The 58,190-nt window shown below is 45.3% G+C and overlaps 1 protein-coding gene across 1 annotated transcript; it reads right to left on the reverse strand.

Moving 5' to 3' along the window:
• Positions 1–8,278: 8,278 nt before the first annotated feature.
• KPNB1 (karyopherin subunit beta 1) lies at positions 8,279–36,794 on the reverse strand. Its single transcript, XM_042916583.1, has 22 exons — positions 36,504–36,794; positions 36,342–36,400; positions 33,971–34,153; positions 30,600–30,800; positions 29,509–29,661; positions 27,589–27,648; positions 26,660–26,749; positions 26,196–26,306; positions 25,292–25,393; positions 23,270–23,494; positions 21,693–21,884; positions 20,786–20,916; positions 18,635–18,782; positions 18,238–18,309; positions 16,900–17,044; positions 15,589–15,671; positions 14,985–15,092; positions 14,472–14,615; positions 14,255–14,360; positions 13,497–13,611; positions 12,343–12,504; positions 8,279–11,420 (listed from the first exon to the last, which is right to left on the reverse strand). Coding segments are annotated over exons 1-22 (2,631 nt in total). The 5' UTR covers positions 36,544–36,794; the 3' UTR covers positions 8,279–11,419.
• Between the last annotated feature and the right edge of the window lie 21,396 nt (positions 36,795–58,190).

The raw sequence follows: 58,190 nt of genomic DNA on the forward strand, positions 1-58,190 counted from the left end.
GAGCCCTGGGAGGGGGCAGGAATGACTCAGGGCTCCGAAAGAGTACGCGCGAGAGGGTGCGTGTGTACTTCTGGCCCTGTTTATGAATGTGTGTCTGTGGTTGGCATGTGTGGGGGGGAGTGTGTGTGTCTGTGAATGAGTGTAGGTGTGTCACAGTCAATGAGTGCCTTCGCAGGGCTGCGCTGGGGGTGGCTGGGGGTCGGGAATGGAGTTGCAAAGTGGCCAGGAAGCCGTGTGTGTTTGTGTGTGCGCGTGTGTGCACGCGTGCGTGAGCGTGTGTGAAGGGTGGGCACGTTCGGGGCCGTGTGTCACGTGAGGCACTATGGGAATGTCCGAGGTGTGTGCGCGCGCGCCGGAGCGTGTGTGCGCGTAGGAGAGGGGGCTCGGCGTGAGGTCTGAGTTGAGACAGCGGGGTCCGCGACCTCCCAAAGCCGGGCAGCAGGAGCCTGGAGTGAAGGTGGCTCAAGCCCGGGCCCCAGCACCCCCCCCAAACCTCCCCCATTAAGTGCCAGGGAGACGCGTGTGACTGGGTCTGAGTAAGGAGTGTGTGCGCGTGTTTGTAGGGCTGGCCCCACCTTTAACCCCTTCCTCTCCAGGCGCATCCCCTCCCCCCAACTCCGCCCGCCAGCGCTCACCACACCCCCCAGACCCCCAGCCCGCCACCTCGGGCCCAGCCCCAGTGGCGGGGGCTCTGTCCCCTGGGCCGCCCGGACAGACGCTCCCTTCCTCCGCATTCCCCCCCGGCCCGGCGGCCCCGGGTGAGAGCCACGGAGGGCGGATGGGGAGGGGGTGCCTCCTCCGCCCCGGGCCCCTACTGCGGCCCCTTTAAGAGCCGCCCTTTAAACCCCTTTAGCTCGGCGGACAGAAATTGTCGCCCCTCCCCTCTCGGGGGCCGAGACCACGCAGCCCCCTCCCCCACCGCTGGCCAAGCCCCGGGCCCCCAGTCGGCGGTCCCCGGGCCGGGGAAGGGGCTCCCGAGGCGGTGCGGCCTGAGCAGCGGCGGCGGAGGGGGAAAAGGGGGAACGCGGGAGGCCGGCGCCGGACCCTTCCCCTCTCGGCCCGCCAGGGCCAACTGCCCGCCAACCTCCCGTCGCCTCCTCCGGCCCACCCTGCGACCCCGGCCGGCCCCGGGCGCCGCTCCCCTCCCCCCCGCCCCAGCCCCGCCGGGGACTCACAGCTGCTGCCGGTTCCTGCTTGTAATCGCAGCTTACCCCCTCCGCCTGCTCCCTCCCCAGACGGGCACCGGTGCCCCCACCCCCCTGGCACCGCGCTCCGCTCTCGCCCTGTCGCCGCCGCCGGGTCTCTCCCCACCCCCCACCCCTCCCCCCAGCCCCCCTCCCTCCCGCCCGCCCCGCTCCTCCTCCGCCGCCGCCGCCGCCGCCTCCTCCTCCTCCCCGGCTGCTCCGGGTTTCTCCAGCTGGGAAGGCGCCCGGGACCCCGCCGCTGCCACCACCACGTGGCGAGGGGCGGCCAGCCCCCGCGGTGCGGCGCGGCCTGGCAGCGCGCCCGGCGCCCCCCAGCTCCTCGCCGCGCCCGGCCCGCGCTCCGCGCCCCCTCCCCGACGCCTCCCTAACGCAGTGTGGCGTGGCGTGGCGCGTGTCGGGGCGCCTGCGGGCCGCGCAAGGGCTCAGGTGGCGCTTTGGGGTTTGCTTGGGGGCTGTGTATTTGGGGGGAAAGTGAAGCTATTTATTTGGATTTGGATTTGGGTTTGGGTTTTGGTCTTTGCTCTCTCGAGAAGGAAAATACTCGAGTTACTCTTCCTTGCTCTTGGGGATGGGGGCATTGCTCTGATAATAGAGACACGGACCATAGGGTCTAGTCGGAGAGATTAGAGTTAAATTTGGTAAGTTCTTCGGAAGTGAGAGTGAACTAAGGAGGTCAGAGGTTCGTTTAAGAAGGGAAGCGGCTTTCCTCCCCCTGACACAGTCCCCTCACCCACAGGCCAGTGAAGTGAAGGAATAACACATTTCACCCTTTCCACAAAGATGATTTGAGCACTTGCCAAACTGCTGGGCAGGAGGCACAAGTTTTTGTGTGCGTTTCCTTTCGTTTTGTTTTGCCACTTTCCCACCGTGTGACCTTGGGCAAATTACTTAACCTCTCTAAATAAAGTTGGAGATCTTTCCCAACCCAGGCACCCCTGGGGGAAGAATGGGGAATCAGAACTAAAGGTGCTGGGTGAATCCTCAGGAGGTGTTCATGAGTCATTTTGATTATTCCTTGGTGGATTCAACACCGTGGGCAGAGGCATGGTCAGCCTTGGCTGCAGGTATTGAATGATGAGAGGAAACTCTGAAGGACTCTGGCTAACTTCTGACAGGCCAACCAGGGAAGCAGGTTTATAGGCTTGGGGTAGGCTCAGCATTTAGCTGTGAAGCCTCCCATCTGGAGGGAAGGTTCAGGCTGCTGGGAACTGGAGCCTACTTTTCTGGCCCCTGGGGGGAGGAGGGATGAATCTGGAAGCGGGAGAGGAGGAAAGAAAAGGCGTTTTCCTTGTTGTGAGCTTTGAGAAGCCGCGACAGCAGCCATCTTGCCCCACTGTAGCGAGAAGATGGCTTTAGGGGTGAGCTTCCCCTCCCAGGAGAGCCTGCAGGGACTGTGAACTCTCTTCAAAGAAGGGGATCCTCAACTGGCTTCCTTCCTCCTCTTCCTGATGGGTTCCTTCCTAGTCCAGAACAGGAAGGCAGGTCAGCCACTTGCTCTCTGAGTCACAAGCTTTGTCAGAGCCATGTGGAACAACCCACCTGTCCTCTAGATATGAAGGCTACCGGGCTAGGACATCTATCACCCCACTAATCCCGGGGGTAGACAGGTTTCACCTTCCTTACTGCTGCACAAGTTCTCTTCTAAAGCAGAAGAGCAGGCAAAAGATCAGAGGCTAGGCTGCAAGGTGTGGGGTTGTCTCTGGGGACTGGATGGGCATGAGCTTGACTGTGAAATGGGCACAGCCTCCCTCACTGGAAAGGGTAATGGTTCCAGGTACCCATCTGAGCACTCACTCTACAGAATAAGTTTTCCGCCCTTGCTGCTTCTGGGCCGCTCAGGGTACAGGCCTAAGTGACAGCCAAAAGGTTTATCCTGGGCTCTAGATGGCTGGTGGCAAAAGCCCAGCAGAGATTAGGCCTGGTTTAGGTGACCCTAAAATACACCCTCCCACCCGCCCACCCCCGCCAATCAGGACCTGATCTCATTGCGTTCTCCCTGTTTCCGGTTCTGTTATTCCAAACAGTTCTGAGAGCAGGGACTGTATCCCATCCATCTTCATATCACAAATGCCCCGATGGTGATGGTACTTGCCCACCATACATTTATTCATCAAAGACTTCTTGGACACCTGTCAAGGGCTGGGTACTGAGACTAGCGATGAGCAAGGCTCTGAGTGACAAACATGTCTTTCTTGCCTTCACGGAACTTCTATTCTAGTGGGAGAGTCAGACCAAAAAAATAACTTAAAAATTATGAATTATGATAAAGGGTAAAAAGGCACAAGGGGGGAGCAATGGAGAAAAATGGGGAGTCGGATCTGCTTTAGGTAAAATAGAGGTCTCCGGTGAGGTGACGTTTAAGCTAAATCTTGTTTTTTTCTTCTTTTTGAAGCTCCACCCTGCATATAAACCTCATAATGGCCTATCTTTTCTTTACGATGCACGGTTTCTATTTTTATTTTTATTTTTTTAAATTCCAGTGTAGTTCACATACAGTGCTATGTTAGTTTCAGGGGTACACTACAGTGATCCAACCGTTCCATACATCACTCCATGCTCATCATGACAAGTGTACTCCTAACCCCTTCACCTGTTTCATCCATCCCCCCCACCCCTACCTCCCCACTGGGAACCATCTGTTCTCTATAGTTAAGAGTCTGTTGGTTTGTTTGAAGATTTTACTTTTAAGTAATCTCTACACCTAATGGGGCAGAGGGTTTTTTTTTCTTCCAACTTACAACTCCGAGCTCCAGAGTCACATGCTCCACTGGACTGAGCCAGCCGGGCACCCCAAGAGTCTTGTTTTTTTGGTTTGTCTCTCTCCCTTTTTTTCCCCCTTTGTTCATTTGGTTTTTTTTTTTTGTTTGTTTGTTTCTTAAATTCCAATATGAGTGCAATCGTATGGTATTTGTGTTTTTCTGGTTTATTTCACTTAGCATTATACTCCTTAGATCCATCCATGTTGTTAACAAGTGGCAAAATTCCATTCTTTTTTAATGGCTGAATAATATTCCATTGTGCGTGTGTGTGTATGTTTATCTATATACACACATATATATACATATATATGTATGTATGTATATGCATGTATATGTATATATATATCACATTTTCTTTATCCATTCATCTATCAATGGACACCTGGACTGTTAAGCTACATCTTTAAGGGTAAGAAGGAGTGTGCTTGGTTGAATGAATAAATGAATGAGGCAATGACTTCGGATTAATTAGCTCACCTCTCCAGGCCAGTTTCTTCATCTGAGAAAGCTAGAGATTGGTCTGAATGATCAGGGCTCATCATAACAGGGACAGGAAAAGGTAAAAACCTTTGGTGAAAGGGGAAGTGAGGTGGGAGAAGGAGAGAAGAGGGTGTGGTGGTCAGGCAGGAGTGGTAAAACATTTCTACATGGCATTCACAGGCCCAGCAGGAAAGGACCACAAAAGCAGGGCCGAGTCGCCCTTGCATGTTTCCTCCGTGGAAACCATCAGGGAGAGCCTGTCTCCCATTCCCAGGACTCTTGCTCTGGAGAAAAACTTTGTCATTCCTGTCCCAACCTTGCCTGAAAAGAGTAGGAGGAGGTGGCATTAGCAGCCGGCAAAGAGAGTGAATCAAAATAAAACCCAGATGACTCAAATAGAAGCAGGCAGGCAGGAAAATTGATTAGACACACGTGACAGACAGTGCAGGGTCTGGGTGCCACCTTAGCCCTCAGGTTCTAAACCTTAGAAAATTAGGGTTTGCTGCAGAACCATCCAGGGACTGGTCTGCCATCAAGTCAGAGGTTTGGGCAGTGATGGAAAGACTCATTCCTCTGGGGCACCTGCCTGGCTCAGGTGGAGCATGTGACTCTCGATCTCTGGGGGGTTGTGGGTTCAAGCCCCATGCTGCGGGTGGAGATTACTTTAAATTAAAAAAAAAAAAAAAAAAAAAAGACTCATTCCTTCAACAAATTCCCAAATTCCTGTGGCAGTAACACACGTCCTGTAATCACATTAAGCAAGACTTGAGTGGAAATAGTTGTGTGTGGTTTTTGTTTTTTGTTTTTTTTTAATGGCTTCATATTCTCCAAGACCATGTTCATATCTGCTCTTTCCCAAACAGAACTTTTTTATAGAATTTTTAAAATTATTATATTGAATTTTTGAATACTTAAAATCTGTCTCTATTCATTAGACCGTGAGCTCCATCAGAAGGAGATGGGGCTCCTTATTTGCTTCCTTCACTGTTGCATCCCCAGTGCCTTGAACAGTGCCTGGCACATAATAATAGCTGTTGATCAATTGATTAGTGCATGGTAAGTCACTGTGCTAAGAACTTTATATGGGCTACCTTTCACTGGGATCTCTGTCTTACAAATGACAAAACTGAGGGGTGCCTGCGTGGCTTGAGCGTCCAACTTTGACTCAGGTCATGATCTTGCAGTTCGTGGGTCCCAGCCCTACGATCGGCTTGCTGCTCTTAACGTATAGTCTGCTTTGGATCTTCTATCCCCCTTTCTGTCCCTCCCCTGCTCACACTCTCTCAAGAAAAAAAAGAAAAAGAAAAATGACAAAACTGAGGCTCAGGGAAGTTGAAGAATTTGCCCACGGTCATACTCAAAAGACTGTACAATATTTTGAAGGGCAAAGCTCAGAAAATAACAGGGAGAGATTATTCATACAGAGTCATTTCTTCATTCTCTTTCCCTCAGGATGGTGACAGGCTGCCCCCCTGCAGCCCGAGCTCAGTCCGGGTGCCAGAGCTGAGATGTACTTTCAGCTGAGGTCCTTTTCACGTGGAGGAGAGCTCAGCTCAGGAACTTACAGCCTAGGGGCTCCTGGGAGAGGGAACAGCTCTGGCTGTGCTGCCCAGGATCAGCTGACAGCGCCCGGGTAATTCAGATGTAGAGCTTACTCAGCAGCCCCGTGGCCTTTCTGGCCACCAGGCACCTCTAACACCCTTCCCCCAACCCTGGTTCCCAAAAATCTTCTGGCTCAGTGGGAAGACGGGTAAGTACGAGGAGACGGTTCAAACTCCCAATTGGGAGGAAAGTTGATTTTAGGAGAAAATGCCACCCCTGACCCCTAAATTAAGACTTTGACCACCGTCAAAAGGTCAACAGCAGACCTCATTATTGAATCAAGGCAACGCGGCTTTGCTGTTTAATTCCAAGAACGCTTCATCCAGGGATCTCCCTGCTCGCACGGTGTAAGCTCGCTGGGAGCAGAGGCTCCACTGCATCCCACGTGGTTTGCAGCCGCCCAGTGGGACAAGCACCGCCTTAGCCCACGTGACTTGCGGCAAGGTTCTTAGCCCCTCCCCTGTGCTTGTTTCTTCATCTATAAAATGGGACTAAGTTGGTACCTTGGTTACAGCGTTGATGAGGATTACTTCTACCACTCTACATAAGATGCTTATTATAAGCCTGGCACTGGGTAAGTGCATGAAACAGACACCATATAGCGACTACTGACTAATCTTGTTCCCATTCCTCCAGCTAATTCAAGGCTAAGAGGCTAGCCTGAAGTCATCCAGCAAATGAGGGGGAAGAGCTGGGAGCCTGGTATCCTGAGGCCCTCCTTTCTCAGGTTTCTGGATACTGCTAGGTGATGCATTTCCAGCAACTCCCCGAACTGTACTGACAAGTATTTATTGAAGGTCTGCTATATGTCAGGCACTGCTCTAGGCTGGGGATACAGTGGTAAGGAAGACAGCCAAGGTCACTGCATCAGGGAGCTTACGTTATAATCGGGAAAACCGGCAATAAAAAATTTAAAATAGACTTTTAGATAGTGCTGCGAAGGAAATGCATGGCACGTTACAAATATGGACAGCACAGACCCTCGTTTTGTATCGCTAAGGCACTGACAGCATCTGTCTAGGGCAAATGTGAGACAAGCTTGGGTGTTGGTATCTGAGACACCTGGCTTTGAATTCGAGCTCCACGTGGTCTGATGAATGTCTTCCTGCGCCTCTTTTCTCATTAGGAAAATGAGAACAGTGATTGCTAAAGTTGGTGTGAAAATTGATACAACGGGACACATAACATTTTCTCAGTGTTTAGTGTTTTTCACCTCCGGCAGGTCGGAGCTGGAACCCTTAGTGAGGCCAGGTGGAACCGTAGCCTCGTACTGTGTGTGCTTCTTGGGTGTTTGTCGGGGAGGGGTATGTGGGAACGGGGAATTACCTGGAGAACTCCTGAAAAGGAAGAAAAAAATTCCTGGGAGAAGCAGCCCCTCCCTGCACCACGAACCGGTATCATTCTTTTTCTCTCGGTGCATGTTCCCTGGAGAAATGTCCTTGGTTGACTGCCATTGCCCAGGATTTAATGTCTTAGAAGAATTAGAAGTTACCCTTTATAACCCAGTAATCTCCAAAATTGGGCATAGAAATAAAATATTAGAACTTCTATTTATGTATTTTTCATATAATCGCTTTTTAATATCTATTTTTGTGTCTTATGTTACACAATATAGGGGTACAGTAGTACAGGTATATAATTTATAAACACATGGGGGTATGCATGATCAAAACTTTCTGACGGGGGTGCAATCAGAAAAGTGGAAGGCCACATGGAGGCTAAGGGAGGAAAATTACCGTCAGCCCTCAGTTCACTTGCCCAACATAAACCCAGAAAGTAGCCTGCAGGCATCACTACGCTAATAAGCAACAGTGAAGAACGTACCTAATCTCTTAAATCCCAAGTTAGTGTTTTTCCCTCTACAAATTTCGGGGGGGGGGGGGGGCGGGATGTGGAAGTAGAAATTAAATACACAATGCGAGCCATGTCAAAAGCCAGTTTTGGAGGAGCCATTAAACCAACCAGATTCGCCTGAAAAATATGCACAAGACAGAGACCATCTCCTGTGGGTTCAGAAGCACTCGGAACAAAAACCTCCTCCCCACCGCTTTGTAGGCCAGTTATTTTCACTCATTTCCCATCACACTACGCAGTGTCTGTTTTTAAGACCGATGTGTCCTTCCTTTCCCCAACTCACACGCACATCACCACCACACGTTCCAGCTTCTTTCAAACCATTCATTTCGCCTCCAAGGTGACACCATGTGGAACCAAAAATGAAGCAGCAAAATGTTGAAAATAAAAATAAAGCGGACTTTATTTAGAAGATAAAGATGGTGGTATCAGTTTTGGTTAATAAAGTTGGGCTCAAGTGTTTTAACAGGTCTTTAATGCCATCACAGACTGGCATGCCAAGGGCATTCTGAATGCCAATTACAGACTGAAGTTGTTTCAAAACCAAGATGCTATCAAAAGCTGATGGAGTTGAGATTTCTCATAAAAGTCGGACTAACACACTTCTTAAATATCAGAGTGACTAGATTACTTGGTTCTGAAAGTGAAAACACTACACTGAGCATTTCCCCTCCCTTTCTCCGCAAGTCCCTAAGGCAAGATTACAGTTGCCTCTGACAGTCCAAAGTTCAACATTTCAACAGAGGGGAGCTGAGGGGAACCAGGAAAATGAAAAGCAAAATTAATAAATGTAATCGTAATTGATATAGGCAGCTGCCACTTACGGCAAACCAAAGCCTAGTCCGATGCCCATTTGCTTCACATTTGCACTGACATCTTCCCAAGCAGACGGTAACTACATTCTTGAAGGAATGTGCCAAGACTAGGGTGGGGAAGGCCCAGACAGTGAGTGGACTGAATGCATTTTGCACCCAGTTACCTTAGGTGGTACAATCGATTAAGGGTAAAAAAGCCCAGACTCTGGAAAACCCACTAGCCAAAAGTAACTAGGAAAGAGGATTAAATGCATAACCAGTGTAGAACGCCTGCAAGGCACCAAGACCACAGTCCAACCAGCCCATTTTCCTCCTCTCCATCACTGAATGGATCTGGGAGAAAGCGTTAGTAACAGCACTTGTCAACTGCTTCCCTGGAACAAAACATGACAAAACACACGGAAGGTTTTGTTTCCATTATGGTTCTCGGTGTACTTTATTCTCCTGCTGTCTAGCTAAGCAGCCCACACAGGACAGAAATGGGTAGCACTGAGGAATGATCAGATTTTTTTTCTCCCCAACATTCCTGCCCCCTCCCTAAGCCCTGACCAACCCCTATCTATCAGGAATGGTTAGTGTATCACCCTCTCCTCAAGGGACAACTAACATTTAAACGGGATTAGAGGGTCAGGTCTCTTCTTAGTAGGGCTTAGCAGGTGGTACAAACTCTCTATTCACAACGGAGTCTTTCCTTCAAACACCTGTTTTTTGTGTTTTCTTTTTTTTTTTTTTTTTTTTTGTACACTGGTTCATAGATCGGCACTTGACTTTGAACCTGGCACCAAAAGGCACAATATCTGATACCCTGTACAAGAGCGATTAGAGATGCTGCCATATGGATGAGCAAAACCGAGCCAATCCCACTTATGAATGGAAGGCTTGGATGGGGAGGGGAAAATGGCAAAGAGAAAAATGTAAGCCCACATTTTTTTTTTGCTAGAATGGAAATGAAAGTGGGAATTTAAGGTCTTGTTTTTTAATCCTCCAAACACCAGGAAGCAATTAAAGATCTTCCTTGGTGTTTTTGAAAGCAGCATATTCAAAATGCCAGCAAAAAACTACTAGTAACTGCAAAAACCAAAAGGGGGTCAAAGCTCACCGACATCCCTCCTTATTGCTGAAAGATTCTAAACCCAAAATTTCGGGTGCCCTGTTCCCTTGTAAAAGGGAAAATAGCGAAGTCTGCTTTATGGTTCTCATAGCACATCACACTTTTAAAAAAATATTAAAGTGTGTGACCAGGGGAATGTCTGACACCATTTTATTAATCTTCAACTTCAGTGGAAAAATAAAACCTTTTTCAAGTGCCATTTTCATCACAAGAGTCCTAGTATATATATATATATGTATGTATATATATACTTTTGTTTTTTAAGTTTTATTTTGTTGATTAGTTGGTTTTGAAGTGCAGCAAGAGACCAATACCGCATTGTAGTCAATCAAATAAAAGAGAACAGAAGGCCAAGCAGTTTCCAAATGGTTATTTTATCAGATTGTTTGAACATTAAATTTATCCTCGTTTGCAATCCAAAATAGTTACCTGAAGTTTGCTCTGTGTGTGTCTGTGTGTGTGCGCGTGTGTGTTTACTTTTATTGTGTATTTGTTTTTAAACTCTTTGGCACAATTTTCTGGGGGTGTTCAGACTGCCACCATACATGTCAGGAGAGACCTTTTCTTTTGTGCTGCTACTTCTGAGCATCTAAATTTTGGTTTGTTTGGGTTGTGGCTTTCTTTTGTTTTGAAGTCTGCATTCTTTATTTGTAACAATTGTATTTTAATTTTTTCTAGATCCTCTAACTCCAGAGTTTTCTTTTTCTCCCCCCCTCCCCCCCACTTCTACATTCACAGTTGAACCATATTATTAGGAAAGGCGCCTTGATGAAAAGATCAGGATACGGGAGCTCTGACCATTCGTCAGTGTTTTCCCTAGAAGGTAATTAAAAAAACAAAACAAAAAACAAAACCTAAAGAGCGTCTTTCCTTTTTTTTTCTTTTTTTTTTTTTTTTTTTTTACACATCTCTTGTGCTGCATCAGTAGACAGGACTTCGGTTAGTTTTATGAAATGCAACATCTAACCCCTTTTTTTCTGGGAAAAAGAAACTGCAATGACTTGAAGTTGAGAATGTGGATACCGCCTCACTCACACACACTCATTCTCAGACCGTAAAGAATCCCTCACCCTCCTTTTAGCCGGCACGCGTACAGTACCGTGTGGCAATGGTACACCAAAGGTGGGCTTGAGACCCAGGCTCCATCTTTCTTGTCAGTAGCAAAGGCCAGACTGCCTTTTACAACAAAGCACCACAGCTGAACCCAGTCCCTCCTCCTCTCCCAAACCAGTCACTCCACTCGGCACCGGCCAAAAGACAGAAAAGCTAGTTCTAGCCTGTCCTGGGAAGAGAGAACTTCCTTTTTTTTTTTTTTCCTAAGCAAATACATCCATCGTTTTTCTCTTTTCCAAGATGGCCGACGTTATGGTTTTCTACGAAGTCAGTGCTTACTTAGCTCACTAACAGCGCTGCTGTTGGCGGCTGCGGCTGCTGCTGTGGCAGGATTTTCAATGTGGTGTGTTTTCAAGCCTCACTCACTCATCCTCTCATTCCCAAACATTCAGCATCCGTGCACACTCCTCACTTCCGGGTTTTTCAAAAGATTGGAGATTTCCAGTGGGGGTCTCAGGTTATCATCCCAATGGTAACAGATCTAAAAACAGACGGAAAACAAGTCAACTTTGAGATCACATACAGTTGGAAGAGTCAAACGCTTCTGATTCCCACAATGAAGTGCTCACCAGCCTGAAATGAATCGGTCTAGTTTGTCCTAATAAAAGGACTAATTGTTTTTCTTGTCTTCCTATGTGCCAGCTACCTGCTCTCATTACCACCTATACTAAGAGGGTAGGAGGGAAGCTAACAAGATAAAACTCAAAATAGCCAATTTTATCGAGATCTTTGGAGTAAGACAATGAGTATGTTGAGAGTTGAAAAAATAAAGACTACATCTGAAAGCAAGGGTCAGGGGTGCCTGGGTGTCGACTCTTGATTTCAGCTCAGGTCATGATATCACAGTTAGCGAGCCCCTCTATGCTGACAATGCGGAGCCTGCTTGGGATTCTCTCTCCCTGCCTCTCCCCTCCCCTCTCTCAAAAATAAATAAAAAATTTAAAAAAAAACAAAAAACAAAAAAGCAAGCGTCACACAACTCTTGACTTTGGATATCTTCTGCAGAGCTATGCAATGTCTAAAAGCGCTGCAGTAAAAAAAAAGTATAAAGAGCAGGAGGAAGGGAATAGCGAGTAGAAAAGAAAATTCTGGGAAAATGCCATTACCGATGACTTTATTAGGACCCAAAATCATGCGGGGCCTTCACTGAATTCTAGTTACATAAGTGCTGCTCTTCATCACCACAAGGAATCAAGTATTTGGCTCAAGGAAAGATTGAGGATGCCCGACCCTTCCACTAGTACAAGCCTGAGGAACAAAGGCTTGGCTCAAAAGCACTTATATGGGAAGGGATACAAAACAAAAGGCCATGAGACAGGCAGCCCTTGTCGGAACAGTCTGAAGAAACTGTGCCTCCTCCCCAAGAGAGTAGAAGGAAGAGGGCAATGGAGATGAGCTCTTACCAAGCTTGGTTCTTCAGTTTTCTCAGTTCTTTTGTTGCCCATGTAGCAAGGGTTTTTGCTTTGTTAGTCTTCGATCTCCGTCCTTCAGTTAACAGTTCATGGATCATTGGCCTAGCTTCTACTAATTTCAGTACGTCCTTCCCAAATGCTGTACACAAGTCCCTGTGCAGAACAAACACACCTGACAATGAGCTCCTTGGCCCGACACTGCTATCACGTTTTGAGCCTTCCAAACCAGTGCTAAGCTAGTTGTGGGTTTCTTCATATTTATCTGCTTTTTAACGTTTATTTGAGAGAGAGAGAGTGAACGCGAGCAGGGGAGAGGCAGAGAGAGGGAGACAGAATCCCAAACAGGCTCCAAGCTGCCAGCACAGAGCCTGACGCAGGGGTCGAACTCCCGAACCGTGAGGTCACGACCTGAGCCGAAATCAAGAGTCGGACACTTAACCAACTGAGCCTCCCAGGTGCCCCTGGATTCACTTGCTTTTTAAAGCTGGAAGAAATTTTAGGGATAAGTTGAGCACCTACCCTCAACAGATGCACAAAATGAACTCTAAAGAGAGAGGATGACTACTGCAGGTTCTACAACTAACTCATGGTTCTCTCTTCTAGTGATGCCTCAGAAACTCTCAACAGAGGAGGCTAAACATAGGCAATCTGTTGCCCAGCCTCAGAATATGGGATGGACACAGATCTGATGCTGCTCCTATACCTCTGAGAACTCACTTCGTAGTTTAGCGAAAAGAAATTAGAAACCTGGAGTCTGGAATAAGACCCAAGCTAAGGTTTGGAGTAAATTCTCACCTGTGAGAACTCGTAACAGGACACCATGGGTTCTATTAAAGAAATACCAGGACGCCTGGGTGGCTCGGTAGGTTAAGCGTCCCACTCTTGATTTCAGCTCTGATCACGATCTCATGGTTCATGGGATTGAGCCCCATGTCGGGCTCTATGCTGACAGGGCAGAGCCTGCTCAGGACTGTTTCTCTCTGCCCCTTCTCCCTCCCTCTCAAAATAAACAGACACTAAAAAAAGAAATATCCATGTCAAAGAAGTACACAATCACCATCCAGGCTACCCTCAAAATTCTTTACCACATGTCTTCGGATTTTCCAAAAGTTCTATTTAGCTACTGGAAACAGGATATAACCTACCCTATCAGTCCAGCAGCACAAGCTACTACTCCGTCTGTATGATCCTCATCTCCAGCAATGTGGTCAATGAAAGACAGAATAAATTCTACTCTGGGTTGTACCAGCATCACATCCGCTATAAAAGAAAGAGAAAGTCTGATGAAACTGTCCCACCCTGGCAGGACCGTACCCCCCATTTCAAAGTTTCCAAATACACTATCCCCCTCACAAGGCTGGCTTCAGGTGGGAGAATTAGCTGCACATAGTTATACCGAACTGTCCTTTCGCAGATTAAGATGTCATTCTTCACATCAACACAAGAGGCAGACAGTCCTTTTATTACAAGCAGAAATAATACAGAAGAGACTAATGGGACCTTTCCTCTAAGCCCATGGTATCAAAAGAGGTAAAGGACAAATACTTCCCTAGTCAGTAACAGAAATATCAGGTGACAGAGGAAATCTGATCTCCCAGTCCTTCAATTCAATTGCACTAGGGGTGTGTATGTGCTCACAGCTGCCACTCAGGGTTGGTGTAGACGCCAACCAGCACCACAGCCTTGCCGGATCCCATCCCTTACAATGCCCAAGAAAGGGGAGACAAAGCAGCAGAGGAAGAGGGAACAGAAATACGAAAGGCCATATTCTCTCCCAAAGCAACTCTCTTCATCAGGGCGCTTCCTTCTCCCCTTCCTTTCCATTCACAAGTGACAGAACTAGAGGCACAGCCCCTTTGGCTAAGTGAACTCTGGACGGAGTCAACTGGGTTGTATACTCAACGGTGCACGTTCTCCTGGTCTCCCTTCAGTCCCTGGACAATTCCGGTATAGGCTTCCAAGCAGCCTTCCCTTAGCTCATTCAGGTAATCCACCATGTCATAGTCTGACTGTAAGAGACAAAACAGCACGTCCATCACTCCAAGAGCCTTTAGTTGCACGACTGTCAAAAATCCCCCTCATCCAATCAGGGCTGGACTTAAAGATAGCTTTAAGCCTACCTTGTCCACCTGGGCTTGGGAGGCCTGCTGAAGAGTATTCAAGACGACCTCTAGGTATTTTTTAAACTCTCCACCAATAGCAAGGGCAATATCACCAAACACTGACAGAATCTGTGGCTTCACAGACCTGTGGACGTTTTCATTCTGATAAAGAGAGAAAAGCAAATGAATAAAAGTCACAACGTGTCCCGCCCAAAGGCTATGACGACTACTAATACGCTGTGTACAGACCACATAATCTCTGAAAAGAGGGATTATGTATGCACTTTACTGGCTTCCCTGCACCACCCCCACCCCTCCCCCCATTCCATGCAGCGAGCACATGCGTTCCTTTAACTTTACAACCTTACTTTATGGAATGACTTTGTGAAAACGAACAATTCCTTTCTTCCTAAGCCTACAGCCAACATTCCAGCAACTTAAAGAGTTCCCTCTCACTGAGTTTTTAACCATGTTTCCAACTGACGATTTCTTCAGATCCTAGTAGACTGGCTTGTGCGTGCAGACACTCACCCCCAGGTTCTCCAGGAGGAGCTGCATCACCTCGTCACAGAAAGGTAAGATGTTGGACTGCAGGGCACGGCATAGGTCTCCCACTAAGCCCACAGCTGCCAGACAAACCTGCAAAGAATCCAGGAAATGATCTTCCGAGCGGAAAAGGCCAACTGCGGGGTAAGGCATTATTTTTACTTAGCTGCTGCTCCTTTTATCACCTGAGCCTAGAGTGCAAGAAGAAAACATCCTCCCCTCTCTGAGATCAGTTCATTTTAACAACCAGTACATCAGGAAAAAAACTAAGGCCGTCCAAGGTTATCATTAAGAAAGGACAGAAATGACAGTATTCCCCAGGAACGATGGTGGCAAGAGCCAGGTGGTTAAAAAAAAAAAAAAGACAGAAGGAAAAAACCCGGCTCTTAGGGCGCCATGCTGGTGCAGCTAATATCTTGGTTTTTTTCACGGACTACTTCTGGGGAGTTGCCCTGAGTTCAGACACTCAGGGCAACAGAATAAGTTCACACCCAGGGCCAGTGCACCGAGACTGTCTGGACTTTGTACCGCAATGACTGTCCGGTATAAGCGAGAATATAAACGTGTTCTATTGAAAAGCATGGACTACCTGGTACTCAGCATAGTTTTTCAATCCAATGCCCAGGAAGGGTTTAAAGGCCTCCATGTACTTTAGGAACTCACCACCCAACACTGCAAAGAAGCAAACTGTTAGCACCACAGGATATCACAGAAGTGAGCAAAAATAACCATCCTGGCTCTCCCAAAATGTATTCGCTCCACACAACAGGTTGGGTGGAGCGTGCGTTAATTACCAATTCTCCAGTGAAGATGTTAAGGCTGTCTCAGACAAGTCAAATTCCTAAGTGCTGGAAGGGCCTAACTCTTATGCCCCGAAGATAATGCCAAATCTCCACGGAGCGGGATTCCACTTTGGCTGAAAAAAAACCCAAGTGGTTTTTTTCACGGAACGTCAGGGTTAATTTTGAATTGGATGAGCTAACAATGCTGCCTCTTGGCCACCTCTTCACCTGGTTATAACATGTCTTCTCTGGCAGCCAGGTTTAAAACAGGGTCCATCCCTGGGCAATCCCATCAAGGACTTATTTAACAAGCCAGTCAGGGAAAGCAGACCAGGCTTCTTTCCGAATTCACCGCTCCGGGAGCCATAATGAACCGCCAGGTCCTGTCAGGGTGGTTACATGTGGCCAGATCAGTTGAACATATGCTTCTTATGCTAGAAATAGGTCTGCTCCCCGGAGAAGTAGTCCTCTGGTAATGGCCTTGGTAATACACTTTACAGGCCATCCCTGAAGAAGCATTCCAGGTTTCTGAAGTGCTCTTTAATGTGCTTTTAAATGGCCGTTCGAAGAGTCTTAAGCAGACGTGGCTCCCCCAAAGCAATTTTGTATAGTCAGACATATAACAACCAGAAAACCAATTAATTCCTAGAACCCTCAATGTTTTACTCCATCCCATACAAGGGACCATGCATGATGGGTCAACCCGGAGTCTGAAGCATTACAACTTGAACCAGAAGGTAGCAAGTTCCAGCAAAGAAAACAGAAACCTTTCCTTCCTCCATCCTTGAAAGGAACCAAACTTCAATAAAGCAAGTAGACTTTCAGGGTTAAAAGGAACCTGACGAACACGGGGTAGATGATAATAGTTTCTTCCCCAGAACAGTTGCCAATCTGAGATGCAAACTGGCCCCCCGTTTATTTCAGTGAGAGTGGCAAAGCAGTTATACACAAAGTTATGCTTATATTCAACCCAACTTTGCACTCCAGTCATGCCCCAGTAAATGAGAAGACAGGACTATGCTTTCTCTGGTCAAAAATTTCCCTGGTCAAAAATTTCCCATGGCCATTGAAACTCCCATACCCTAAAGACACTCCCTGCCCAATTTTGGCTCACTGACCTTCCACCAGTGTGCTAACTGCCATTAGGGCATCCTCTTGCACTCCCCCAGACCCAGCTGTGCTTTGGAACATCCTTAACAGGGAGGCCATGACCACATCAGAGATCTGCAAAGCATCTTGATGTTGCACTTTCCGGAGAACATTCTGTGAAATGAACAAGAAAGAGTTCAGGATCTGTTGATTCTAAACCTTCCAATCAGAACACTAAACATACCTTCCTAAAAAAAAAAAAAAAAAAAAAAAAAAAAAAAAAATTTAATTAAATTCCTTGACTTTCTAGCTTTCTTTTTTTTTTTTTTTTGGAAATGCCAAATACACTTTTTGTAATCAAAAGCTTTCACAGTGTAAATCACCTGCAACAAAACATGCATTTTAAGATCCCTTCTATTCCCCAATTCAGAATGAACACAAGATGATCTTCCATGGTACATAAACTCATTTCTTCTGCATTTCATTTATGTCTGATAAACCCATCAGTAGCCTCCATATTCCAATCTTCCTGGAATGGCACTTGAATTTACTTCAGCTTTAAAGAAGAACAGGTTATATTATAGTTCCTACTCATAAAACAAAAAAGCAATCCTTCCTATATCCTAACCTATTTACAGATGATAGGAAAGAAATAGCTTTGATAAAATAAAGCCAACTGAATTATCCTAATTCAGTACTCCTCAAACCTCCCTCCTTAGCCTTTAATTTGTTTCAACTAATGTTACCAGATCATTCCTGCATTTGTCGGATAACTCAAGAAAGACCTTAACAGTCAAGCTTAAAAAAAAAAAATTAAGTTTGGCTAAGAAAGAAAAGAGAGTTCATAGGGAAGATGACCTAGCTAGCATCACTGAATACTAAAACCTAGTACCTATGTAAGCATTAGACAATTTCCAGGGTTTTCCTACCTTTGGTTAAAAAAGGGAATAGCACCTCAGCCACTCCATGAGTCCAGTCATGAATGGGTGATGTTGGATTTAAAGATTCCCGGTCTCCCCTCAAAAGACTACTCTGAGTAACAGGTACTATAAATGACATAAATTATAATAAAGCTTCCAATAGGAACTGTTGTTTCAAAAGATGATGGCAGAAAAACTCAAGGCTTCATTTTTTTAGCCGAGTGAACCACAGCTGGGAGCCAAATCTGGCTGGGCTGCATTTGGACAACCCACTAAAAAAACCAAGACTGGAAGCTGCCAACACAACATAGCTGTACAACATCATAAAACGAGCAGTTTCCTCCCCTAAACTGGGCAAAAGACAAATCCTGTCTTTACGGACAGAGAAGAAAAGAGAACACTTTCTGATCGGCCTCAGAACTGGTAAGCGATAAAGCACCACTGTACCTGAAGAGTTGCGCAGAGCAAAGACTGAAGGTCATTGAACTGGATCCTATCCGATGTGCTCTGGATATGTGACTACAAAGAAAAGAAGATCATCATATTCTGAATAAACACCTTCTAAAAGAGCGCTGAACTTCCTCAATGCTTCCATTTTTGCTGGGTTTAGCAAGACCATTAAATAATCTTTACTGATTCTAACGTAGGAAATAAAAAACTTACAGATGTATATGATGTGATGTGTCTAAGTAACTGGGATGAGCAATGCAGATTTAAAGAGGCAACATTTTTTGTAGAAGCCTTACATCGTTCTGAGAAAATATATATTTACACGTAAATGCAAACACCAAGAAGAGAGGATGGGCCTCCCACCTCCGACCCAGCCAGGAAAGCCCAGTCTCACCTCCATCTGGAGCACCTGCTGCAGTCGCTCCATGATAACCAGAGTAGTCTTCTGAACCGCAGGGTAACAATCCTTGGCACTGTTTTTCACAATTTCCATCAGAGATTCATATGCAGAACTCCTCAGGTTGTTCTGGTGTCCATCAGGTCTGTAAGGAAGACACAACAACAATCTTAAAGTCTCACCTGAGAAAAAGAATAGAGTTGTTATGACATAGACCTTGTTGCAAAGAAAATAAGGATCCTATGGGGGGCGCCTGGGGCGGGGGGGGTGCTCAGTCGGTTAAGCATCTGACTTCAGCTCAGGTCATGATCTCATGGTTCGTGAGTCTGAGCCCAGAGCTGTCAGCACAGAGCCTGGAGCCTGCTTCAGATTCTGTTTCCCTCTCTGCCCCTCCCCCACTTACAGTCTCAAAAATAACGTTTAAAAAAAAAACAAAAAGGGAAGAAAATAAGGATCCTAGAACTGGTACGGTTGCAAACGTGGTTTGAGTTTGACAACACAATACAACCAGGAAATAAATTTTCAACTGTGAAGCCAATGGCTATCTTCATTATGGGTCTCCAGAGCTGGTTAAACTTTAGAATAACTCTTTGGAAATGGGCTGAAATTATAGGGAAACAAATTAGTTTAAAATGCTGAAGGGTGCCTGGGTGGCTCAGCCAGTTAAGCATCCAACTTTGGCTCAGGTCATGATCTCGCCGTTTGTGGGTTTGAGCCCCGTGAGCTGTGCTGTCTGTGCTGACGGCTTAGAGCCTGGTTTAGATTCTGTGTCTCCCTCTCTCTCTCTCAAAAATAAACATTAAAAGAAAAAAAAAAAAAAAAAGAATTTAGGTTTATGGGGGGAGGGGATAAAAATAAAATGCAGACGAAAGCATGTGGACAAATGAAGACGTTGCCTGAATAGCTAAGAAAAAGATAATTTTCTTCATTCATCTGTGAAAGATGGTATTATATATACTCTTGATCAGAGACGTAAAGATAAACTAAGGAAGCATGGAAGAGTTTAAACCCAGCCTTCTTCCTAATGGTTTCTTTTGAGCATGGCTTTAGGTATAGCTCACATACAACCAAAATTAAAGGTCGTTCCAACTTATAACCCCTTAGAACTACATTTCACGGGTGCATGGCTGGCTCAGTCGGTGGAGCATGTCACTCTTGTTCTTGGGGTTGTTAAGTTCGAGCTGCATATTGGGGGTAGAGATTACTTAAAAACAAATCTTTATTTTTTAAAATATTTTCTTTTAATTTTTAATGTTCGTTTACTCTTGAGAGAGACAGAGCACAAGTGGGGGAGGGGCAGAGAGAGGAGACACAGAATCTGAAGCAGGCTCTGGGCTCCGAACTGTCAGCACAGAGCCTGACATGGGGCTCGAACCCATGAACCACAAGATCATGACCTGAGCTGAAGTAGGACACTTAACCGACTAAGCCACCCAGACGCCCCTAAAAATAAATCTTTAAAAAATTTTTTTCAAAAGCTCAGTTCTAAAACAACTGCATTTTAATGCCAAGTTCTTCACCTATTTTAAAAAGTAGTAATTAATGATCTGGTGTGGCAATTAAATCCATAATAAGAGCTACGATTTCCTTTATACCATAATCAAAGGCTCCTGTTACCAGTAGACACTGAAAAATGAAGGGACCTCTCTAGACCAATTCCTCTTTATATGAGACTATTTTCTGACTTCACTTGTAACCTCAACATTCTAAGGTAGACATAGTCTGTATTTTCTTCTTTTTTTAAATGTTTATTTTTGAGAGAGAGAGGGAAACAGAGTGTGAGTGGGGGAGGGGCACAGAGCCCAATGCGGGGCTCAAACCCACAAACTGTGAGATCGTGACCTGAGTCGAAGTCAGACGTTTAACCGACTGAGCCACCAGGGCGCCCATGTATTTTCTTCTCTTATTTTTTAGCCCCAACATGGGGCTCAAACTCATGACCCTGAAATCAAGAGTTGCATGCTCTCACGATGGAGCCAGCCAGGTGTCCCTTTCTCTTATTTAAACAAATAGTGTACCAGAAGACTCTTTTAATGCTTCCTGTTACTATGTTCCCATGATTAGGTTATACAGAGGCGCCCCCCACCACACACAAGGCAAAAGGATTTGGATGCAAAGATACCACCCACTTCTGTATGTATCAGTCACCTGTCTGTAGTTTCTAGAAGCTTCTGAACTATGAGTTCAAAAGAAGAAGATAAGCAATAGGTAGCTGGTTCTTCCTGATCATCAGCCACATCTGCAGCTTCATAAGCAGCTTCAGCCAGACTGGAGAAAGCCTTAAACAGAGACAGAGTCAACATTAGTCCTGAAAAGAACCCCTCCCCAGGACAACCTCATTTCTCCTTAACATACTATGGGCAGTGTTCCTTTCCAACTGACCTAAGAATAAATCAATGCTAGTGAATCCTCAACTTTTCCTGTCAAAGTCCTAAGACAATCACTTAACAAGAGGTATCCTTAAAATTAAATATTTATGTATTTGTTTATTTATATTGTTTGTCCCACCCCAAACTCTCTCAGCAGCAGAGTTCTTTCATCTGCCACAAATACCTGCCACTACGTCATTTCTTTTTCCACTTACAGAAAGGCTTTTTAGCCCCACTCCTTCCTTGTCTGAACTTCCTCCCCCACACCCCCAAAGGTCCCTCATGAACTACCTTCAGCCTGCACTGACTCAGCACTTGGGCCGCCTACCTTCCTTCTCTTTTGCCCCCTTCTCAGCAATGGTACTTTTCGTAGCTAGCAACTCTCTACCTTAATCAAAATTTCTTGTTCCCCAAGCAACTGAAGAAAGAAAACCAGGTCCAGATAGTTTTCCCACCGGGTTAGCATGACTGTTCTAAATGGTTTGGGAACCAGTTCACCATGAGTCAACAGCTCCCACTGGCTCATGCAATTGGCATCCCCCACATTTTAATTGAAGAAATGAGAAAGGAGATGCTATTCAGAAAAGGCCTTCCAGTGAGGTAGACCCATTTCTCTCCCACACTTCCTACCTCCTTGCCCATGGCTCAGCCCAGCTCCATATCTCAGTGGAAAGAAGAGCCCTTACCCAGCACACGTTTGAAGCCACTCTGGGTTCAGCACTGAGGCCCTCAATCAGACACTGCAGCAGGGGAGTTAAGTAGACATCATTGATGGCAGCTTCAGGGAGCAGTTCACAAATTCGGCCCACAGTCCACGCGGTTGTATCTCGAACAACTACACTGGGGTCTTTCATTAATTCTATTAGGGTGGGCATAGCCTGCAAAAATAGCAATTAGCAAAGCGAAGCAAAGATTAAGATTCATGTCGACTGACACCTCGGAGGGGGAAATGCCGATGGTTGGGATTTTTCCTTAAAAATTTTTTTCAGTACTCTCTACACCCAACATGGGGTTCCAACTCACGACTCCAAGACCAAGAGTCCCACGGTCTTCTGACTGAGCTACCCAGTGCCCCCTGATGGTTGGGTTTTAACCCAAAGCATCAAGACAGTGTGTCATTTTAGAAGATACGTCTGTCCTGTATCCAACAGTGTGATCAAAACAAAAGGAAAAGTGAAACAGTCCTCTCTTCACCAAATCCCAGCAGAGAGTTTTATTAGAAGTCTAGCAAGAAAGGGGCGCCTGGGTGGCTCAGTCGGTTAAGCGTCCGACTTCAGCTCAGGTCACGATCTCGCCATCCGTGAGTTCGAGCCCCGCGTCGGGCTCTGGGCTGATGGCTCGGAGCCTGGAGCCTGTTTCCGATTCTGTGTCTCCCTCTCTCTCTGCCCCTCCCCCGTTCATGCTCTGTCTCTCTCTGTCTCAAAAATAAATAAAACCTTAAAAAAAAAAAAAAATTAAAAAAAAAAAAGTCTAGCAAGAAAAAGCTTCCAGCAGACTTCCGCCGAATCTCTCAGGTGGTGCACCTCCACGCAGTGGCGATGGCGTGTGGCTCCACTGGGAGAGGCCGAGTTCCACCGCACTGCGCTCCGATCCAATGGGCTCTCGTAGCGCTTTGTAACAGTAAAATAAACACCCTGTTTCCACAAGACTTTTCGTTACACAGATATCATTGTGTCCCAAGGACAGAATCATCACATAAAAATTACGGGGAAGGTTTATGACACAGCAGGTAAGTGAAAACACAAGTCCTGAGACTGCTGCACAGGAAGATGCCCATCCTGCCGCACACACATACGTGCACACAGAAGACAGCGACACAGATCAACGCTAAGAGTTAAGAATGTTATCCTTCAGCACGTGATTAAAGGGGACTTTTTCTGCCTTTCTGTCAAGTCCTGAGTTTTGTTAACAATCCAGAAATTACCTTTGTGGAGGACTACGTACAGTTTCGTTTTTTTTTTTTTTTTTTTTTTTTTTTTTTTTTTTATTTATTTTTGGGACAGAGAGAGACAGAGCATGAACAGGGGAGGGGCAGAGAGAGAGGGAGACACAGAATCGGAAACAGGCTCCAGGCTCCGAGCCATCAGCCCAGAGCCTGACGCGGGGCTCGAACTCACGGACCGCGAGATCGTGACCTGGCTGAAGTCGGACGCTTAACCGACTGCGCCACCCAGGCGCCCCAGTTTCGTTTTTAAAATAAAGGCACACTCTCAAGTAAAAAGCTCAAGTAATAAATATCCCATTTAAAAGCCCCCAGCCTCACCTGTATAACTAGTGGTTTGAGCTGATTGGGCTCTGGTCCTTCCAAGATACAGCCAAAAGCCATTACTGCTGCATCCCGGTACCGCCAATCCGGGTTCTTGATGTGTTCTTTAATGAAGGGGAGGACATGTGGGACGATGTCATCTTCACAGCAGGTGGCCAGAAGCATGAGGCACACGCCTGCTGCTTTGCAGGGGTTCCAGTCGTCGTCGTCGTCATTTTCATCCTGATGAAGAGAATGTGGCACTAGTTCAGTTTTTGTTCAAAGAATCACTTCAACTCAAAAAAAAAAATCCACTACCTCCAAAGGTCTTCTGACTACTCCCAGATGTCACTGGAACTTAAGTTTTGCGGATGTACATAAAATGTAAAACCTTTCCACGTACGAACGTATATATACGTATATACAATATTAAAGTTTACTTATTTATTCTGAGAGAGCACACAGGCACGTGAGCAGGGGAGGAACAGAGCGAGAATCCCCAACAGGCTCCACGCTGTCGGCGTGGAGCCCAACGCAGAGCTCGATCTCATGAGCCAGGAGATCGTGACCGGAGCCGAAATCAAGAGTTGGACACTCAACCGACTGAGCCACCCCATGAAAACTTTTCTGTTTGAATCTCTTCCACAAAGACTCATCGCAGCATAGCCTGTGATGCAGACAGAGGGAAGTCCCACTTCATACTACACAAGGACACAGACGACTCCCGCTACATGCAACAAGAAGGATGAAACTGGGACACACGGCAAGTGAAAGGCAAAGCAAGAGTATATGCCGTATGATTCTAGTTATGTAAAGCCCAAATTCAGTCAAAATTAATTTACTGTAGTAAAGGTGAGGGAGTGAATGACTCGGAAGAAGCTGTGAGGCGGCTTCTGGTGTGCTAATAATTATTACAGTTCAATGAAAAGTTAAACCAAAACCAACGTCAAAACCAAGATTCCATTCGCATTTCTCCGGAAACTAGAATTCAAGGCCTAGCTTCCTGACTGTGGCTACTCACACCACACAATCAATTTAAGGTAGGCTGCCTTAGGCACCTTCAGGATATTACACACCTAAAGAATGATTTGTTCCCAAATGCGAAAAACACAACAAAAATGTACAAAAGCGAAGACACTAAGGTCAAAAGATAAAAAGTGGCTGTAAAACTCAAAGATGAGACGAAAATTTGAGAACCCAGTCCACTTCAAACCAAATACGTCTCTACTTATCTTTTGAGATTGTTGTATTGAAAGTCACGTACTTTCCCAAAACCAAGTAACCTCCCTGCTTCCAAGGAAATTCTGCAGTGCTCAAAGTGACAACAAGGTTTCCTCAGAGCACTCCCAGCCCTCTGGTAATATTTTACATGTATCAGGAGGGAGGAGATACACAATCTTTCCAAACACCACACCAAGAAAGACTGTCATGCCCCAAATCAAAAGCGAACGATGCCAAGATACACTCCTTATAAAATACACTTCTATATATATCCCTTATACCCCCATCTTTATGAAGTCATTACTTTTCCTTTGTCCTGAATCTTATGGATGTTAATAATCATGAAGGATCAGAAATTTCTTCCACGGGTTGACGTCCTTCACTGGGATGTGAATAATTCTCAGCCAACCTCACCAACATTTGAAACGCGTACACACGTACTGTGAACTCATGAGAACAATCCAGATGTTAGCAGATAAATTAAGTGGCCTAAACTAGTACATCTCTCTCGCTAACCTTCACTGCAACTTTCGTAGCGTAGGTCCCCCCCCGCACGCCTTTGGACAAGGCTCAAATCAGAGCAGCAGCGGATGTAGCTCGTCTGCCATCAAGACCGAAACGGTCAGACCCAGTCCTCCCTCACAAACAACTCAGAGTCCAGAGGATCTTAGAGATCTGTTTGGTTGTTCCCGAGTCAAGCGGAACAGAACACCAACCGGCTGCAGAGTTGCCAAGTTCCCTCACGGAAACTGTTCCGCAGCAAATCAATCCTCAACAAGGTTTCACGGCTTCCCCGGCTAGATCTGTGAGGTAACTCACCTGTTTGGTTAGTGTCTGTGTGAGGATGGGAACCAGGTACTGGAGTGCTCCCTTGGCATAAAACTTGCTGGTGTGCTCAGGAGGTCGTCCTTGTTCGGCTGCCTGAGGAAAAACATAAAAGCAAGTTCTGGACGGCGGCAAACAGGCGGATACTAGAGGCATACAATAAGAGGTGCCCAGGGGTCTGTACAGAAATACACCTAGCAAATGTAACATTCGCTGTGATCTCTGGAGGCGCTCACTTTTTGGTCTACTTCAATGGGATTCTTTTAGGCCATACATATAAATCCACCTTAAAGGGCCAAGGCAATCGTAAGAACTACATTCCTTTTTCACAAGCTCAATTCATATTAACAAGATGTCATCTAACTAACCTTTGGATCAAGAGATGTACTAAGTTTACGTAATGATGCCAAAAATAAAACTGTTTCTTAGTGTGCAAGACAGTGAAGGCTGGAAACAAAGCTTGAGTTCAAAGACTGCAAAGTGCAGAACTAGCCCCTCTGTCTAGATCAAATTCCTTCACCAGAGTTAGTAAACTGGCAATTATGCATCCCGTGCTTGCATAAGGACTTCCAAAAGGAAATAATTCGGCGTCAGACATCACCTCATTAAATGGTGACTGCCAGCTGCCCCCTTGTGTTCACGGTACTAATACCAACATTTATAATAAATCCTGTCTGGCTGATTGGTAAAAGCATGACATGCCTCACTAAGGGTCTGTCTCCCTCCTGAGAAGCTTTGGCTAGCAGAGAAAGCAAAATCTCTACAAATGGAGACGCCCTCTAAGCCGAGTCAAAATAAGGCCTTCCCAGAGGAGACTAATGCCCATAAAGGAGCTACGTCCCGAAGCCCAAAGAGAAACAGCCCTCTCCCCGCGGCACCGACTTTCTCCCAGGCTCACCTCAGAAGCCTCAATGGCCAAGTCCATTTCCTCATCACACACATTGGACCAGAATTCTATCCCTTGTAGGGCCACCTCATCAATGTCACTTTTCATTGCTTCAATTGTGATCTTAAGAGGAAAAAAAAATGACACCGCAGACCCCGATTAAGTGCTAGTTCAAGTTAGACCCCTGCTTCTAACCACAGACACTCAAGTGTCAAAAACGTAGATTTATGAACGCTACGTCTGGAAGGAAAGGTAGAAACAGGAAACTGATTTAAAAATACACTCTTTACCAGCACAAAGATAGTACAAGTCTGCTTAGTACATTAGTGATGAGCGTCAACATTAACACTCAGGACTCCAGGAGTTTTCTTGATTTCAGAACATTAAGTAAAAAAATTACAGAAATAACAAGACAGCAAAAACGATGGGCTTTGCAACTAGCTACATGCTGAAATACATAGAACAGAAATACTTACAGCAAAAAGAGCAGGACCCATATACGTCTCCATGTACTGATAATATAAGGACATTATCTTTACCAGATTTTGTAAGGCAGCCACTCGTACCTTTTAAGAAGAAAAGATTACTTTGCTATTTAGTTTAACAATGTAGTCTGACAAAGACATAGAACTACTTCACACAAATGGGACAGTAACCTAAAGGGTCAGTTGAGGTACATTTGGGTAATGTCATCATTTCCCAAAAATCAATCTCTTCCCTTAGTTTTTTTCACTAGCCCTATTTATTTTTCCTCTTTCCTTTTTCCTCTTTCTTTCAACTTTAAAGGTGCCTGTGGAGCCTATGGTGGGACTAAAGTCACAAATGCCACTGAGACTGGATGTTACTCCCACCTGTCTCGAGGGTCAAGGTTTAGGTTACAGCAACAGCAAAAGCTGTTTCAATGGCTACAATGGAAAACAATCACTTGTGTAATTACAGCAATTAAGTAGCAAAGGGGACCAAAAACCATTTCTTCCTTAAACCTTTTATAAGACCATAGCAACTTACATTATGTTAACTTTCCAAGTACTGTTTTTCCCTCTTTTACTAAAAACAATGTTAGATGTCAGCCAAACCTTATTTCTGAAATCACCTGATTCCCAACATCTATTTATTTTTTATTTTTTAATGTTTATTCATTTGTTTTGAGAGGGAGAGAGACAGTACAAGCAGGGGAAGGGCAGAGAGAGAATCCCAAGCAGGTTCCGTGCTGTCAGCACAGAGCCTGACGTGGGGCTCAAACTCACGATCCAGGGGATCATGACCTGAGCTGAAACCAAGAGTCAGACGCTTAACCAACTGAGTCACCCAGGTGCCCCTGATTCCCAACATTTCAAACTACTATGTTAGAGACGGCATTTCCTAGGAAAGATGGAAGACAGATATTATCTGACCTCATACTTACCCTTGTATCTGGACACTGTGTGGCTTCACAGACCACCTGCATAATAAAGTGCCTCTCGGACTGTAGGAAGAATAAAAAGAAGAGAATAAGATTCTTCACATATATGAAGATCCTAGACTATCTCTTCAGGGAACACCTAGCACTCCCATAACCCTGACCAACTGAGCAGCTTTGCCCTGACATAGTAATGGCACTGTGAAAGCTATAATAGAGTTTGCCCCCAGTGTCTATTATATGACCTGCCCTCTAAAGAGGTCCCTAATCTTTTAATCCCCAAAATGACCTTCACTAACAAGACTCCAAGGAGGAAGTAGAAAGGAAAATGTAGGTCACAGAGTTTAAATAAAAATGGTTACAAACAAAAATCCCTACATTAGGAAAATCCATTTCTTTATATTTAAAATTTGAGAATTCAAAACATCTGCTTTACTTAGGGGACAAATTTGTTTTCCGGGAGGTGGCAAATCCCCATCAAATGTGGTACGATACCGGAGAACAGAGCAATGAACTTATTTGCTACTATGCTAAAGCTTCTGAAATGTGGAAGGAAAAAGCCTACTTCCTAAACAATTAGAATTACAATTTGCTTTGTCTTCTTGGACCTCCCTACTTTGTCCACAAGACCAAGAAATGGCAAAAAGCACAGCTGAAGTGTCAACACACACAGATAACAAAAAAAACTTTCAGATCATATAATCCAGCAATTCCACTTGAGTATATATGTCCCAGAGAACTGAAACCAGGGCCTCAAAGACCTAGTTGTATACCCATGCCCATAGCAGCAGTATTCACAACAGCCAGAAGATGAAAGGAAGCAGCCCACATGTCCACCGACAGATGAATAAACAAAACATGATGTATACCCACAACAGAATATTATTCAGCCTGAGAAAGGAAATTCCGACACACGCTGCGACATGGATGAACCCAAGACATTATGTTAAATGAAGTAAGCCGGTCACCAAAAGGCAAATCAAATACTGTATGACTGATTACACTTAAATAAGGTATCTAGTGTAATCAAATTCATAGAAACAGAAAGTGAAAGAGTGGTTGCCAGGGCCTGGGAAGGGGAAAACATAGAGTTGTTTAATGCATACAGTTGCAGTTTTGCAAGATCAAAAAGTTCTGGAGACTGGTTGCCAAACAACGGGAATATGTTTAACACTACTGAATTGTACACTTACAATGGTTAAGATGTAAATGTTAGGTTACTATAGATTTTAACAGAACTTAAGTAATAGGGGGAAATACTTTCAGGCAAGATAAACTTTCTTTATATATTAATTTTCAAAAGCACCCTTCTAAGGAGGTGTGAAATAGTTCAACTTCTATAATTTTTTTTTCAAGTACATTCTATGGCCAACGTGGGGCTCAAGCATGTGACCTCAAGATCAAGAGTTACATGCTCTACCAGCTGAGCCAGCCAGTTACCCCCCAACCCCCTGCTTTCTTTACAGAGAAAGAGAGAGAGCGAGAGAATTTTAAACAGGCTCGACGCTCAGCACAGAGACACCACAGGACTCTATCCTACGACCTGGGATCATGACCAGAGCTGAAATTAAGTCAGATGCTCAACCCACTGAGCCACCCAGGTGCCCCCCGCCCTTTTGAAGTAAGCTCTACAACTTCAGTCGTATTTTTAAAATCTCAGAGCACATCCACATTTTGATCTGCAGAAGGAAAAACCTAAGCTTAGAAACACTTCAGATCACATTTTCCCCAAAGCCTCATGAAAAAAGGCAAACACCTACTCCAAGACCATTTCTTACATAACACAAATCTTGAATGGAAATGAGTGCACCTAGTAGTGCACTAAATCACAAAACTTAAAACAAAACAAAACCAAACAAAACCAAAAGCCCTTTCATTTGATTGTTACTCCGCACCTTCTAAACCTTTTTGTCGAAAGAGACTCACCTCTTTGTCAAAGTTTGCTTTGGTGAACTCCAATGAGTTCAGGAGTGCATTAGTAGCCGCCAGCTTCACATTATTACTGGGCTCCTCTTTCCTCATCCCCTGGATTATGGCAGTCAGAATCTCATTGGATTTATCCTGTAGCTGCTCTGGGTCCTGAAACGAGCAGAGAAGCGCAGTGAGTAAAATAATGAGCTCATGACTAATCAGCAGTCCTTTTAACTGTGAAATCACTCGAGTGAGTATCATGACTTTCTCTGATCTCTTTCCACACATTTCCATTTAGGGACAAATAACCTGCAAAATATCCCAAGGTCTAGTCGTCCAAAATCAATCTGAAACAAGTTAAACTCATCAACTTCATCTGATTTCTTAGCACGATGACTCTGGACATGAGGTAATGCTGACTTTTTCTTCCCCCTCTTGTGAAAGGGAAATGGCAGGCTGGTGTTTTTTCTAGTCTATCTGTACCGACTGAAGTAAAGCTTCTGAGGACCAAGGATCAATACCTAGGCACACCATCTAGGCAGTCTAAGTCCAGGTAAAGTGCTGTGGACGTCTTTGCTTCATCAAGTCTGTATATGAAAACAGACACCAAGGGTGGTAACCTCAGCAGCAGCCAGAGTCCCAGGAGGGCTGCATTTCACAAACTATGCTGTGCCTATGGTGGCTAAGCCAACTACAGCAAGGGTTGGCAAACTGTTTCTGTAAAAAAAAAAATAAATGAAGAAAAATAACACAGCATCCTTGGTACACTGAGGATCTTGAGAAAGGGATCCAGGTCAGGGATGTTCTAAGGCAGAGAATATCTTCCTTTAAGAGTCTAGAATCTATACCTCTCCAAGCATACAGATTTCTACTTTTGAGTTTGCAACCCTCAAGTCTCTTTACGTTAGGGCATGATTAGCAATATGAGGATAAGCCAGCTATCCAAATATAGAAGTCTAGATTACAAAAAAGCAGTCCTACTTGCAAAAACACTCTGTAGTAGCTTGGTTTCCTCCATCGTATGATAAAGAACAATCGTAGTACCATGCATGGGACAACCGGGGGAATCAGAGCTATGTATGTTAGATACAGAAGGCAGTACTTACTATATCTTGGCAAATGTAACCAATAGCTTCCAATGTCGACTCTTTCATGTGCTCTGTGCTGTTGGGGTTTGTGACATTGGCCACCAGCTGAGGAATGAGCTCTGGCCATTGGTTCACTGGGATCTCCGCACAAGCAATACCAGCCACACATTGTGAGGCAGAACTAGGCCGGTAAGTTTCTGTGCCCAAAGTCTGCAAAACCTGCACACACACACAAAACAAGATGAAAGATATCAATTTCTAATAATATTTGAACACATTTTGCCTACCGCCAAACCTCTTATATCAGTCTCAATTTTCTGCAACATGCGAAAGTAGAAAAGGCCTAAGTGGTATAGTCAGCTGTCAAAATACAAAAACAAAACCAGCCTCAGTACTAATACCTGCATAATCAACATTGTCCCAGAGCCTAGAAACAAAACTAACCGCCCCCTGCTTCTAAATGGAATTCTCCAAAGCCAGACAGACACCTCACGTCAACGTTCAATGCAACGTAAGAAAACAACAAACAGTCAGAAGGGAGACAACGTTAGAAGGCAAGGGATGACAAAATTCACCTTCCAGGCTCCTTGTCGGTGGTACAATGGGAGGATGCTCACGGCCTTATTTTGTGGACACAAAATGGGGGGTTTTAGAATGAGGCTAACTCTGGGGCATTCAAATGGGTCTGATTCACTGTAGATCATGGTCTAGCCTGATTCAGGGAAGAGAGCTTCCCACTCGTGAAACATGGAACATAGCCTCTTCCCTCTGGTCATTGACAGTTTAGCACCCGGGATGACTTTCATAGAAAGGCCTTGGTCAGGGAACATCACTAAGCGCAGACACAAAGTTAATGATGTTACCAACACCTAAGAATGAATCCTTCTTTAACTTCCAATCTAGAAGGATTTGTTTTGTTTGCCCAAGAATCAGAGAACTCTTCTCTCCGCTTTCAACAGATACCAAGAACTAGTTAGATACGCCAATTAAAAGGAGATCTGCTTATCATTAAACTGGTCTTCTTTGAAATGATAATCATACAAGGATTTATGTAAAGGGTAAAGGCACAGGTACAGATAAAGGATGAAGCCACAACTGACCCAGAGTTAATCATTACCACAATCAGCTAATTCAGTCAATGAACTCACTAAGAATCACCAGTGCACTCAAAAGGCAAACAGTTAACTGTTCCTGGCATGAACACAGGACAAAGACTAGCTGCCAGATATTCAGGCCAGCTCTGCTGACTGGGTCAGGTCACTTAGTATCCTGCTTTGTAGCTAATAATAATGAACTCCCCATCCTTCCCCTATACAGTATATCATCCCCTATCCCCACTGCCAACAGCTCTGCCCAGTAACAAACTGTTCTGATTGATTCTAAAGGAAGGCTTTGCTCTCTAGGGTTACCAGAGCTGGAATGGCACGCCGAAAAACTGCACACCGAAGACATGGAGTGGGCGAGTGGGGATGAGACGACCGGTCCAAAACAGCAGGGGCCGAACAGGTATCAACCCAAGTCCGACTAAGAGTTCCAGTTCAAAGTGCCTTTCCACTATGCCACACCGTCTCCTAGTACAGATGCAGAGAGCACCGAATCCCATTGTAACTTTATCTTTTCTCCTTTAAATTGCTTCTGGAAAACTCTTAATTAATACTACTTGAGGTGATTTAGGGGTCACAAATGTCCAACTCCTAAGTACAGAAATTTTTTTTTTTTTTTGACCTGGGGTAATCCTAATGATTATATTCATTATCAGAAATAAGAAGAATAACGAAGTAGCTCTCAACTGTGTCCAAGACCCACATTTCAAAAAAGAAATAACCATCAACACTGAGAAAGTACTAATTACCAGAGGTGCTACGAAAGGGAAAAAAGGCCCTATCAGCTGGTCTTTTTTTTCCATGCAGAAGGGTTCAACAACGCATATACAAAATTCACCCAAATTTAAAAAAGTGTTAAAGGAGTGATGTGCCAAAAAGAGTCAATTACAGTTCTAATCAGGTCTCCTCTCATTTACTACTGCGTAATTCAAGGAAGAAGAGAAACTGAATGGGCACTACACGCACCAAGATTTCCAGTGACTGATGAATGAGCTTCATTTGTATCAAATTACTGAAGGGAAGATTATAATGTTATTACATAAGCAGACCCAATGTGGATAGAAATAGCTCTACATATTCCAAAAAAGATTCAAAATAAATTGGCTTTCATAATCTAGTTCCCAGTCATAAGTACCTTCGTGTAAGACTGGAGAGGGAAGGGATATATAACTTGAAAGAGAGCTCATTGCCTCAAGGGGCACATATTTACCTAATGCTGACACCTAAAACCAGGAAACAGTAAATATGATGTGTAGAATCATGACATGTACAAGCACACATTTAGGAATCCCGCCCCCCACCCCCACCCCCACCGGTTTCCCCCTAAATACCAAGGACCAACTGCTTGACTTACCGTTTTTGGTGCCTTATCCACATTAAGACAGACCACTAAGAACCTCATTAAGTAGGGTGGGTGGGGAGGACATCTGGCCGTATATTTTGAATGTTTCACTGCAGCTAGAATTGTGGATTTTAATTCAACAACAAAGTCACAAGAACTCCATGATGCAAGGGACATTCTACTTTCCTCAAACCTCATCAGTCCACTCTTTGAACACCCTGATTAAAGGCCAGATGTTTCTTAAGGAAGTTTTCCTAATTTGCTAAGTAGATAAAAGCATCATTAACATCATATTCTTATTTTGCCAATTCTTTGGGCTTGAAAGGCCCAGGACACCATTTAGTTCCCCTTTGAACCCCACACTGTGTCATGCCTTATATCACCAAACAATGAGAATTATCTACAGCAGAACTTCAACACGAGCAGGGGCTGGCTGTGAAAAAAAAAAAATCATGTTGGAAGACAGGAATATTTACAAAATACTCAAGCCTAACTCCAAAACAGAATCTCTGGAGGGAGCTTGGAAATATACTACTGTTATACATTCCTAAGTGATTCAGATAGTTCAAGTTGAGGAACCACCAATTCATATACTATGTCAATTCACAGATTCTACAAGTTGTGGCATCTAATGCAAGTTCCCCAAACCGCTACAGTTTACCTTAGTTCTGAAAAAAATTCCAATGCATTCATTAATGGGAAATGATGGCACAGTACAGACAAGCTGAACTGAGAAAGGAAATTTTAATCACATACAATTTTTATCTTTAAGTGAGGCTTAGATCTCAGAAACCTATTACACTGTCAGCTCCATCCTATGTAAACGACAGAACTGATCAAGATGTTTCTTGCAGGGGGTCCAGGAGGAAAGGATGGGGTGGGGGTGAAGGGATGTTTCTTGTTCCCAAGGGCTAACACAACCAAAAGGAAATGAAGTTACTTACGTAATTCTTGACTTCCCGTCGAGCATTAGCATCAATTGCAAGCCACCTCTGCTGATATTGTGCCTTGATATCTGGGTCTTTAGATGTCAAAGAGTTCTTGATTTGTAGACCAGCTGCAACTCTGGCAACCTGACTGTTTCCTGGATTTGCCAGCACTCTGGACAGTTCCACAAGGAAAGTGGGCTATTAAGAGAAGATGCATGTGTGAATGAAAATCTCTTTGGGGAATTTCACCGATTGAGGATAGCTTCCAGAGCACCACAACGCTGGGGGAAACTTAAGTTTTTCAGGACATATCACGTCTCAGAAAATGCTACAATACTACTTCAAGATTTCTATAAAAATGTTATATGGTACACAAGGAAGTCATCCATCTTCCCTTGCAGACTCAGCACTTAACAAGAGTACAGATTTTCCTACCAACATAATTCTTACTGCCCGAATCTTCCTATTAGGTCTCCCAGAAAAAAATAAGTTTGACAGTCTAGTAGTCAAAGGATTCTTCTAGGTAATAATGCCTGATACTCAATAAACACTTATTAAATGAACCAATATGTTAGGACAGGGTAGAAAGTAAAATTGTCTCTCTAAATCAAAAAAAAAAAAAAAAAAAATCTTAGTCCAAGATGAATATTCAGGGTGGCTTTTGATCTCACATAGGCAGGTAATCTTGTATAACAGAGGTAAATACTTAAAAACCTAAAACACAGATTTAGAAGGCTAGTCCTCTGTTTTATAGCTTGAAGTGCTCAGCAAGAGGGGAACAATGAAAAAAGACAACTTGGAAAATCTCACAATATTTGGAAACAGGAGAAAACTGAAAGATGAAAATGTCAAGGCAAATTTGCCAAGAAAAATGATTTTATGTTTAAGAGTCAACAGTTAACACACGAAAGGCTCCTATATATTTTGGACTTGAGCTGTCCACCAAACATAGTGCATTTCTGAAAAGCGTACTCAATCTTCTGTAACGCATAGGACCCCTAAACTACTCCCTGTTTACAAATTTTAAGACACACTCCTCTTCCCTACAGAGAGCTCTGTCCAATTGGAAAAGTTTTCCAATAGGAAAAACCAAAGCAGACAATTTCTTACCACTAACAAGTTCTGCAGTCACAGCAGAAGATAATTCTTAAAGGTTTTATTAATTATATACCACTAAAAAATATTAGGAATGTCGGAAATAAAATGTTAGGAATAAGACAAAATGCTTATCAATTAGCAGAGGCAGAAACAGGAACATACCCCAAATGGACGTATTATTACTGGTCTTGACTACTGAAAAAAACCCTTTCTATGAAAAATTTAAGGATAAAAAGAGTAGTAAAAACTAGCACATAAGGGGGGGGATTTAAGACAGTTTGTATAAAATAAGCCTCGTCACTTTTTTTGCTTATATTTTGTCTGAACAACAAAGGAACACATTTGGTTATGGCGTTATTTAGGCTTATTTTCTATTACCTTTAAAAGATGTCAAGTATCAACTACCTTTCCACCTGCTCCCCATCCCCCCCAGTAAGAGGGACATCAAAGAGAATCGTTACTGCCACAGAGGCTGTTTCAACCCCATCCATCACACCTTTTTTATGCAGAGATCCAGTCTAGTGGACTCATCTTCATTTTTTCTATACCCCTTAAACTTGAAAATATTAAAATGAGGAACTTTCCTCTGTGATTTCATCTGGAAACAGGCCCGATCAAGGATGAGCCTCAGCCCGCTGTATGGATACAGATCAGTCTCTACCGATCGAAGTAAAACCAAAAAAACCCAAAACCCCCAACCCCCTCCGAACCCAAAACTAAATAACCCATGGAGGAATAACCAGGCAGAAAAGGGAGAAACATTGCCGGAACGGGTTAGGAGGTATTCGGGTACCAGGCCTGGCCATGAGCACACAACCAAGGGACATAGGAAAGGGTAGACTCTGGGAAGTAGGTGGAGAGAATCATAGGGGGCACGGGACTGGAAGGAGAAGCCGGCCCGGGTCAGAGCAGGGCGGGCAGCTGGGCTCCGATCTTCCACATGGCCCCTAGGCCCGGCTCCCCCACCCCCACCCTTGCTGAACACGCAGCGCCGCGCAACCTAACTTCCCTTCCCTCCCTCTTTCTCCCTCCCGCTGCACCGCCGCCCTCAGGCCGCGCGGCGATTGGGCGGCAGTCACCCCGGCGCGCCGCGCCATTGGCCAGCTGCCGGGGCCCGGGGCGGGACACACCCACCGGCTTCCCGACGGCGGGGTTAGGTTGGACGGGGGGGAGGGGGACGGAATGGGGCGGGGTGGGTTCCCGAGGCCTGGGCCTCCGGGAGGGCGGGAAGGCCCGCACGCAGGGGATGGGTGGACGGCGGGATGGGGGACGGCGGGGTGGCACGCACCAGGTTTTCCACGGCCGCACGCTCCAAGAACTTCTGCGCCGCTTCCAGTTCCAGCCGATCTGGGGGGGAAGGAAAGCGGGAAGGGGACAGGGTCAGAGGGGCCAGGGTTTCCCCTCCCCCCACCCGGTCACCTCAGCCCGACCCCCGGCCCCCGCGTCCTACCGGGAGACACGGTCTTCTCGAGGATGGTGATCAGCTCCATGGCGGAGGTGGTGGCGGGGATTCCTCCTAAGATGACGGTCCGGCCTCTCGGGCGGCGGCTCTAACTGGGGATGGGGGTTGGGGGTCGGGTGGGAAGGGAGGGTGGGGTGGGGGGCGGGGGTCACCACAAGCCCATTCACCGGCTCCCTCTTGGTAGTCGCCCCGGCTCCCTTTCCTTCCTCCTTTCCTTCCTTCCTCCCTCCTAATTTGCTGCTGGCGGCGGCGGCAGCTGCTCCTCTGGCGGCGGGGGAGGGACCCCGGGGGTAGCTCAGAGCGCGGCTGGTGCTCGGGTGGCGGAGGGAGAAAGAAGGAAGGGAGGCAGTAAGTGAACGGCGGCTCGCAGGGAGGGAGAGAGAGGGAGGGAGGAAGGCGGAGGGATATTCGGGCCGGACCTCTCCGCGGCGGCACCGCGCTCCATGTTGATTGGCTGCCCTCCTGGCCACGCGGAATCCCCAATTGGCCAGGCGGTCAGCGTTGAAGGGCCGCCCTGCGCCCATTCGCCTGCTGGTTTCAAGACCCGGGTTGGCTGGGCGGGCAGCGGAATGAGGCGCGCGGGTTGGCTGAAGAGAGGGAAATTGGGGTGGGGCAGGCGAGAGCCAGCCGCTGATTGGGTTGGCCTGGTAAAGGCCTTGAGCTCAGACCGGCTGAGCGCTGGGAGGAGGGTGGACCAAAGGCGAGACTCTTGGCCCGCGTGATTGGCTGGGACACGAGACGTTGATAGGATAGGGCGCCCGGGAGAACTGGGGAGAGGAGTTCGGGGTCGGGGCCGCGGAAAGGCGGGAGGCGCCCCGCTGCTTTAGGAGCCCGGCGCGGGGCACGATGGGACGCCCCCGGGAAGGGGCGGAGCCATGTTCGGGCTGCGGTTGGGAAAGCGCCGTCACTCCAAGGGGCGTGTCGAGGAGGGTTTCGCGGGCCCTAGCGGGGGAGGCGGGGGGGACCGTTAAAGCCCTGCACCGCGCCCACAGGAAGCTGCTTTCTTGGCCAGGCCTACTTGGTACCAGGCTCTCAGCTGGGAAGGACCTTGAAGACCATGCAGCTCAACTTCCAGTTTGCAGATGTGGAAACTGAAGCCCAGAGAGGGTATGCAACGTGTCCAAGATTACGCAGCCGGTTAGTGGCCTGCTGGGGACTGACCATAAGCGCTCCTGACTGCCCTTGGCCTTACACGCAGCCTCCCCTTCCAGGAGGTGAATGCTAATCCAGTTCCCTTAGCCTTATGTATAGGTTTTGAGGCCTAACTAAGGTGGGGTGGGCATTTGGATGCCCTTATTCTTAGCTACCAGGTGTTTTAACCTGGGAAGGTACCCCTATAAACGCACACTCTTGAACCAGAAAGAATGTATTTGCAGGCATAAAGGATTGTAGTTCTTAGCCTTTTTTAGTTCAAATCCTGCAAGAAACTAATGAAAGCCTTTCTGTAGCAAATGCACATAAAGAAAACGTGCATACACTGACTCCTGGTGAAGAATTTCCTGAATTACTACATTTTCACCATATTGAGTTTGGGCTCATTGGATGTAGCTAGTTTGTGGAGCTCTTTACCATATAGCTTGAGCTTGCGGAATAATTACCCTACTCTAGCCAAACTGGGAAAACCTAGGAGGAACTCTATCCTTCCTGAGAGGTTCCACCCTAGAATTAGGGAAGGTTGGTTAGCTACCTTTAATCCCTAAAAGAAGAAGAGGTCTTTCTCTGCTAGAGCTATCTTTGCAGTTCAGAAGCTGAAACTGTGAAACCAACCAGTCACCCCATCCTGTGACTGGTTGGTTTCCTATGGCTTAGCAGCCCACCTAGCCCCAGCCTTTGCTTTATCTGTTAACTGAAGGAGAACTGTACTGTGTGTGTAACTTTATTAGGAGTCAGTGGAGGTTAAGTAAGACAACGTGCATGAAAATCCTTTGAGTTGTCCTTATGTGGATTATCCATACTGCAAATGATCCACAGTTTTGCCTCACTTCAATCCAACTTTCTCCTGCCCTCTGGCAGTTTGCTCAATATGATAATACCAGTGAGGGCAAACACATTTTTAAAGTAGCTGAAATAAAATGCTGGGAAGATATACGTTTTGCCGCAAAGTTCCAGTCGTTTGACTGGTAAGATCCTTACCAAAACCCAAGTGAAATAATTTTTTTAATTGAACTAAGGTTACTGATGGCGCTGTCTAGTCCCTATCGAAAGCACTCCACACTATCCTGCATTCAGCAAATGCTAGTGAGGCACCATAACATGAGAGTTTAGCACACAGACTCCAGAAACTTCCTGCTGCGTTCATATTCCCAGCAGTGCCACATTTTCACCTATGTGACTTACTTTGCTTATATGTAAAATGGGGCTAACCATTGTACCTACTTCATATAGGTTTTTTGGGAGATCTTAAGTGAGTTAATACATGTGAAATGCTAGGAACACTGCTTGGCCTGTTATATATGTTATATATGCATTGGGTATTACCTATTAAGCATTATTTTGTATTAAGCAAGCGGTTCTTGGTCTTTGGCTTATTAGGAAAGAAAGACTTTAATTAATGAATCTCATAAACAAATGTAAAGTTGGAAGAGTGATCCAGTCAGAGGCTCAGGGAAAGCTTACCTGAGAAAGGGAAGAGTTATTCAGATGGAGAAGGGAGGAACAGCATGTGCAAAGGCCCTGTGAAAGGAAGGAGCATGGGCATTATAAGGAACTGCAAGAAGGCCAACACCCCCAGAGCACAGAGAGCAAGGGATTGAGATAAAGTTGGGAGTGTTGAGTAAAGTAAAAAGCATATGAGACATTGTGTGCCATGCGTATGATTTTGTCTGTATTCTAAGAGCAAAAGCAGCTGTTTTAAGGTCTTAAAATCAGTGGTTATAATGTGGAGATTAGACTGGAAGGAGGGGAGAGGAGATGCAGGGAGACCAGTTAGGAGGCCATGGCCATAATCCAGATAAGAGATGATATATGTAGAAGCGAGAAAGGGAGGTTGTAGTGGAAATAGGAATAGATATCAAGATTAATTGAACTTGGTAATTGATTGGAAGAAGAGGGAGGGAGCACTGGTGCCTACTTGACTTCTGGCTTACACTAGGGAATGGATGATGATGTGATGGCATCTGCAGTGTTTCCCAAGTAGGAGAAATCGGAGGCCATGTGGTCTGGTAGAATGGAGAGGTACACAGGGGCTTCAAGTTTCCTTCCTTCCTTCCTTCCTTCCTTCCTTCCTTCCTTCCTTCCTTCCTTCTTTCCTTCGTTCTTCCTTCCTTCCTTTTTAACGTTTATTTATTTTTGAGAGAGACAGAGACAGAGCATGAGTTGGGGAGGGGCAGAGGGAGACGCAGACACAGAATCCGAAGTGGGCTCCGTGTTCTGAGCTGTCAGCACAGAGCCCAGCGCAGGGCTCGAACTCACAGATTGCAAGATCGTGACCTGAGCCAAAGTCAGATGCTTAACTGACTGAGCCACCCAAGCACCCCATTCGAGTTGTATTTCTTGAGCTGTACTTGGTGTCCGCAGGTTTTAATATGTTATTCTGTGTAACCTTTTGAACACCAGGAATATTCACGTCCGATGGACAAATTCTGAAATTAAAGAGAACTGGGTTTTCGTCTTACTCTGCCACTTCCTGCCGTGCGCTCTTGAACACGTTACTTAACCTCTTGGATCCGTGAAATGGGAATCTGTGCGATTTTGAACATAAATGGGAACCTCTCCTCAAAGTGCTCGTTGCAAGTGTCTTGTGCCAGGAGATGCTAACCGGCGTCTTTGAAGCAAGTGTGTTCGTGAAGGGACAGACCTGCTGGCGTGTCCCCACCCAGTCACGCAGCCCATGGTGCCTGTGGGTGAGAAGACTGGCTGCAGGGGGAGAAGCAGTCAGGCTGTGGCCTGATGCCCTTTCCTCCTGAGCAAAGCTAACTGACCTCAGAGGGGTCAAACCGTGGCTTCCTCAGCACTGAGAAAGAACAGAGGTGAATACAACCCCTGGAGAACTGAGTGCCCCCTGCTTAGTAATGGGGCAAAATATTATTGCCATCTTCCTGACTTGCCACATCACACTTCTTCCAAGTACTTTAGAAAAGAGATCATTTGCACGGAAAAGCAGGGCAGAAATACTATTATCATAAAACACCTCTCTTGTTGCCTGTGGCCGGGCCCTTTGCTCACTAGGCTCTAGCCTTCTTGTGGTTCTTTGGACACACCTTGATCTGCGAGTCTCAGGACCTTGGCATTTGCTGTCCTTCTGCCTGGGTCACTCTCCCCCGGTCGTTCCTTCCCGTTCTTCTCAGTTCAGATGTCACTTCTTCAGAGAGGCGTTCCTTGATCACCCCATCTCAGGTAGTTTCCAAGATACTCGTTGTGACAGGACCCTACTTGATTATCTTCAGAACTTCTCGATACCCGGAATGATCTGTTGCTGCTATCTGACCCCACCCCCGCCAGAATGCATGTTCCACAAGAGCAGGGATCATGTCTGTCTTGTTTGTTGCTTAAAGTTGTGTCTCATACCGTGGTAGGTGCTCAAATATTTACGAAATGGATGAAGCATGCAACATGTTCTTCTGGCCTGTGAGAAGTGACTGTCTAGTTGTGTTACAACGTGCTTTATAACTTACCTCACCCTCTTTTCCAGTGTTACTCATACTGGACCGCATGCGTTACCTTTGGTCCAATCAAGCCAACCATGTCACTGTATCCTGCAGAAGTAGCTCATCACTGTCGCAGGCCTGTCCCAGGCCTGTCCCCCACCTGGAATTCCCTCTTCGTCCCTCTCTGTCTTCAAGGTGGTACTCTTGTTAATTTGTTCATTGGACTACATTAATTTTGGGGCTCCCCTCCCCTGGGCATTTCAAGTTTAACATGGGACTATGAAAATGGCCATAAGAACTGTATGGAGCTAAAGTCTCAGAGAAGGAAGAGAGATGTGTTTCCTGGCTTAGTTATGAGAACGCTTAGTAGACAAGGGAGGATTTGAGCCAAACCTTGGAGGGTTGGAGAGGATTAGAGGGTGCAAGGAAGCCTTCCCTAGCTAAGGTTGCTCTCTCTGCTTAGTGATCTTGGGAATGTTTACTTGAGACCTCTGTGCCTCGGTCTCCTCACCTGTAAAATGGGCGTAAGAGTCTTAGCCGTGGGCATGAGACCTGTACAGTCACACAGGCGCTTACAACATCTGGCCCCTCACTTGGTTTAATGCTCTGTTGTCACCATGTGAAATTCTTAATGATTTTTGAACAAGGGGCCCCGCGGGTTGTGTTCTGATCTTGCCTCCTAGAGTTATTGAAAAGTCCTAGGAAGTAGATACGTGTACATTTTTAGAACAGTGAGGGCCTGGCATATAAAGAGGGTTTAGTAAGTGCTAGCTGTTATTATTGTTATTGGTATATTTATTTTCAGAACTCTTGTAACAGTATAGCTCACCGCGCACCTCAGGTTAGCATTTAAGCAACCAACAAATACTTTGAGTGCCTGCTCTATTAAGGTACCAGATGGGTCACCAAGATAAATAGTGCAGCACTTCTATCCTGGTTCAAAGAACAAAACATGTATTTTAAACATACTAGTGGGGTCCCTGGCTGGCTCAGCCAGTAGAGCGTGTGACTCTTGATCTTGGTGCCATGGGTTTGAGCCCTATGTTGGGTGTAGAGATTACTTAAATAAACAAATATTAAAAAAAAAAAAATAGGGGTGCCTGGGTGGTTCAGTCGGTTAGTCTTCTGACTTCAGCTCAGGTCACGATCTCACAGTTCGTGAGTTCGAGCCCCGTGTAGGGCTCTGTGCTGACAGCTCAGAGCCTGGAGCCCGCCTCCAGTTCTGTGTCTCCCTCTCTCTCTGCCCCTCCACTGCTCATGCTCTGTCTCTCTCTCTCTTTCTCAAAAATAAATAAACTTAAAAAAATATATATACTAATTAGTAATAAGTAATAAATGATATGTGTCAAATGAAGACTATAAGAATTTTTAAAAATCGAATTTGGGGGCCCTACCTTCAGATAGTATTAGTAGCTCTGGTGTGGGGCCTTAGATTCTGTTCCCCAGGTGATTTTATTTATTTATTTTTTTTAACGTTTATTTATTTTTGAGACAGAGAGAGACAGAGCATGAACGGGGGAGGGTCAGAGAGAGAGAGGGAGGCACAGAGTCTGAAACAGGCCCCAGGCTCTGAGCTGTCAGCACAGAGCCTGACACGGGGCTCGAACTCACGAACTGCGAGATCATGACCTGAGCCGAAGTCGGACGCTTAACTGACTGAGCCACCCAGGTGCCCCTCCCTAGGTGATTTTAATGAACAGGTATGTTTTGTAACCACTGGCATGAACTCTAGGGAGGCCTTGTGGAACAGAAGTGAAAGTCTGGCAATGGAATCTATCAGACCGGGGCGGGGGAGGGGTTCAAGTCCTGCCACCTGCTAGCTCTATCACGTTGTAGAAGTTCCTTAGCCTCTCAGTTGCCTCCTCTGTAAACATTAAAACCATACTTTAAAGATTAAATTTTAAAATGCTTGAAAAAGCTGAGTGTACATGTACAGTGGATATTTAATTATGGGTTACTTCCTTGAGAGGGGGAGGGGAAAGATGGTATCCTAGGAAGGGGCAGTCTTAGAAGGCTTGCTGAAGAAGATAGTTCATCCCTGCAAGCATTGTATTTGGATGGGAACAGGGTTTCTGATTACACACTCCAGCAACAGTCAAGAACAGTCAAGATATTAGGTGGCCCTATTAGAAGAATGCTAAATCCCTAAGTAATTGATGGGATTTAGTGGCTTATTAGATACAGAGGAGAGGAAAGATGGAGGTTGAGTCCTGTGTCTCCAGCTTGAGCGAGAGCGGGTCATTTTCAAACCAAGGTCAGGTATAGAAGCTGAGTTGGTGTAGCAAGGTGGGGTAGAGGTTGGAGCAGGGGTCATGAGTCCAGTTTTGTTTTTTAAACACCATTCGTTTTTAAAATTTTTTTTAATGTTTATTTATTTTTGACAGAGAGAGAGAGAGACAGAGCATGAGCAGGGGAGGGGCAGAGAGAGGGAGACACAGAATCCAAAGCAGGCTCCAGGCCCTGAGCCATCAGCACAGAGCCTGATGCAGGGCTTGAATTCACAGACCGCGAGATCGTGACCTGAGCCGAAGTCGGATGCTCAACCGACTGAGCCACCCAGGCGCCCCAAGTCCAGTTTTAAAAAACATTTAGTTTTTAACATGAGGAGATATCCAAGGGAAACTAGACATTCTTGATTGGGACTTTGGGGAAGGGCTGGTGCTTGGGGTTAGAAGTCAGTAGATCGGAAACAATCATTGAGGTCCTAAGAGTAAATTATGTCTTGAAGGACGTTGCGTAAAGACAAAAGCAAAACATTTGGGGAATGAAAATGGGGTTGCAAACTAGTAGTCACTAAAGTAAGGGAGAAGAAAAGGAACACCAGAGGTAGGAAAAGAAATGGGTGAGTGGACTGTTGATAGTTGTAGGAGTCTGAATAATGTTCCCCCAACGATGTCCCCATGCTAATCCCTGGAACCCGAGAATGTGTTAATTCATGTGGCAAAAGGGACCTCGTCCATGTGATTAAATGAAAGATTTTGAGATGGGGAGATTTTCCTGGATTATCTGGGTGGACCCAGTTTAATCACAAAGGTCCTTACAGGAGGGAGGCAGGAGGATGAGCCAGGCAAGGTGACGTGATGACAGAAGTAGAGGCTGGCATGATGGGCCATGAGCCAAGGAACGTTGGCAGCTTCTAGAAGCTGCAGGAGGCAAGGAGCAGCTTCTCTCCTAGAGCTTCTAGAAGAAAACAGCCCTGCTGACCCATTTGAGACTTCTAACTTCCAGAATGGTAAGAAGATACTTTGTGTTGCTTTAAGCCACTGCTTGTAGCAATAGGAAACAGATACAAGAATAACAAATAGAAACAACCTACATCTCTAAGAATGATAGATGGATTAAGCAAGCTGCTATATGTTGGTATGATGACCGCTATACTGGTAGTTAGCCATTAAAAATTATGCTGTAGGGGGCGCCTGGGTGGCTCAGTCGGTTAAGCGCCCAACTTCTGCTCAGGTCATGATCTCGCCGTTTGGGAGTTTGAGCCCTGCGATGGGCTCTGTGCTGACAGCTCAGAGCCTGGAGCCTGTTTCAGATTCTGTGTCTCCCTCTCTCTCTGACCCTCCCCTGCTCATGCTCTGTCTCTCTCTGTCTCTAAAAAATAAATAAATGTTAAAAAAATTTTTTTTAATTATGCCATAGAAGACCATCTAATCGTGTAGACAATGTTCACAATAGATTGCCAAGTACAGAAAACAAGTTATCATATTATAGGTATTTATATTAAAAATTCATCAAGCTGTACACTTTTAAGACTCGTGCATTTTATGCACTTGACTACAGGCATGATATATGTCAATAAACACACTGAATATTTTTTTGCACATTGAATATAGATGTCCGGTTTTGTTCAAAGAAGAGAAGCACATGTTCTGTCTGTGTATCCATGAATAGGAAAAAGACTGGGAACGTATAAACCAGATGTTAATAATGGATGTCTCTGGATGGTAGTACCAGAGATGATTTTTATGTTCTTTTTTGAGTCTTCTGTGTGTATTCCAATTTTTCGTCAGTGAACAGATGTTACTTATTTTTGATCAGAAAGAAAAAAAATCTTTCAAATTAGTTTGTTTGTTTTTTTTTAAATCGAGGATAAGGGGTAGGGAGAAAGTTTGAAGGAGTAGGTGTAAGCCCATGGGCGCGGCACCTGGCACAACCAAGCCTCTATAAACAGTTTCTGAAAATAGGTGATGGTTTTTTGCACTGCCCCCCCCCCCCCCCCGCATCCACCAAAGCAGAAAGGGACTCAGTATAGGAGACACGGAAGGAAGAAGGAGAAAAGCATGAATGTAGAGGTAGAAGCTTTGTGAACCCTGAGTCGGAAGGGCCTCAGAGAAGGGTGGAGGGGGAGCAAATTATTTAATCAGTTTTACCCCTGCCCCCTACTGTGTCTGTGGGCACACTGGACACCCGCACCAGACAGCCTCCGCCGCTTTCCCCTTTCATTTAGTCTGTCCTCCTTTGTTCCTTCCTTTTGTTCTTTTTTTGATTACCAGAGTAATACATGCTCCTCACTAGGGAAATTTTGAAAAGCATCAAAAGATAAGCAAAAACCACCTGTAATCCCACATTCTACCCACTGGTAAAACATTGGCATATTTTCCCCAACATAGTTCAGTTTTAATCGAGGACCAAAATATTACCATGTAACTTTTTTTTTTTTTGTCACCACCTAAAAATGTACTTTCAAGATTTCTAAATTGGCTCAACTCTTTATCAGGTTGCATTAAAAAATAGTAGGGGGCACCTGGGTGGCTCGGTCGGTTAAGCATCCTGCTTCAGCTCAGATCACGATCTCACAGTTCCTGGGCTCCACATCGGGCTCCACGCTGACAATGCAGAGCCTGCTTGGAATTCTCTCTCTTTCCCTCTCTCTCTCTCTGCCCCTCCCCAACTTGTGCTTTCTCTCTCTCGAAAATAAATAAATTTAAAATAGTATCACCTGCATGTATCTGGACTGGCTCTGAATGGGTTTTCACACTGATCATGTAATGCAGAAGTTAGTGAAGCCTTTCAACTTTTAAAAGCTTTTGACTTAAGCTTTTGAAATACCAATAGAATAAGCTAAAAATTGAAGATCACTGAAGTATGCCCACTGGGTCACAAATCCGGAAGCTCACTGAGGCTTCTCTTCCTGGCCAGGTGTTCCGGGGAATCCTGCATTCTGGGCCCAGACTCTTGTAATCTTCCTGTTCTTGTCTTTATTTGAGTACGTACTTCAATTTTGATTATCTGCTTTGTTGTTTGGGGGGAAAACCCAGCTCTTTTCTGCCTGCGTGTGTCCTTTATTCCCACATGACTGCCACACTCACAAACTTCTGACAGCAGATGTGGGCTCCCCCCCCCCCCCCCAGCAATTCTCTGACACCAGCTGGGTGTCCTACAGTTGAACTCCATTCTGACACTAGCTAATTGGAGACGCTGTCAGACCCCACAGGTTAAGGGCTCAGTCCCACGAGCCTGCCCCCACCCTACTTAGATGCCAATTGTAAGGATAGGTCCCCAGGTTACCCTCAACTTCTGTTTGGCTACAAATCAAAGGTTCGTTCCCACAGTCCCCTCCTCCGGTTCAATTACTTTGCAATTACAGCTCAGGGAATTGCATACATTAGCCACTTCATCAAAGGCTATGACAAAGGATACCGATGAACAGCCAGATGAAGAAATGCATAGGGCAAGGTCTGGGAGGATCCTGAATGCAGGAGCTTCTGTCCCTGTGCGTCATGGATGTGTTCACCCACGTGGAAGCTCCCTAAAGCCCCTGGTATTGGGATTTCTAGAGAGGTTTCCTCATGTAGGCATGATCAATTATTAGCTCCATTTCCAGCCCCTCTTCCCACTAGAGAAGGGGGAGGGGGCCAAGGCTGAAAATTCCAAGCTGCTTCTTATGTAAGGCTTTCTCTTTCTGGTCACCAGCTTCCATCCGTGAGCTCATCCACAGGGTACTAGTGCTCCCATCACTTAGGCATTTACGAGGGTTTTGGGGGCTCTGTGTGGGGAACCAGGGGCAGATACCAACAACATGTTTTTCCCTATTATCTCACATTTGCACATTTTGTATGCACATATCTATCTTTTTCCCCTGTTGGGCCCTAACTCAGAGTTGCTCAGTTACTACCGATACTTTGAGCCTAATAATTATTTGTTGGGTGGGGGGGGGGGGGGGACCGTCCTATGCACCGCAGGATTTTTTAGCAACATCCCTGGCTTTTACCCACTAGATGCCAGTAGCACACCCTTCTTGAGTCATGACAATCAAAAATATCTCCGGATATTTTGCTTGATGGTCCCTGGTGGCAAAAATTGCTCCTTGCTTCACCGCCCTACTCCATCCGCACCCCCCACCCCCCGCGCCGCCCTGGCAACTGAGAAACAGTGCTATAGCTTCCTGAGGTCAGAGTGTATGTCTTATAAATTCCTGTATTCCTGGTCACCTGGGTGGCTCAGTCGGTTAAGCGTCCGACTTTGGCTCAGGTCGTGATCTCACGGTTCATGAGTTCAAGCCCCACATCAGGCTCTGTGCTGACAGCTTGGAGCCTGGAGCCTGCTTCGGATGCTGTGTCTCCCTCTCTCTCTCTCTGCCCCTCCCCTGCTCACGCTCTGTCTCTAGCTCTCTCAAAAATAAAAAAGCATTAAAAAGAAAAAAAAGAATTGGACACTCAACCGACTGAGCCACCCAGGCGTCCCAGTGCACATTTTTATTGTCCAGACAGTATCATTGTCTCATGAAAATAATAGCTAACGTTTATAAAGTCCTTACTATTTTTATTGTTCTAAGCTCTTCACCTGTATTCACTTAATCCTCATGACAATCTTAGGAGATGAGTACTATTATTATGCCCTTTCTATAGTCAAGAAACTAAGGCTCCAAGAGGTTAGAGCTCAAGGTCACCTAGGGAAGTAACACCTCAAATTTGAACTCAGGCAACAGGCAATCCAGTGGAGATTCTGGGTTCTAAACCATTTTTCCACTGCTTTAAAAAATTTTTTTTTTTTTTTAATGTGTGTGTTTGAGAGAGGGGCAGACAGAAAGGAAGACCGAAGATCTGAAGCAGGCTCCGTGCTGACAGCAGAGAGCCAATTCTGGGCTTGAACTCAGGAACCATGAGATCATGACCTGAGCTGAAGTCAGACGCTTAACCGACTGAGCCACCCACGCACCCCTCTATCTACTGCTTTTAAATATACACACACAAAAAAATCAACCCACTTAAAAAAAAAAAAAAAGCTGGACATTATCCATCTGCCTACAGAATTTGCATAGGCAAACACATGATAAAAATAAAATTTTCTGTTCTGCCTTTTTCACAAAACATGATACAGCAAAGCATTTTTGCCATGTTGCTAAAATCTAAGTTGTTTGAATGGCTGCATCATAACCAGTCCCTTCTTATTGGGCACTTTGGTTGTTGTTTATATTTTATTTGAGACAATCAAATAAATGTATTTTTTACAGTATAATTTACATGTAATAAAGTGCACCCATTCTAAGGGCACAGTTATCAAACTGTTCTGATAAGTGTATAAACCTATGCTCCCACCAGTACAGTCACAATACAGAACTTTTTGTTTATTTTTGAGAGAGTGTGTGAGCGGCAGAGGGGCAGAGACAGGGGGACAGAGGGTCTGAAGCAGGCTCTGTGCTGACAGCAGAGAGCCCAGTGCAGGGCTTGAACTCACGAGCCGTGAGATCATGACCTGAGCCGAAATCAAGAGTCCGATGCTCAACCGACTGAGCCACCCAGGCGCCCCAAAAGTTCATTCCTTGTCATTGCATTACATTGTATGGATATACAGCACGGCCAGAGCCTCTGTTGTGGCTGACCCAGGAAGGAACAGAGGAGAGAGGTCAAACGGGTTTAGGATTGGTTAGTTTAACAATTTCAGTGGGCCCTGGGTCATAGGGACTGTCTCTAATTGTCTGCTGTATGGCCTCAGATGATTAGGGCAGAGGAATAGTGGCCCCTGTGGGAGCAAGGTAAAGTAGGTAGTTGAGGTAAAGGTTTTGGATTGGTTGGCTTGTAGATCAAAGGTACACTGGCAGGAGGATAGTTTACTGTGTCTAAGAATTGGCTAGCCTGGGAGGGGCAGTCTGTCCAGAATCAGCAAGGCCCCGAGATGTCAAAGCATCAGGAAATGCTTGAAACAAAACAAAACACGATGAATACACCTTCTTAAAGGGTTAATCTAGAAAAACTCTGAACTCTGGGATGCTAAGCATAGCTTAGACAAAGTACTGTGCTGAAAAACAGGGAATTAGGTAAAGACGACATAGGGGATGGTGAGACCTCCTGGCCCCCTTGTCACCTCGGCGCTAACATCCTCCTAGCCAAGCTAATGGCCTACCACCAGTAGGCTGGAGGATCTTTCTTTGGGAAGACTGACCAGCCCAGGAGGACATTCCTGTGGACACTATATTCGTTTCCTAGGGCTACTACTGTGAGCAAATTACCAAAAACGTTGTGGCTTCAAACAAAAGAAATGTATGCTTCCACGGTTTGGGAGGGCAGAAGGTTGAAAGCAAGGGATCAGCAGAGCCATGTTCCCTCTGGAGGCCCGAGGGAGCATTTCTTCCCTTGCGTCTTCGGGCTTCCGGGGTTCCAGGCGTTCTCTGGCTTGTAGATGCAACCGTCTTCACAGAACTTTCTCCTCTCCTCTCTGGGTCTCTTGCAGACACTTGCTATTGTATTTAGAGCCCACCCAGATAATCCAGGATGGTTTTATCTCAAAGTCCGTAACTGACAGCGGCCAAGATTGTTTTTCCAAATAAGGTCATATTCACAGGTTGTGGGGATGAGGATGTAGACATCTTTTTGGGGGCCCACCGTTCAACGCGTGACAGGTACTAAGAGCTGAGAGTCCCCAGTGAAAATTAGCCCTCTATGGTAATGCTCACCAACTGAGAAGCCTGTTTCGTGAACTGTTTCATGAACACGAGACTTTCAGACAATTTTAGTGCCTCAGCCTTTTTTTTTTTTTTTTTTTGAGAAAGAGAGCGCATGTAAGTGGGGGAGAGGGAGAGAGAATCTTAAGCAGGCTCCATGCTGAGCACGCTGAGCACAGAGCCTGATGCGGGGCTCAATCCCACAACCCTGGGATCGTGACGTGAGCCAAAATCAAGAGTCAGATGCTTAACGGACTGAGCCACCCCAGGTGCCCCTAGTGCCTCTGTCTTAATCATGAATGCACTGTCAAGGATCACTAGGTAATTGAAGAAACTCTAACGTGAAAGATAAAAACCAAACAAATAAACAAGATAAAGGGAAATCAGAGTATACAGAAATGGCACAGAGAACAGAACAAAACAAAATCTTAACGTAAAAAAAAAAAGATGACGGGGGGGGGGGGCCAGGTGGCTCAGGCGGATAGGTGTCCGACTTTGGCTCAGGTCATGACCTCATGGCTCCTGAGTTCAAGCCCCGCATTGGACGCTGCGCTGAAAGCACAGAGCCTGCTTGGGATTCTCTCTCTCTGACCCTCCCTGACTCAAGCTTTCTCTCTCAAAATAAATAAGCTTAAAAATAATCTTCAAAATATGAAACCAAGAACTTTAATCAAAGTGTTGGGGAAATATTGAGGAAATATCCTTTTTTTTAAATTTTTTTTTTCAACGTTTTTTATTTATTTTTGGGACAGAGAGAGACAGAGCATGAACGGGGAGGGGCAGAGAGAGAGGGAGACACAGAATCGGAAACAAGCTCCAGGCTCCGAGCCATCAGCCCAGAGCCCGACGCGGGGCTCGAACTCACAGACCGCGAGATCGTGACCTGGCTGAAGTCGGACGCTTAACCGACTGTGCCACCCAGGCGCCCCGAAATATCCTTTTTTTAAAAAAGCCAGAAAATAGAGGCATGAAACGATTTTTATTTTTTCAAATGTTTGTTTATTTTTGAGAGCGAGAGTGCGCGTGCACGGGGGAGGGGCAGAGAGAGAGGCAGACAGAGGATCCAAAGCGGGCTCTGTGCTGACAGCAGAGAGCCAGATGTGGGGTCAAACTCACAAACCTGTGAGATCATGACCTGAGTCGAAGTCGGACACTTAACCGACTGAGCCACCCAGGCGCCCCAACATGAAATGATTTTTAAAATTAGCCCAGGAGGACTAACTAATATGCAGCTCAGAAGAGTTATAGAGAACAATGGAGGGAAGGCAATCATTGAAGGAATAATTTAAGAAATCATCTATCTCAGAACTGAATGGCCTAGATCTCCAGAATAAGAGGCCCACTGAGTGCCCAACATAATGGATGAGAAAGAAGTTATGACATTTCAGATCATTGAGTAAATAGAGGAAGGTTACCAGAACCTTCCAGAGATTTAAGACAACAACAGGTCACGTTCGAAGGAACAATCATCAAAATGGCAGGCGCTGTTCATCAGCCATGCTGGAAGGCAGTGGAGGAACACTTTCCAGTTATTTATGACCTGTGGTTTTACATATTAGCCAAATTCCAAATTCAGTAAAGTAAGCACCTTTTCAGACATGTGAAATCTTACAACCCTTACTTCCTACCCGTGGATGCTTTCTCAGGAAACCTCTTGGAGGATGTGGTACATCAATATGAGAGAATCAACCAAGAAACACGTGATCCTGGAAACAGAATATTCGACACAGGTGAGAAGTGAAGAGAATCCCCAAGATGATGATGATGAAGGGAAATCCCAGGGTGACACGTGGCTTGGCAACAGGCGTAGAGAGTAATCAAAGATTGGGGCAGGAAGACAGAAGGCCCCAGAAAGGATACCTCCAAGAAATAAGATGAAAAGAGTAGAAGGAAAATTTACACTTTTTGTGATGGCGAAGAATGAATTCATTAGAGGGACATGGAAAATGAAACAAATAGAAATGTATTTGTTTTCATTAATAATTAACTCCAGGAAAGTTAAAAGAAAAAAAAAAAAAGCCCTGAAAAAGAAACAAAGCTTAATCATAGTCCACTAAATAGCTTGGCTGTGAATAATATTTATGGAGGCATGATTGTGTAAACAGAGAGTATCGATCTCTACCAACCCCAGCATGCATGGCCTTTCTTCCTTGCAGACTGCATTCCAGCCAGCAGGAAGTCTCTTTGCTCCAGGTATCCCGGGGTTTCTTTTGGTTAAACAGGAAATGAGTTCGTTAAATTCAGTTAGTAAATTAATACATTCACAAATTAAATTGTTGAATTAAAATGGCTGTAAGAAAATTGGGTCTAAGCAAAAGGCTGTGGACAAAAGTATACACACACACACACATTTTTTTCTTTTTTGAGCTAAACACTTGGAAGAGATCGTCTGAAGCTTTAAATTTATATTCTGCTAACTCATTTGAGAACTTTTTAAAAATATTTATTTATTTATTTATTTATTTATTTATTTATTGACAGAGACAGACAGAGCATGAGTGGGGGAGGGGCAGAGAGAGAGGGAGACACAGAATCCGAAGCAGGCTCCAGGCTCTGAACTGTCAGCACAGAGCCAGACACGGGGCTCAAACCCACAAACCAGGAGATCATGACCTGAGCCAAAGTCAGATGTTTAACAGACTGAGCCACACAGGAGCCCCTTTTTAAATTTTTTTTTTTTAACGTCTATTTATTTTTGAGAGAGAGAGAGAGAGACAGAATGCGAGTTGGGGAGGGACAGAGAGAGAGAGAGAGAGGGAGAGAGGGAGGGAGACGCAGAATCCGAAGCAGGCAGACGCAGAATCCGAAGCAGGCTCCAGGCTCTGAGCTGTCAGCACAGAGCCCGATGCGGCCCTCAAACTCACACTGTGAGATCATGACCTGAGCCGGAAGTTGGAAGCTCAACTGACTGAGCCACCCAGGCACCCCAAGAACTTTTTTTTTTTTTAAAGTAAGCTCTGCCCAAACTGGGGCCTGAACTCACCACTCTGAGATCAAGTGTCTTATGCTCTACTACTGAGCCAGCCAGGCACCCCTAATTTGAGACCTTTTGATTTATCCAAACAATATATCACTGTGTATAACCAACCTTCATCCCATTATAGGGAAGATAAGTCATATTTATTTGAATTCCACATATGTTAGACTGACCCTTAACACATTATATTGCAAATGTTTTTCTAGTTCCATTTTTATTTTTCCACTAGACTGTGAACAATTTTTTTTGGCTGTTCTCTATTTGTTTAATTTATTTTTTTAAATTTACATCTAAGTTAGTTAGCATATAGTGCAACAATGATTTCAGGAGTAGATTCCTTAGTGCCCCTTACCCATTTAGCCCATCCCCCCTCCCACAACCCGTCCAGTAACCCTCTGTTTTCCATATTTAAGAGTCTCTTATGTTTTTGTCCCCCTCCCTGTTTTTATATTATTTTTGCTTCCCTTCCCTTATGTTCATCTGTTTTGTGTCTAAAAGTCCTCATATGAGTGAAGTCATATGATATTTGTCTTTCTGTGACTAATTTCACTTAGCTTAATAATACCCTCTAGTTCCATCCACGTAGTTGCGAATGAAAAGATTTCATCTTTTTGATTGCCGAGTAATACTCCATTGTATATATGTATACCACATCTTCTTTATCCATTCATCCATCGATGGACATTTGGGCTCTTCCCATACTTTGGCTATCGTTGATAGTGCTGCTGTACACATTGGGGTGCATGTGCCCCTTCAAAACAGCACACCTGTATCCCTTGGATAAATGCCTAGTAGTGCAATTGCTGGGTCGTAGGGTAGTTCTATTTTTAATTTTTTGAGGAACCTCCATACTGTTTTCCAGAGTGGCTGCACCAGCTTGCATTCCCACCAACAATGCGAAAGAGATCCTCTTTCTCGGCATCCTCGCCAACACCTGTCGTTGCCTGAGTTGTCAATGTTAGCCATTCTGACAGGTGTGAGGTGGTATCTCATGGTGGTTTCGATTTGTATTTCCCTGATGATGAGTGTCGTTGAGCATTTTTTCATGTGTTGGTTGGCCATCTGGATGTCTTCTTTGGAGAAGTGTCTATTCATGTCTTTTGCCCATTTCTTCATTGGATTATTTGGTTTTTGGGTGTTGAGTTTGATAAGTTCTTTATAGATTTCGGATACTGACCCTTTATCTGATATGTCATTTGCAAATATCTTCTCCCATTCTGTCGGTTGCCTTTTAGTTTTGCTGATTGTTTCCTTCGCTGTGCAGAAGCTTTTTATCTTGATGAGGTCCCAATAGTTGATTTTTGCTTTTGTTTCCCTTGCCTCTGGAGACGTGTTGAGTAAGAAGTTGCTGAGGCCAAGGCCAAAGAGGTTTTTGCCTGCTTTCTCCTCAAGGATTCTGATGGCTTCCTGTCTTACGTTGAGGTCTTTCATCCATTTTGGTTTATTTTTGTGTATGGGGTAAGAAAGTGGTCCAGGTTCATTCTTCTGCATGTCGCTGTCCAGTTTTCCCAGCACCACTTGCCGAAGAGACTGTCTTTATTCCATTGGATATCCTTTCCTGCTTTGTCAAAGATTAGTTGGCCATACGTTTGTGGGTCCATTTCTGGGTTCTCAATTCTGTTCCATTGATCTGAGTGTCTGTTCTTGTGCCTGTACCATACTGTCTTGATGATTACAGCTTTGTAATACAGCTTGAAGTCCGTAGACTGTGAGCAGTTTGAAGGCAGGCTCTTGTTCTTTCCTCCATAAGGTTCTGGCACCTAACACAGACCTTGGCTTTTTTTTTTTTTAACCTAAGATTTACCTACCATAACCTAAGTTTGAGATGGTGACCATTTGTATCCAGAGTGTCCAATTACTCACACAGCACTGTCCCATCTGTCCACCCGGCACCGAGATTGGTGTTCTTATCATTATCTCTTCCACCGTCCCATTTCGCAAAACAGGACGTGAGTTCCAGAGAGTGTCTTGCCCGGAGGTCTTCTAAGTCAGTGTTGACTCAGCCTTCTAAGCCTTCTAGGAGCCTTCTAAGTCAGCCTCTAGGACAACCTGGGTCTCCTGACACCTCGGGATGCACTTTAAATGCTAATTAATTAATTAAAATCGAGGGATTTTTATGTATTATTTTACGTAAATTTTTAAAAGTTGAAGTGTAGCTAGCTGACATACAATGTCGTTTTAGTTTCAGGTGTAAAACATCGTGATTCAAAAGTCTATGTACATTAGGTTGCGCTCACAAGGGTAGCTACCACCTGTCCCCCCACAACACTATTACAGTACCATCGACTGTATTCCCTGTGCTGTGCCTTTGATCCCCGTGACTTATTCCGTAACTGGAAGCCTGTATCTCCCACTCTCCTTCATCCGTTTTGCCCATCCTCCCAGTGATGCATTTAAAAAAAATTTAATTATGGTTTAAAAAATTATCGTCTTGGGGCATCTGTGTGGCTCAGCCAGTTGAGTGTCAGACTCTTGATTTCTGCCCAGATCATGATCTCCTCGTTTGTGAGATCACGTCAGGCTCTGAGCTGACAGTGCGGAGCCTGCTTGGGATCCTCTCTCGTTCCCTCTCTCTCTGCCCCCTCCCCAACTTGTACGTGTGCATGCTCTCAAAAATAAACATTAAAAAAAACTTAAAAAAAAATTTTTTTTTTTTAAATGCTGGTTATATAAGTCATTACTCAGCTCCCGACAGTTTGCAGACAGATCTTCTGATTATTCAGATAAACTGGAAATCTGGATTTTTTTTTTTTAATGTTTATTTATTTCTGAGACAGAGACAGAGCATGAATGGGGGAGGGTCAGAGAGAGGGAGACACAGAATCAGAAACAGGCTCCAGGCTCTGAGCTGTCAGCACAGAGCCCGATGCGGGGCTCGAACTCACAGACCACGAGATCATGACCTGAGCCGAAGCCGGCCGCCTAACCGACTGAGCCACCCAGGCGCCCCAAGGGAAATCTGGATTTTTATGTAAAATGCTCTGATTTTTTAAAAACTGGCGTTTAAATTTCCAAAAAGATTTAATGTGTATTTATTTTTGAGGGAGTGGGGGAGGGGCAGAGAGAGACTGGAGACACGGAATCGGAAGCAGGCTCCAGGCTCGGAGCTGTCAGCACAGAGTCCGATGCGGGGCTTGAACTCACGAACTGTGAGATCTGAAGTTGGACGCCTAACTGAGCCACCCAGGCACCCCATACATTTTCAGAAAGATTGAAAAAGCATTTTATAGGCCAAAGAGAAAATACAAGTTTGCAACCCCTAGCGTGTAATACTGTGGAGCGCTTATGGTAGTCATTTGCCTCTGGAGAAGAATTGTGTCTGATTTGTTCCAGCAGACCTGGGAAGAGGGTTGTAGGAATGGGGCCTAAATCAAATGCCTACACCTGCAGAAGTTCTGCCCTTCTGTACTTGGGTAATAATGTGTCGCAGACAGATAGGAAGTGGCCCCCCATAAATCAACCATTGAGTCCTCCATGGTAGTATATCAATGCCGGTCACACCGGAGAGGTGAACCCCAGGTTTTGCATCCGTTCTGAGGTTTCACTGTACCTCCCTCGCAGACCCTCCGGAAGAATGAGACCTCACAGATTTGGAAAGGTGTTGAGATTTTCCTACACCGTAATGCAGGTGCTAAGTGGGGTAATTAGTTTGCCACGAACAGCTCAGAGGAGTTTAATGTTTTGGAATGATGGCAGTTTCTACGAAAGCTACCCTGGGAGATGCTGGGCTCAAGCGCTGACCGGAAGAAATCAAGAAGAAAGGACGTCTTAGTGGTGCTGCTCTGGTGGGTTTGAGGAGGCAGAATACTGATCTTTTCTGGAAGTGGTGTTGGGGAGTTGGTATGGAGTGGGGAAATACACATGGCCATAAATGGTGTGATCCTGCTCCAAACATCTGAGCTCATCCCTAGGCTTCCTGAACCTCATGCTGGAAATTTCGACCGAAATAAACTTCTGACCTTTCCATCAGTTCCCTTGAGTAAGTCAGGGTTTTATGGATTATTTCATATTCCCACTCAGAAGGAGGGCTGAACTATTAGTTATTTTACTTAAGGAGGCAGCACAGCTCATTAGTGCCACTGCTAATATTCTATCAGTAGTATTCCTAGAATGTTTTGTAACTGACAGAGACCTTTCTCATGCATTGTTCATTTTGTTCCCTGGTGACTCAGTGAGGGGGTATTATTTTTCTCATTTTACAGAGGAGGAAACGGATGGTCTCCCATTGTATTTTACCTAAAGTATTTACCTAAATATTTTTTCTTCCTTTAAATACTCTCTACGCCCAGCGTGGGGCTCGAACTCATGACCCCAAGACTCCACTGACTGAGCTGGCCGGGTGTCCCAGTATAGGATATTTAAAAAAAAAATTTTTTTTTAATGTTTATTTATATTTGAGAGAGCGTGAGTAGGGGAGGGGCAGAGAGAGGGAGACACAGAATCTGAAGCAGGCTCCAGGCTCTGAGCCGTCAGCACAGAGCCCGACGCGGGGCTCGAACTCATGAGCCGTGAGATCATGACCTGAGCTGAAGTCGGACGTTTAACTGACTAAACCACCCAGCTGCCCCCAGTATAGTATCTTTAATATGGCCTAAGTCTCTCCCTAGTCTGGCCCTCGCCGGCCTCTCCAGATTCCTCTTTCATACTTTCCCCAGAGTCCTCTTTGTTCCAGCTCTTCTGGATTACCTTTGGTTCCTTAGATAGGTCAGATTCTTTTCAGCCACAGGCCCATTGCACATGCTATTCCTTCTGCTTAGAACACTTCTCCCTCTCCTCTTTGCCTGGCTAGCAACTACTCATCTTCCAGGCTTGTTTAACATCATTTCTTCATGGGAGCCTTTCCTGAATTTTCGAGCTACATTGGATTCCCTAGTAATGTCCTCTTCTACCGCCCTGCACTTCCCATTCCAAAGATCCATGACACTTAGGAGTAACTCGTTCACTATTTCTTGTTCTTGCTAGATTGTAAGCTCTACGAGGCAGAGACCAAATCTGCCGTATTTAATTCCGTGGCCTCAGTGCCCAGTACAATATCCTTTTATACTGAAAACTTCTGTAACCATTGCCCGATATCTGGACTCCATAGGAAATAATGCATCAGAATCTTTCCTTGAGGGGCACCTGGGTGGCTCATTCGGTTAAGCGGCCGACTTGGGCTCAGGTCATGATCTCACGGTTCCTGAGTTCAAGACTCGAGTCAGGCTCTGCGCTATCAGTGCAGCTTGGGA

The sequence above is a fragment of the Panthera leo genome, chromosome E1, assembly GCF_018350215.1.
Source record: "Panthera leo isolate Ple1 chromosome E1, P.leo_Ple1_pat1.1, whole genome shotgun sequence".
NCBI lineage: Eukaryota > Metazoa > Chordata > Mammalia > Carnivora > Felidae > Panthera > Panthera leo.

Coding starts and splice junctions, on each gene's coding strand:
- KPNB1 (XM_042916583.1), bottom strand. CDS start 36,543: ATGGAGCTGATCACCATCCTCGAGAAGACCGTGTCTCCCG. Junction 36,401..36,503: donor CGAGAAGACCGTGTCTCCCG/GTAGGACGCGGG, acceptor CTTCCCCCCCAG/ATCGGCTGGAACTGGAAGCG. Junction 12,505..13,496: donor TGTGCTGCTGGACTGATAGG/GTAGGTTATATC, acceptor TGTTCTGCACAG/GGACTTGTGTACAGCATTTG.